The 72,089-nt window shown below is 32.2% G+C and overlaps 5 protein-coding genes and 1 long non-coding RNA gene across 6 annotated transcripts; 3 read left to right on the forward strand and 3 right to left on the reverse strand.

Moving 5' to 3' along the window:
- Window positions 1–12,129: 12,129 nt before the first annotated feature.
- Window positions 12,130–13,840, reverse strand: LOC145003496 (uncharacterized protein At2g27730, mitochondrial-like). Its single transcript, XM_078962626.1, has 4 exons — window positions 13,708–13,840; window positions 12,935–13,082; window positions 12,717–12,755; window positions 12,130–12,484 (listed from the first exon to the last, which is right to left on the reverse strand). Exons 2-4 carry the CDS (start codon window positions 13,034–13,036, stop codon window positions 12,290–12,292), a joined length of 336 nt encoding a protein of 111 aa, XP_078818752.1. The 5' UTR covers window positions 13,037–13,082; window positions 13,708–13,840; the 3' UTR covers window positions 12,130–12,289.
- Window positions 13,841–19,697: 5,857 nt separating this feature from the next.
- LOC145000620 (uncharacterized) lies at window positions 19,698–21,080 on the reverse strand. Its single transcript, XR_013661315.1, has 2 exons — window positions 20,517–21,080; window positions 19,698–20,384 (listed from the first exon to the last, which is right to left on the reverse strand). It is a non-coding gene; the product is annotated as an uncharacterized LOC145000620 (long non-coding RNA).
- LOC145000618 (sec23/sec24 transport family protein) lies at window positions 19,916–23,745 on the forward strand. Its single transcript, XM_078959878.1, has 13 exons — window positions 19,916–20,362; window positions 20,740–20,805; window positions 20,935–20,988; window positions 21,076–21,248; window positions 21,345–21,528; window positions 21,611–21,756; window positions 21,901–22,055; window positions 22,139–22,220; window positions 22,308–22,423; window positions 22,483–22,678; window positions 22,741–23,018; window positions 23,106–23,320; window positions 23,410–23,745. The coding sequence occupies exons 1-13, from the start codon at window positions 20,035–20,037 to the stop codon at window positions 23,619–23,621; spliced, it is 2,205 nt and encodes a 734-aa protein (XP_078816004.1). The 5' UTR covers window positions 19,916–20,034; the 3' UTR covers window positions 23,622–23,745.
- A 2,551-nt stretch (window positions 23,746–26,296) lies between these two features.
- On the forward strand, window positions 26,297–27,969 carry LOC145002034 (Calcium-binding EF-hand family protein). Its single transcript, XM_078961345.1, has 5 exons — window positions 26,297–26,896; window positions 27,135–27,181; window positions 27,275–27,450; window positions 27,542–27,560; window positions 27,692–27,969. Exons 1-5 carry the CDS (start codon window positions 26,500–26,502, stop codon window positions 27,797–27,799), a joined length of 747 nt encoding a protein of 248 aa, XP_078817471.1. The 5' UTR covers window positions 26,297–26,499; the 3' UTR covers window positions 27,800–27,969.
- Window positions 27,970–32,892: 4,923 nt separating this feature from the next.
- On the forward strand, window positions 32,893–34,445 carry LOC145002484 (uncharacterized). Its single transcript, XM_078961745.1, has 4 exons — window positions 32,893–32,947; window positions 33,041–33,571; window positions 33,806–34,155; window positions 34,293–34,445. Exons 1-4 carry the CDS (start codon window positions 32,893–32,895, stop codon window positions 34,443–34,445), a joined length of 1,089 nt encoding a protein of 362 aa, XP_078817871.1.
- A 4,733-nt stretch (window positions 34,446–39,178) lies between these two features.
- LOC145002212 (glucan endo-1,3-beta-glucosidase 14-like) lies at window positions 39,179–41,936 on the reverse strand. Its single transcript, XM_078961504.1, has 4 exons — window positions 41,798–41,936; window positions 40,218–41,248; window positions 40,024–40,148; window positions 39,179–39,461 (listed from the first exon to the last, which is right to left on the reverse strand). Exons 1-3 carry the CDS (start codon window positions 41,838–41,840, stop codon window positions 40,092–40,094), a joined length of 1,131 nt encoding a protein of 376 aa, XP_078817630.1. The 5' UTR covers window positions 41,841–41,936; the 3' UTR covers window positions 39,179–39,461; window positions 40,024–40,091.
- Window positions 41,937–72,089: the final 30,153 nt, after the last annotated feature.

Genomic DNA, 72,089 nt, shown 5'->3' on the forward strand with positions numbered 1-72,089 from the left:
ACTCTACTCGATGAGTTAGGGCACCAACTCATCGAGTTGCTTAATTAACTCAATTTTATATATATATATATATATATATATATATATATATATATATATATATATATATATTATACTTGGGAGTCAGGATGTTACAATAATAGTTGAGTTATGACCACTACTAGCAAAACATTTGGAGACTATATGATATATAAAAGCTAGAATTGCATGAATACCAAAATATAATTCTATGTCGAGCTACACGCTTTGAGCACACGCTTTGGATTGATACTTTGACTATAGGTGGAAAATGTGTAACAAAACGTTGTGTGCGAGAAATAGAAGTGGGTCACAAAAAGATAGGAAATGCTCACACCCATATTTATCAAGGGTAACATGAAAGGAATTTAGGGTCAAATGCTAAGCCCCAATCTTTTAATTTTAAAGTTATGCAAGCTTCTATAAGATATGCAAGAACGAAATGGAAAGGAAGTGTACAAGATAATATATGAATTAATTGGAACTTTTTATGGATGCCAACAGAGAACCATATTAAGAATAAATCTACTGGAAGCATCTCTCTAACATTTTCAAAATGGGCATAGAAGTTTTTGTCATTTTTTGTGAAATATTTAAGGAAATAAAATATAAAAATAAATAATTAAAATTTATAAATAAAATATATTATAATAGAAATAAACTAGAATTTTAATAGAGTCAAATTGATAAAGTTAAGATTAAGGGACCAAAGCTGCTAGTTTGCAAAAATAAAAACTTGACTCATGTTAACTAAATAAGATGTGAAAGTCATAAATTATATGGGGAAGAGTTATTTAGGAAAATATTAAGTTAGTAGTTAATTTTCAAGCCAAAATGGTTGTCTAAGTGTTAGTTTTTTAAGTTGAGGGGCATTATTAGCCAAATGCTCATAGTTTTGATATTAGATCTCGAACCCTCTTCTCTGCCCCTCATTCAAACATGTTCAGCCTATAAGAGCACCTCCATAGATTATCTCATTCCTTTCTCATGATGATTAGAAGGTTACAAGTTGATTTGTTAAAGCCATGGCCAAACCCCTTCATATCCTAACTTAAAGATAGCCTTCATTTCCCTTTTCTTCTCAAATTCAATTCTATGGTTTAAGTTGGTATCAATTTATAGTTTCATGATTATTTTTGTGATTTTATGTCAAGTTCTAGTTACCATTTCAGTTCCACTTCATGATTCAACCAACAACTTTCATTATAATTTCTAAATTTGATATTCAAAGAGGTTTTGGGAAGAACTCCAACCCTAGCTCTATAGATTTCGAATCTAATGGTTTAAGTTGTGAATCCATGATGTTTTATGATCATTTAATGTATCTAAATCATTATCCATGGTTGGGTTTGCAAATCATGCTTATGTTTGTGTCTAACTGAGTTATAGCGAAGTTTTGGGGTTTTTTGTAACCATAGCTTCTCAAATTTGAGATTCATGATCCTTGTAGGGTTATGAACTTGTTTACAAGTCTAATTGATGCATTATTTTCCAAATATAAGGTCATAATAGTGAATCATTTAGATCTATTTTTGTTTAAGCATTATCTAGGGCTTCAATGTTAATATACGAGATTTTGGAAATAAGTTCAATGTTGATTTAATAAGTAATGGAAACTAACATGGATTGAAGCATTAGATCATGTATATGTTGTTTTATTGATCACTTATTTAATTGAAAGTGAATTTGAAGTTTGAGTTAGGATTGATCATGTGGATGTTTGTTTATTGATGATTGATTTAATTGAAAATGGATTTGAAGTTTGAGTTGTAACAACTCTAGAATCATCATGAACTCAATGGATTTGAGCAATCCTCATTGAAATAAGTAATATATAAGCTTATTAATGTATTTGGAGGTTCATTTAGAACTTACTAGTTTATTAGACTTAATTGAGATATAAAAATGATAATGCACTTACGTATTTCATAAATTAATATTGGTGAATTTTGGTAGAGTTTGCAGGTCATATGAAGAAAATACAATGTCTAAAAGGATAAAACCCACTCTTTTCAACATTCTGGGTTTGTTCAGCATTAAGCTCGAGTGGGCTTAAATGTAGACTTTTGTCATTAAAACTGTATTGCTCATAACTTTTACATGTATCCTTGAAATCACATACGATTTTCTCCTACATTCATGTTTTATCATAAGGAATGTTTTGAAATAATGAAATTCCACAATTGAAATTAAGAACTTAATAAATGAATTAATGGGACACTTAATAGGATTTTGACATAACTATTGATAGTCCTAGGTGACAAATGAGTTCTCAAACAATTCTTGAAGAGGAATGGAGGTATTAGAAGATTTATCATTCATTTGAAAGTTAAGAAGTATAGCTTGCGATTTGAAGTCTTTTCATGTCAACTTTGACCACAAATAACTTTATTTGTGATATATAATTTTTGATGAAACTTATAACAACGAAAATACACTTAAAAAACAATCTATTCATATATCATGCATAAAAAATTATATAACAAAAAGTAAATTATTTAAGATCAAAGTTGAACAAAAGAGACTTAAAAAGTCAAACGTGGACAATAATTTTGGCATGAAGGGAGTATAATTTATTAACGGGGACGTCCTTAAATGATTTAAGGATATGATTTTGTGAATGACTTTTAAATATGAAGTTTATTTTAAGCATATTGATATGCTTTGACATATATTTTAATCAACCAACATGCTTTGAGTTATAGATGGACAAATTTGTTATATTTGATATATATTTGGAATATTCGATATGTTGAAGTTATATTGGGTTCATATACCCTTTCAATTTATATTGTGGGTTCATATACCCTTTAATCGGATATGTTCATGAATTATTTAGATCTTTATATCTTGAGTATAATTATGTATTATATGGGTTATGGGTTGAGAATTTAGAGATCTATGTTCCAAAGTTAATTAGGGTTTGTAAAAGTGAAAGATTTATAAACTTTGAATTTTGGAAGAAAACTTTATGTGATAACAATCCTATTATCGAACATGCTTAGCTAGATACCGAAGTAATCTTATACACTAACCACTAACAAGGTGGTCTATTGGTATAACTTTATATGAAATAGTCCAAAATGAATCGAACATGGTTCGAATCCCATGATCTTCATATCGATATATGGAGTTTTATTACTAATAGATTCCGAGCAATCCAATAGAAAGGTAGATGATTATGGTTGTCCATTTTATGATGTATTACATTTTCAATACAATGTTTGCACTTGTAAATTTTGAAGCTTCCATATCTAGCTTCAGATGATGTTGATTTGGTAAGTATATTTTCAAATTCATGAAGTTTACTATACCAATTTGGATTTCAACTTTTTTCACATATTTGAACATGTATTTATAATCATTAACATTAGAATACTCATTGGTTGAGACTGCTACTTTGGACTCGAGGACGTTGACTTTAGTTGTCCATGACAACTTGGTTTACAAGTTTTCGGTGATAGTTCACCAAAGTGAACGTAAATACTCAACTTGCCACATGTATCCCCTAGCAAGAAAACAATAGAGATTATGAGAACTTATTTTTTGCATCTAGTTAGAGAATTTGAGTAGTGGAAATGTTGAAAATGAAAGAAGCTAATATCAAGACCTTTGTGTTGGAGTATCATAGGCGTATGAGACAGATTATATCGACACATGTGACTTGTATTCATGTATAGACGTTTTGCATCTTTATTTTGTATAAAACATAAAGTTTGGTACATATTGCAACATATGATGCATTAATTAACAGATAACTACATGATAACTAATTTTTTTTACATAATTCCGAACGTTGTAATGGATCAAATGTTTTTTTTTTCTCCATCAATAAATCCTTGCATAATTTTAATATCTTTTTTTAGAGTAAATTACACGAATGGTCCTTATGGTTTGAGGTAATTTGTGTGCTTGGTCCCTAATTTATTTTTTTAACTCGGAAAGTCCCTACTTTTTGTGAGATAAATAAGGTAAGGTGAGGGGGTTAGGATTGGGGTATGTTTATTTAAATATTTTAAAAAATCAAGGACAAAATAGTTTTTTTAGATAAGACAATAATCAAGCAAACAAACAGTAGTGACCTTTCAAATTAAAAAAATAATAATAATAAGTTATGAACCAAACGTTCAAATTACCTTAAACCATAGGAACTATTCGTGTAATTTACTCTTTTTTTTTAATATAGTTCAATTTTGGAGAATTTCAAAACTATCCATCCAATATCAACTTTTCCACAAGTTTTATTTATTTCTAAACAACCTTTTTTTATCTCTACTACCAGAATATCTCTATGTGCCATAATTTCTAAATGAGAAATTAAATATTCTTCTATTTTTCTTCTTACATATCCTCCTATCCATTTGAAATGATGACAAATGTATTAAATTAATGATAATATTATTCAAATATAACAAATATATTAAATTAATGATAATATTATTCAAATATAACATATGTTACCATTTTATATGGGTAGTAAGAAAATATAGAAAGATATTTAATTTCTCTTTCCAATACCTTTTTGAGTCTCTTTCTTGGACTTCTTTACAATTCGACATAGCTTCAAATGTATTAGGGCACATCATTGGTGGAAGTGGTCCAGAACAATAATGGTATGGGTGATCTGGACCAACATCAGAAAATCGGTTAAGTAGGAAACAATGTCATTCTTCATCTACATAATAAAAATTACCTTCGTTGGTACCCAAGGAGCTTGCAAATAATTTCTATTTCTTGGACTTCTTGAATGGCCTAACAAACATTTTTCTTCATAAGAGAACGATAACAAAGTGATAGGGAGTTTGTTTAGCGTATGAATGAAGATATATGGCTATATTTCACGATTACAAATTCATTTTGTAGGTCTTTCACAAGAATACATATACATAGTTGATAAGATAGCGAAAACCACAAGTGTTACGTGAGCGTACTATTTGAAAAAAGTAAATCATTGCTAGCTCACACTTATTTGTCACGAGCTTAATGATTATTAGCTCATATTTTCAAACAAAAAAAAAAGTTTCTTAGTAGTGATAGGTGACACCATATATGTTCATTTTTATGAGTAACTCGAAATAAAATATTTTGAAAATCAGTGGACAATTAGTCACCATAATACCCGTAATGTTGTTTTTGTCTTCCATGTTTTCTGTACTTAGTTCTCATTAAATAATACTTTATATAACTAATTTGTCTAGCAATTGACGTTTAAAATTTATACAATACCTTAAATACAGTCATCTATGTAAGTATAAGTTCAAAGTTTTAGGTCTTCCACCTCATATTTTAACTGTACTACATCAATACAATATCAACACATTTCTCAAAAATGGTTCCCACTTGCAAATCAACTACTTTATATTTTAAAAAATATAATAATTGTTTTGTAATTAATAAGTAGTCAATAATATATTCAAAACTATTAGCATAATCATAAAATTAGTTTTGTTTATGTTTTGATTAAAAGTTTGAGCATTATTTTTGCTTCTTTTTTTTTTCAAAAAATATATCCACCTTTAACTTTTTTCCTATAAACATAACTAAAGTTTACTCAATTATGAATCACTAACGAATATAATTTATTAAATTCAATTGAATACTATATGGAGATAGTGAGATTAATTTGGTGATATAGTAGAAAGTGGGCCCCACAAACTAAGGTTGAAAGGTTTTCAAGTATTGAAAGGCCAAACTTTGATTGCACTGGCTTTGAAAGAGGCAATTTGGAAGTTCTTAAATCATATACTTTTTGATATAAGATGACATGGTAAAAACTAAAAAACACAAATAGTCCAAAAAACATGTGATGAACAGAGCATATTTGAGATAGCCTTTAGTATAAGTGATACAGCACAAGGTACAACCGCGACTTGCACTACGAATAGCATCTTGCTATGATTGTTTGATCCGTTATGACAAAGAATACGAATGTGATCCATGACATGTGATATTAAAATGAAGATTGATTGCCACATGCTTATGACAAGTCATTAGGTCCCAACTGGTACTACTTTCCAAATAAATGGGAGCTTATATGGATCAACAACTTTTTTTTAATTTAAAGGACATGTAATTATAATTATATTTACGAGGGAAAATGACTATTGAGGGTAACTATCTGTCGCTTTGTGTTTTTATTTAGTCTCTTTCTTTTTTTGTACTCAATATACCATCGAATTTGTTGTTTGTGTTCACCATAACACTTTTGATCGGCTTTTGACCTGTGATAGTCGGTTAAAAAGTTATGGTGAACAAAAACAACAAGTTCGATTGTATATTGAGTACAAAAAAAAATGAAATAGGTCAAATGAGAACAAACTCAACAGTTGGTTATCCTTCTGAGTCATTTTCCCCGAAAAGTTAAATGAAATTAAAGTTGCAAAATTATCAAAGACTGCAACCTTCTTTAGCCATAACGTATATGAAGAGCGTTTCAAAGGGGTAACTTTGTTAAAACATTGTCTATGTTATGCTTACTGTAGTTAGCTATCAACACCTCTCTGCAAAAGGATATGACTGTGTATGAGAGGTATATTTATCAGCATAAACATTTATCTTAAGGAATATTATGATGATGTGTCTGCAAAAGCTACATGATATTGTGCATATTAATGTTGTATCTTATCCCATGAATTCGATCTTAAAGCTAAGTAAACTCAAACATCACAGCACATGTGATTCCACTTGTTTGTATACTTGTTTAGGATACATGATACGATAAATCATTTGATTGGAAATGTAAATATAGTCATGAAATGCACCTGCTTAGTCAAGATTCCCCTAATAAATATTCAAGTGCATTACAGAGTTGTACATGTATGAATAATGTTCTTTCGTGAGTTATGTTTTGAAGAGAAGCAAGAATGAATCTCATAAAGTAATTAATATCAGCAAGAGATGACGTGGGATTTGCTGTAAATGAGTAAAGGGAAAATGAATCAGGAGGGTAACCAACTGTTGCATTTGTTCTCATCTGGTCCCTTTTTTTGGTACTCAATATACAAATGAACTTGTTGTTTGTGTTCACAATAACCCTTTGACCGGCTATCACAAATCAAAAGTCGGTCAAAAGGGTTATGGTAAACAGAAACAAAAGTTCGATGGTATATTAAGTACATAAAAAATGAAAGGGACCAAATAAAAATAAACGCAACAATTAGTTACCCTCAAGAGTTATTTTCCCTATTTATGAAAACGATTTCTTGTCCATTTCGAAGTAAGGTTAAACTCAACATATTATACAAATTACCATTCGAATCACAAAATAATAATACAATAACATAACATTGATCTTAAAATCGAAACAAGAGGTTTTTGTTGGTTCACATCTAATGTTTTTGAATGGAAGGGATCCGATCCAATCATCTATTGGACATTGCATACTTCCAATCAATCCATCCAATTGAATATGGTCAACCGAATCAATTCAATTGAAAATTAGAATGAAATCCGTTTTATCTATTAGATATTTTTTGTTGGAACTTTATATATATAAAGGAAATTGCAAGTTGGTAATTTCTTTTGTATCCTACATTGGTGGGAGGAAGAAACCTTTGTGGGTTTACATCAAAAGTTTTAGTGGATCAAAGAAATAGGTCAAGCCTACATGCACGCCTAGCCTAGCACCAGCTGATGTCGTGAATCCATGCAATTATTTGGCACTTCGTTGAGGTCAAGTCGGAATATTTTGAGGTCAAGTCGTAATATTTTGGAAGGTCTAGAAAACAGTTTGCTTGGAGAGCAAGGCGTGCAGTGATTCCACAATCTAGATCAGTCGTCAACAGGTCGGTTTTACATTATTGTATTGCTTTTAATTTCGCCTAACAACAGGACACTCTTCTCCTACCTTTTTTATAATCAGATCTAATCGAGAAGGATTAATCTGTTTCTGGACGAAACTTGGTAATCTTATTAATAATAATTGGATATATTATTCGCAACTAATCGAGATATAATTTTCAATATTATTTGTTAGTATGCTTGCTTGTCTATTGGTATGATTTACAACGTTTTTAGATTTGGTTCTTTAATGCATCCATGTGAACGTTTCAGCCTTAGGATAACATGTCGTTCAAAAAACAATTCTAATATAAATGATTAGAACCAACAAATTTCCAAATAATGTAATGATATTTTATTTTATTTTTATTTTGTAATTTTTTTTCTTATTAACATTTAAATTATATAAATGTATATATTAGTAATTTTACTACTTTATAATAATTTAGATATCAGATGCTAATTGGATGATAATTAGACAAATCAAATAATTAGATCAGATACATTTGCCTTTGTTTGGATCTACATTGGCATCATCAATAACCCGTTTGGATGTTGAAATTTTAGAAAAAATATGATTCAATTACAATGAGATGTCCGATGTTTATAGTTCAGTAGATGTATCATCGTGCTTTGCGCGGGAAAGCAACCATGTGCTTAAAATATGTTAGAATTTACATTTTTATTTATGTTGTTTTTTGCTGTTTTGCATGTATAAGCTTAGTGAAACTGGAACCCACGGTACCTAGAATGTTAGAACGGGTCCCAAAACATATTACATGTTTAATAATTCAAAACTGTTTCCGGAATCGTTGGTACCGATTCTGGTTCTGGTTCTAAACGGGTCCCGAAACATATTACATGATTAATAATTCAAAACTGTTTCCGGAATCGTTGGTTCTGGTTCTGGTTCTAGGTATCAGACTGGGAATATCTTCAGAATATCCAGTGTGTTTGTTTTCCAATTTGGTTTTCAGTACGGAACCGGTTATATCGAGTTTGGAAGTGGTTAAGACCAAAAAATCTATGGTCAATCGGAACCGGAAATAACCAAAATTTGGGTTTGGAACTGAAAATAACTGAAACCGTGAGTTTTTTTTGTACAAAAGTAATGTGTAAAGGGGGCTGTTTGACACTTGTTTTTATATTACAGGGGAGGTTTATGTAAAATATGAATGTAGAGGAAGTAAATTGCAATGTGTTAATACTTAATACCCATTTTCCTTGAAACAAATGACTTCACAGGAAGTAAATTGTATTGTTTTATTAGTTATTCAATCACCCTATCTTCATCCTTGGGGTAAAGTGAAAATGATACATCTACGAAATGAAAAACCTATTTGCTCAGTGCTCCAACTAGTTATATGATTATATCATCTATTATATTACATCAATGTGAATACAAATATAACCAAGTACATGCATGCATATTCGTATTTGGAACATCAAAATGCCACCCAAAAAGAAACCACCAAAACGAAATGGTTATAAATAAAAAATACATATTGCCAACAGAATCTTAAAGTATTTATCTCAAAATATAGGACATAATTAAATCCAAAATACTATGTTTTGTAAGCTTGCTAACCTAACAAATCTTATGCTAAAAATAAGAAATAGTTCATTGTACAATAGTTTTATAAGTCTTCATTATTAGAGTTTTGTAAACTTGTTAACTTTTGAATTTTTGGTTCCGATTCTTGAAACCGGTATACACGATACCTGTTAAGACCGAACCCAATAATGAAATTGAGGGATATTTAGAACCAATAACCAGAACATTTAAGTCTATTTTGTACCAATCGGTTTTGGTTCGCTTTTCACTCAAAATGATCATCCCTACACCATATTGTGATGACATTAGGAGTTAAATATCAAAAAGATAATAACAAATTAACAATTTGTAGGTTTTGACAAAGCAACAATGTTCCGCAGCAAGTGAAAATTTTCATTACAATGGATCCATATATAGTGAATTCACTATACCTACACAAACAATCATTTGATTTAGGGTAATGTTAGCTATGATAAAGGAGCTAAACTTGTAAGTAGAATTATGTAGCATTCACTTGTGTAGAAGGAAATAGTAGTTATAAGAAGAGTAAGGAGTAGACATGAACACTGGGACTAACGAAGCTGGTGATTATAGACCTTGTTTATGCATTATTTCAACAATAGTTTTCATACGTGTAAGTTGAGACTTGAAAAATAAAAATAGAAAAATCGTATTATGAACTTATAAAGAATCACATATCTTATAAGTTGAAAAGATTAAGAATATAAGTTACATGAGTTCAAGAGGTTTTGCACGTATCTAACATTAGAATTATTATTAATTATAAAGAATAGGAAAATTCATAAGGTGATAGGAAAAATGAGACGTTTATAAGTATAGTATGAATTTTAATTGGATTGGTCTATTTGAAGTGGGTTGTTTAGGGCATTGAATGATTAACATTCACGAACACTGATGTGGAGTTTTGTACACAAGCATGGTATTTTCTGAACATATTTACCACTTCATAGTTCTTTAAAAAGTAATTATGAAAAGATAGTAAATTATTTTGAATGAATATTTATTTGGTATAAAACATTTGGTTACTCTTTTCAATTATCACCATCCTCAAAAACATTTGGTATAAAACAAAACCTCTAATAAAATATGAACGAATGCAACTCAATTCAAATTTAAAATTCTAACAAAAACACTACCTTAGCATGAATTGGAGGTCTTTGAAGACATTACATGTAGCGTTAACATGAGAAAAAAATAGATTCTCGAGTGAGAATTTCTTGCATTTTCTTTCCGACACTGTCTTTTTGAATTTTACATAGAAGATTTTCTTTTCATGAAGCACATAAATTAATATATAGTAGAGAGAATTAATTTACAAAATACAAAGTTGAGAGCATCAAAGTAACATTTTCAAAAAGAGAGGAATGGAAGATGCATTTTACAAAGTAGATTAGGAAAAATCATATTTGTATATACTATGGGATAAACACGAAAGTTTAAAAAACGAATGGGTGAAAGTGATATTTTACAACATTGAATATGGAGAAGGTAAAAGTGATATTTTATAAAGTACAAAGATGAAAAATATCATTTTATAAAATATAAAGGTTGAAAATGACAATTACACAAAGTTAAGGGATTGAAATTATACTACATGCATTAACTTACTTGTATATTGTAAATTATAAATATATACAAAGTTTATTTTTTGTTAGACCTGACAACTGTGTCGTGTCGAAACAATAAACTGGTTGAGAGAACTTGACTCTAACCCGACACGAAAATAAAACTCTAATCCGGTCCGTTTAATTAACGTGTCATGTCGTGTCAACTTGTTTATTTTCGTTTCGGGTTTGGAATTAGGGGTATACCTTAAAATGTGTCATGGGATGTGAGGTTAAAACATTAAACATGTTGAAAGAGTATGATTTTGATAAATGGAAAGGAAATGTAACAGTTGGAAGGCGAAATGGCTAAATTTATAAGAAGTTTCGAGAACAAAATGGAATGAATATAACTTGGAATAAGAAGGGAGGGATCACGAGGATGAGGGAATGGTTGAGGAGACTATATAATTTGGGCGACAACAAAAAAAACGAAAAATCAAAGCCTTTACTAAGACAGTTAAGTGTATTCCACGTTACAAAACGAATAAACCCAAAGGTTTTTTTTTTACGTATTGTTTTGGTTTTGGTTTTTCTAGTTTATTTAAAATATTCAGAAAAGTTACATATAAACAAGTCGTTCTCAAGTCATATTTGAATTGAAAATTTCAACCTTAACTTTACCCGTTTATTTTTTCATGTCGTATCGTGTCAGCCCGTTTAATTAAACAGGTTGAAGTATCTTACTCAAACCCGTTTATTTCATGTTGATTTCTTATCGTGTCAGTTTTTGTCACCTCTACTTTTTGCATACATTTATTATGTACGAAAGTCTAGATCTCGCTTATGATGTGCACACATAAGGAATGATCTCAAAACATTCTTTAAAGAAACCAGTCGGTCAACTCAACCGAGTACTAGGTCAAAAATGTTTGGACCCAGTCAACTCAAACTCAGTATAACATAATTGTTTTTTATAGCATCAAATGATAATACATTGGGTTTTCCCTATATCTAACAAGACAATAGATAACCAAACTTATACTATTGTTTTCATTATGTTGTAGTAAACTTTAAAAATGTTGATTTCTTTTTTCTTTTTAGTTGGAGTCTCAAAATGAAAAGGAAAAAAAAAAGCAACACAATTAGAGGAAATAATAAACTTGATGCCTAAAACCATAAAGTTAACAAAAACATGAACAAATTCGGCCATTCGGGTCTCAAGAGTAAGTTTTAATATGAAAACAATCATATATGGATTACAAAACAAAGCAAAAGCACCAAGATTGGTGATAAAATCATGTAAATTTTTATTGTTTTCAAGTCTTGAATGAAAAGGGGCATATAAGGAAATACCTTATTGAGTGAGTCTTCAATCATGAAGGTCTTCAGGGGTCTTTTTGTCTTTTGACAAAAGATACCATCCAAGAGCACTAAGACCAGTTACAACACCAGCTACAACTGCATAGTTCTTGTGCAGATCTGTTGATACTCCTACAACTTTTGCTGATGTGGACTCACTTGCTTTTGCATCACCTGCTACTGGTGTCTCTTCAGGTTTAGGGCCCTGAAACACAATCGTTTCACTATCAACTAAATGACTAAAATACCCTTTACAGTCCACAAACAGTATAATCTTGTGGATTCAACTCAATATCACCAATACTTTCTAATACCGCTTTTTTTCCTTTCTACACTTTCAAAGTTGCCCAAAAGAATAAATTCTGTAATTTTTCATGTGTGTGTGTGTGTGTGTGTGAGAGAGAGAGAGAGAGAGAGAGAGAGAGAGAGAGAGAGACCTTTTGTGCAAGCTTCTCCAATTTCTCTCGCTCGGTTTTCTGGAGGAGAAAAATGGAATTTAGATAAGGACCAAAAATGATATAACATATCAAAAAGATGTTAAACTTTTAGGTAGTATTTTTGTAAAACAATGAATATAAACACATATTTTTCACAAAATGCCAATGTCAGTTTATGATTTCATGAATCAAATCTCAATTAACAATTACTGAATTACCTTGATGTAGACATTCTCTGCAGCCTTCTCCTCCTCACCAAGTACTTTGCCACCACTTGAGAACCTGCGAGATACATATCTAACCATCTGTCTTGTTGCCATGGTGAGGTGTCTTTTAACTGTTATCACTTCAATTATGTGAAAGAATCTGCATATCCATCATAAGTTTTGATGATAAATGACAAATCTTTCCATGATAAATGATAAGACAAGTTCATGTCAAGGCAATAAAATGGTCGATAAGCTGTAACAGAGGCCATGATAACTCCACACTGAGTATGAGTATGTGTGGACTAAGAAGAACCACTAGAACCCTACTCATTCATATGAAAATCAAATTTATGTTTCTCTAAGTGGACATATACAACTGTTAATGCACTTACTACCTTCATACAAGACATCAACTGGCTTGTAATCATCGTTCGATTAAAATTAATTCTGAAATGAGCTCGTGTGAGAAGCTTAGTGTAAATTCGAGCAAGGAGAAATAACATACAAAGAGAATCAAGGGCGTGAATAATCACATGTGTGTATATTGACATGAACACATACGTAAGTCAATCGCAGCTCAATATGAATATAAATGTCATCTAACAAATTTGTAATCGGAATGTGGAAATTACATGTAAAAAACCTAAATGTCATCAAACAAATTTGTCAATCTACGCAACAAATCTGCTAACTTTCTAGGTAGCCACAAAAAACAAAAGATCATAAACAAGAATCTGCACAAATTTGTTGCTCGGAGAAGAAGAGGATCAGAAGACGCTTACCAGAGATAGATCCAAGCTGAGAAAGAGAGGTTTTGGGTTTATTTCAATTTGGCGACTCCTGCTTGAAAGAGAACGGACAAAAACTCATCGGATTGGGCTTTTGGCCCGAATATTTGTTTCATTGAGGATATTATGATTCGAAACCCTTTAGTCTTTTAAGATCGGATCTAAAATAGTTTGTCTATTTTCTGGACTCTTAGAGTAGTTTTTATTGTTATTTGTGTGTATTTTTCGTATAACTTCATACTTGTTCGGTGTCAGTATTTTTTGGTTTATAGGTTATGATTTTGATTTTTTCCATTATCAAATTTAGACAAGAGAGGTGTTAGTGTCCAATCGACTCTATGCCCCTTGTGCAATAACAAAGAAGAAACAAGTGATCATCTATTAATTAGATGCAGTGTGGAGACAGAGGCTAGAGTATGGGTTCTCAAATGGTGTGGTATGTCTGTCACTCCATTTGACAATGTGGTCGAATTTAGTAACTTTGCAGCTACGTGGGGGAATTGCCCTAGGAAGAGGAAGAGGATCGTCGCGGTGTTTTATGGGCTATTGTGGTCCATCTAGATGGTTATGAACAACAAGTTGTTTAAAGGATTACCAACGAATCCAGCTAGGATCATCGATGAAGTGGTGTCCATGACGTTTGCTTGGTTCAAGTATAGAACTTCCATGGTGAATTGCAGGTGGTTTGATTGGAGTATCTCACCCTTTTGCTAATCTTTATTTCTATTTTATGTTGTGTTGCACTTTTATTATACACTGTATATTGCCCTCGTTTTAACTACTTGTTATTCGTGTGGCCTTTTATTTATTTATATATATATATATATATATATATATATATATATATATATATATATATATATATATATATATTCGCCCTTTAAAAAAACAAATATATAATTATCATTAAATGATATATTAGGATTTATTAAAAACAATACGCTTGAATTTAACAAAAGAAAGAAGGCAACACGTTAAGGAAAGTGTAATTATGCACTCCAAATTTCAAACTTAAATTTTCATTTTTTATAATAAACAAAAATTCGAAAATTATTCCTAAAAATATAATAAAAATAATTTTTTGTTTAAAACATGTACAAGAATAATAAAAATAACTATTTGTTTAAAACATCTTAGATCGTGATCAAAATAAAATAAAATCAAATGAGGTCTCTACAAAACATATTCATGGATGTGCAAGGGCATAGCTAAGTGTGTAGAAGGTAGGTCTTAGGACCTACCTTTTTTTAATTACAACAAATATATATAGAAAATATGAAGGACTTATCATATTTTTACTAAAAAATCTATCTATTTTTGCTAAAAGATCTATCTATTTTTAGTTTTATTTACATAAAAAAACATATAGTTTTTTGTTCTAGATTTGCCACTGTAGATGTGATACAAAAAAACTCAAAGTTATTATCTTTCTTATCAAAACAACCTGAAACATTTAAGTTAAACAAGTAAGCATAAAGTTTAATGAGTTTATCAAAATAACACATACTCATGTGAATGATATTTAGGGGTTGTAATCGTGTTGTGTTCAGGTTTACAGTCGCAGATTGACAAGTTGGCAGATCAGAATACACCAATCCGAACACGACCCATATAATTATGTATGTCATGTGTTGATGGGTTGGGAACCTGGACACGACTCACCAACTTGTATACTTATAACACAGTTAGTGGGTCGCAGGTCGGATTGGTCATGGATCGTAGGTCATATTCGAGTTTGTAGGTTCATATGTCGGATTCCATAAATAAAGTTGATAATTAAACATGAATAAATTCCAAAAATTAAAAATGTGCAAACGTATTTGAATTTCAGTAAACTTAAACATTCAAATGAAAATGTAAAACATTCATACAAACATATCCAAACTAAAAATATTAATGCAAACATAGATAAATTCAAGTTCTAATAGCTATAATTCTTTCTTTTTCGCCCAAAAACAAAATCTTTTGTTAATTTCCCAACGTCGTTTTCTTATTTTCAATTTTTTAAGTAGAAACAGTTAGCAATGTTAAATTTGACTTTTTAAAAGATACATACTAAAAATCTACAATTGACATTAAAAATAACTCAAAACGTAAACTTGAAGTTTATTAGAATACGTAGTGTATGTTTGTCTTTGTCAACATAAATACCTATGATGTTTTGAGTTTATAAGCACTAAAGCGACAATATCTTGACCAAGGTTTTAGATAACGTAAGGCATGAGTTGGCGGTAATGTCAAGCCTGAAGCTTTTTCGAGCCTTGGCGAGTCACGGCGTGACTTAAGGCGGCAACTTTCTATATAATTAATATTTTTATATGTATTTTTAACTATTATTCATTTTTATACACATATATGAGTTAAGGTGACGTTTTTGTAAAACTTGGCGGTAAGTGTAATCCTTGGAGTCGTGGCGCGCCATGGCGGAGTCGTGGAGCGCCGTGGCGGAGCCATGGCGAGCTTTTTAGAACTTTGATCTTGATTGTCAATCCATTTTTGTGAGGTTTAGAAGGAATTTCTAATTTCATATTGTCTTGAAGTGTCGAAAATCAGAAGACATTGCATATTTTTCTTCTTACGTATTTCTTTATATATATATATATATATATATATATATATATATATATATATATATATATATATATATATATATATATATATATATATATATTGGTATGTTTAGAAGTAAAACATTTTTTTTCCGAATACAAAAGGATTGAAGCAACAATCTCTTGACTGCTAATCCAACTTTTTGAAGTGCAGAAGTTTCTTAGATTCTCTTGAAGTGTTGAAAAATTACAAGGTAACTTTTCTGACTTGTGATTATTCTTTTATCATAAGCAAATATGAGTTTTTTCTTTTTTGATAATGTAATATAACTTTCTAACTTCTTTTACAATTTTTTAGATGACAAAGTTGTTAAATATATTTTGGTTATATATTTAAGATTTTTTTTTTTTAGTAAATTACATGAATGGTCCATATGGTTTGGATAATTTGTGCGTTTTATCCCTAATTTATTTTTTTGACTTTGACTGTTCCTAATATATGTTTTTGTTGTGTCTCTGTAACATCCCAAGATTTTTCATTTATAGTCCCTGAGGATGGATGGGTGAAGCCATGAGAAGCCTAAGGGCTAAATTGCAATTTTGGGATCATGAGGAGTACGTTGGACGTACTCATGTCAGAAGGAAACCCTAATATTTAGGGTTTGAGTGCTATATAAACATCCTTATGAGCTCATAACCCTCCTTTACCTCATCCTCCATAGATTTGAGCTGTTTTCCCCAAACCCTAACCTCTTTCTTGAGTGTGTGAGCTAAAAGAGTGTGCTTTGAATAGTTGGAGAAGAAGGTTTTGCATCAAGAAGTTGGAGAAGGAGGACAAGCTTGTAGATATGAAGTTCTTTGTGCTCTAGAAGCTCCAGAAGGTAAAAAGTTCCAAACTTTGTGCTTGTATAATGTAAATATTGCCATGCTATCTTTATGGAACTATTTCTTGTCCCAAAAGTCCCAAACTAGTGAATGTTATGATTTGAACGAGATAAGTTGTCCTTTTCAGACCCTAGAAGGGGTCCTAAGTGATAAAAAAAATGATGTCCCAATAGTTGAATATGCCCCATGCATGGAGTATGAAGGTCTTAATGGGTTAAGACCATATCTTAAGACCTTTCTGGACGTCCAAAGTCTTAAAGTTCAAGAATTTATGAGTCTTAGGCACATTTGGTCGATGGATCTGAAGTTGGGGCTTAAGTGCTTAAGCTATTAAGCACTTATGAGAGTTTTGATACAGACTCGCATACCCCCCGCATACCAGAGGAGTACACCCACCGTACACCCCCAGTTGGGATTTCACGATTTGGGCTTCGGGATTGGGCCATATATGGGCCAGACGGAATTGGGCCTTGCTGGACTCTCTGGATAAGAGTATTTTGGGCAAGTTTTGTTAGTGAATCTTTAAATGAGGCCTAATTAGGGAGTTGGCTCCAATTTGGAAAATTGGGCCAATGATGGGCCTTGTATATGTGGACTTCTGGATCATGGACTTGGTATTGGGCCTTGGCCCAAATTAGAGAAAAGGCAAAATGGACTACTATTATATGTGGACTCTTCGTCAAGATTGATATTCCCATTTACTGACTTATTATTCGTTATTTTGGATAGTTCGGGATTTTTGGTGAGACAGTGATTCAGGAATGTTATTTTTCAGTTCAGATCAACATTACGAGTTGAGTTATCCTCACTATACCCAAGGATCTAAGGCACCAATGTCGGCCCTTGATTTATTATTCGGATTTGTTGTTGTTGTATGGTTTCATACAAGTTACATCTACCCTAGAAATGATACTACTGTTGGCTTATTTATGCATCAAATACACTTAAATTAGGTAGCGGAAAAAATCGAAACTATGATATACCTAAGTGTACATGTACCCTGTAGATCTATGGTGTCATACTAGTTACATATACCCTAGAAAACGAAAATACAAATGAATAATCACATACCTCTTTTGCAGCCAAAGACCTTCTTGCTTAAACTCTCGTACGTACCACCTTGTTCGGATGTAAAGGACCTAAAACAAAATCCCTCTTTTGGTTCAAACCCAATGAATACAAAATAGTAGAATAAAAATTTAACCAGTACAAACTATAATGAGAGTTCGTCCACAAAGAGGGAGAAAGAAGTGACGAAAATTCATGCCAAGAATGAGCAAGGAAGAATAAATCTCTAAGGCCCTATTTATAGTATTTGATGTCTTTTAGGGTTTTATCCTTAAGCCATGTTGGATGGGTAACCTAATAACGAAATTCCCCTTATCCTAAGGGAATGTTCGTCCAACACCCTTCTTTTCAGGGTTCTTGAATATTTACGATTAATCAACTGTTGATTAATTGATATTCAAGATTTCTATTAATTAAATTGTTAATTAATTCCTAATTTTGTTTTTCCAATTAGTTTTTTTATTAATTATTAAAATATCATGATTAATAAATCAATTCCTCCTTTATATATTCTACTTAATTTGAGTATTGAGGGCAACCCAAGAGGACCCTGCTATTATTAGAAACATCACCAATAGTTAATGACATTGAACACACTTTTCAACATTATCTCCATACGTTTTTTTTAAACCATCTCTTCTCTAAACTGAAGGATGTACAACGTAATCAGTGGACCATCAAACCACACCCGACGAAACCATCAAACGTCGAACAATACCAGAGCACAACATTAGAAACTAGACATGCCGAAAACCTATGTACACCATCGATTAGTACCTAAAGCCGTCGATCATTACTCTTAATCCACTGGAAACCTACGAAAGTCGTTGGAAACCTTTGGATGTCGTTGATCTGCACTTAAAATTCGTCAATCTACACCATCGACCATCCGGTCCATCGATCTTCACTATCAATTGTTGATATGCATCATCGCCATCGATCTGTACCATCGTCTTCAATCTGCAACATGATCACTTTTTATATCGACCGATCTGCGGAAAAATACCCCACGAACGTTACCAGACTTCTGCCTTCGTATTCACCATCGTTGTCGCATTCGTCGTCACATCCACATCCACGAACATAATCACTCTTTTTCTTCTTATATGGATTTGTGTTTGATAGATGGTTAGGATTTTTGGATTTCATTTTTTGTTTGAATGCATTTCTTGTTTGAATGGGTTGAGGTGAAGTGTTTTTTCGGTGGCAAAATTAATCATGATTTACTTCAGTAGCTGAGTTGGTGGTGATTTACTCTAGTGACAAAGCTGGTGGTGATTTACTTTGGTGACTTATATTGTGGTGGCTGTACTCTCCGGCAACAATGAAACGTAACGGGTGTAAAACTATTAAAGAATTAAGGGGATCGATGTTTTTAAATTAGATTAATTATAAATAAATAACAATGAGTTAAAAAAGAAAAATAATATAGCCAATAAATAAATAAATAATGATAAGTTTTTATTTATGGAAAAGACTAGAGACGAAAAAAAAAATGATCGAAATTAATAAAATAAATTAAAAATCACAACACATAAATTACAAATCGCATCCATCATTCATGTAATTTACTCTATTTTTTAAATATGTCAAAATCGGAAAACCGTTTCTGCCTACCCGACCCATGCTACACAGAGTAGTCAATGGAAATCTTACGTGGCACAAAATGATTTGCTGATGGTACGTGGAATGTCAAACACATGAAACTGCTAACAAGCGCCGGAGATACAGACACCCCTCCGCAATCATACGCACCCGCCATCTTCTCCGCCCCGATCGGAAAAATACAAAAAAACTCCCAAAAAGATTTTTACTAATAATGGCGGTGCGTGCGACGGTGATACGGTTTCCGTCGGACCCGGACGCGCAGGATTCGTCGGGTGTGCCGTGGGGAGTGACGGTGACGCCGTTCGCCTCCAAGGACGAGAACGGTAACTCGCCTGTGTATGGATCGGGCGGAGATTTGATCCCTAGATGCGAAAATTGTTGGGCGTACTACAACACCTACTGTGACCAAGATCAGTGGGCGTGGACTTGCTCCCTCTGTGGAACCCTAAATGGCCTCTCATCTGAAACAATTTCTCGTTACTCTCGCCCCGAATCTGCCCCCGAGAACATGTCTTCCTTCATCGACCTCGAAATGCCTCGTAATCTCCATGTTCTCTCTCTCTACAAACATTAAATACATTATTACATGTCCAATTACCTTATGCATTGTTCAATTTAGTTATGAGTTGGGGACTAGGGATTGAGAAATCCTGTTAAAAGTTTGTTGATTGAGCTTCAGTCAAGATTCCAGACCTCAAAAAGCTTGCTCGAAAATCCAATCTTATAGAAATGGAGAATTGGCATTATTGTAGGCTTTATTCAGTTTTTCTTCCTTGTCAATGCAAATGTAGCGTAATACAAAATTGGCTATTCCTTACACTGGAAATCATTTGATTTATAGGTTTTGAAGTTCCAATTCTTCTAATTGTAGATTTTGATATTCATAAGCTTATACTCATCTCTTTCTATGCTGCAGTGGAAGCTTCAGAGGAGGAGGATATGCAAGCACGGCCTGTTTATGTTGCTGCTATTGATTTGGCTTGTAAGATTCTTCTTTTTATTACTTCTTCTACAGATTATGATTGCTGAAACAATACGCATCATCTTTCTTTTCGACATGACACTTCTACTGTTCTACATGAACTTAATCAACATTCACTTACTTTTTCAGCATCAGATGAGTTCTTAGAACTTACAAAAAGTGCATTGTTAGCAGCTTTAGAAGGTTGGTATTACCATTACAATCATCCAGACTCTTAATCCATATCTTCTCCAATGAATTTTTGATTGTAAAATCTACTTCAAATTACAGCTCTTGCCCCTGGTTCACTTTTTGGGCTTGCTACATTCAGCCACAAATTGGGTCTATACGATGTACAAGGCCCTATCCCTGTGGTCAAAAATGTCTTTTTACCTGCGGACTCTGATGGAACCCTACCAATTGAGCTTGAAGATGCCATGCCATTGTTTTCATTCTTGGCTCCAGTAAGTTCAATGACATATAACCCTCACCCTCATAATCTCATATCCAATCATGCCAAGAAATGAAAAACCTTGAATACCCTTTCATCTTTTCTACAGGTGGAAACTTGTAAAGATCGTATCGCATCTGCACTCGAAACTTTAAGGCCAACATCATCATGGGATAGTACAGGTGGCGGACAAGGATTGGATAGAATCTTGCTTGGAGGAAGAGGCTTTGGTTTAGCAATGGAAACACTCATCTCATACCTTGGATCTGAACATGGCAACACTTTTGCTTTAGGTTTTTACTTTATATTGCTTTAATCCTTCTCATTTTTCATTTAATGATTTGTAGTTTCTTAATTCCAAAATTATATTTTCAGCTAGAATATTTGCTTTTTTATCTGGACCTCCTGATTATGGACCTGGTCAACTTGACACAAGAAGATATGGTGAACAATATGCTAGTAAAGGAGAGGATGCTGAGCTGGCATTACTCCCTGAACAAACACCATTTTACAAAGATTTGGTACTAATCTAACTTAATCTTATTTTACTATTATTTATTACTTTATTACAAACTTACATCACCTATATTGGTAAATAAGAGTAAAGTATGTTGCTTTTTTCCTTCAATTTACGATTTTACCCTTACGAAATTTATATTTTACAGGCTGCTGTTGCTGTTCAAGCAGGTGTATGCATAGACATACTTGCTGTCACAAATGAGTATACAGATTTAGCATCTTTAAAATTTCTTAGTATTGATAGTGGAGGCTCATTGTTTTTATACCCAAATACTGATGACTCAACACTTCCTCAAGACATGTAAGCAACAAAAAATAAGCTTTAAATAATCTTTTAAAATTTAAGGTTATTAAATTTTTTAATAATCTTTTTTCTTTTTGAAGGTATCGAATGTTAACTCGCCCATATGCATTCAATTGTATCATGCGATTAAGAACATCAACTGAATTCAAACATGGGAATTCTGTGAGTTATTATCATTATCATTATCATTATCATTTTTGTTTGGATTAATTTCAAGAAAACTATTGAATCGTTGTTATTTTCTTCCAGTATGGACATTTCTTCCCTGATCCACAATATGAAAATGTTCAACATGTTATTTGCTGCGATTCTTATGCCACATATGCATACGACTTCGACTTTGCAAATAACTACGGGTTTTCAAGGTAAAAAAAAAAAATTCATATTCCAATTTCGCAATTTCCCTAATCTTATTACCTTTCAGACACACTGCAGAGCTTCCTATGCTACAATTAGCTTTTCAATACACAGTAATCGTCCCCCCTACAGAATCAAATTCCAAATATACCCTCAAACGACGCCTCAGAATCCGAACCATGCAATTTGGTGTCGCTCATAACTTCAATGAATTATACGATAGCGTCGACCCTGAAGTCGTTCTTTCAATTCTTGTTCACAAGGTAATTTAAATCAAATAGTAAAGGTCATTTTGATTGGTGCTGACGTGGCGTTATGTTGCCAGGTCATACTGGCGTCAGCAAGTGAAGGAGTTAGAGAAGGGCGAATGCTGTTACATGATTGGCTTGTGATCCTTACAGCTCAATATAACGAAGTGATTAAAAGTGGTGTTACTGAGTATGGAAGCTCAAGTGGGTCCCTCATCGATGTTACCTTTTCTCAATGTCCACAATTACAAGCTTTGCCTCGATTGGTTTTTGCTTTGTTGAGAAACCCTCTTTTGAGGTTTCATGAAGAAGGGATTCATCCCGATTATCGCATTTATCTTCAATGCTTGTTTAGGTACGTGAAGTCAAAGTCAAATAGTCAAAATCAAATAGTCAAAATCGTCAAATACTCAAACCTAATATTTATGTAAATTTTATGTAGTGGGCTGGAAGCGAGTAGTTTACACCGAGCGATATATCCATTGCTGACGTCATACGCGACTCCCGATAAGTTAGCTTACCCACGCCACTCATTGAGCCGAGCCGCTTTGCTAACAAGTGAAAGCCCGATTTTCTTTCTTGATGCTTTCACTACTCTTATTGTTTTTTACTCCTCTACAGCTGACCCCACCTTACCTTATCCTCCACCCCACGACTGTAAGTCTGTTTTTTTTTTTTTTTTTTTTCTTTTAAAATAAATAAACATAAAAAAATTAATTTAAAAAAAAAAAAAAAAATGCTTTTAGGTTTGTTGAGGAGGGAGATAAATAAAGTGAAGCAAGAGAGAAGTGTGACGCCTAGGTTGGTGTTTATAAGAGGGGGACAAGAGGATGCGAGTGTGTTTGAGAATTATTTGATTGAAGAACAGGATGTTGATGGAAGTGGGTTTTCTAGTGTGATGGGGTTTGTTTCGTTTCTTGAAGAGATTAGTCAGAGTGTTCTTGAATATATCAAATAGATACAAAAAGAAATATGTAGATATTTGAAAATTCATTTTTGGAGGGACGTTTGTTTTGTGTAATAAGGGTATGGATTTTTTAGTCATTTTACAGAATCAGAATTATACACATGGATTGGGTTTATTTTAATATTGCAAATTTGGAAAAAGTTAAGGAAAAAGAAGGGTTTTAGAGTATTGTTTGAATTTGATTGAAGATCAGTAATTGCGTATGCTAAGTTTATGATGATTTTCTATTTTTGTACTACTTTGACAATGTCACGACTCAGGTGGATAAGGTCAGAAATGTCTTTTGACTTGGATGATGTCGATATAGGTCCCATGGTGTATCCTTATCCCTACATGACACAACCAGCTCAATAGCTGGTTGAAAGTACATGAAGTAAGTAAAATGATATGTATAAGTTCAATGATTCTCTTCTTCCTTCACAAAATCTATCCATGATATTTTTCTATATTGGTCTTTTAAAAAGAATATATATTTTTTATTTACTGATTTAATTTCCAATTGTTTTTTTGTATATAAATATTCATTTCATACCTTTAAGTTATGTGGGATATTATTATATAAATGATCTTTGAAATAATAATTGATTGTCAAATCTTGATCCTTATTTTGTTTGAAAGACATAACAATTTGTTTTATATATTATAAAAGGTTCGCAATACAAATACATATTTTGTCAACATTAATTATTCCTTACAATTTATAATTATTATTGCCGTCCAAAAATATAGATTTGTTAACAACCGTAAAATAGTATTTTTAATTACTACAATAGCAAATGCATTGTTATTAATTTAAGTAGCATTATCTATAAACATAGATATAACATATTTATTAACAGTTTAATATAACAAATTATACCACTATTTCACATAAAGATAAAAAAAAAAACTGATGAAAAGTTTAATATAAAATAAAGTTGTTAGCTTATTATATTGAATAATTAATTTTAGAGTTAATTATAAGGATTTTCCTTGTCCCCAGGTTTGTGCAATCTACATGTCTAGTCATTATTTTGTTTTTTCATTAACAGGGTACGTCAATCCAATACAAACATGGTAACGTATCATATTTACAACAATTTTTTTATTTTTATTTTTAATTAATGTAAAACTTCACATTTATACAATCCAAATTAAGAAAACCATTTGTTCCAAAGTATATTGTTTAAAAATCAGAATAATATATAAACAAGGAATCTTCATTGCAGCTGATAAATGTTTACGTCTTCACCTTTCAATGATTATCATTGGTACCTGAAAGACATTTAATCCACAACTATAAACCAAAACTTAATAAATTTCTCAAAAATATCACACACTACAATATACATATAATGAATGCACACCCGACTTGTGCACATGCCCCTTTTGCCATTGCTCAAAGCCGGGCCTGAATCCCGGGTCTAGGCTGCAGCGGCTGCCATGTCGTGGCCATCCTCTTGCCACGTTGTGGAGCCCGCCAGATATGCACATTCCATATTAACCTTGCCATGTCGCGGGCATCCATGCGCCACGTCGAAGCATAGGTTTTCTTTTAAAAAACCTCATCTTTGATTTCATTAAATCTTAGTTAATCTATTAAGGAAAAATGAGATGTTACAAATACAACACAAAATAAACGAGTTTGGATAAGACATTTCAATACGTTTATTTAAACGAGGTGGCACAACACACTATGAAAATTAAACGGGTAATGTTAGGGTTGAGAATTTCAACTCGAGTATGACTCGAAAATCAGCTGTTTATTTATATGCTAGTTTTTTGAGTTCTTAAAATAAACTAGTAAGACCCATAAGTAAAATAAACCATTTGGGTTGAGTCACTGTGTAATGTGGAAATGACTTAGCCGTTTATGTCAAAGGACTTTGTTTTCAGTTTTTTGTGTTCTCCCAAACTACAATCCCCTTAACCATTCCATCCTCCTCATGATCTTGATCTCAGACTTCCAAATTTTTACTTTTTTCATTTTGCTCTCTAAATTTACTATGAATTTAATTATTCCACCTCCCAACTAGTATTTTTTTTCCTTTCCACCTACCAAACTCCTAATGTTTCATTTTTCAACCTCACCTGACATGACACATTTTAAGGTATATCCTTAACTCGAAACTCGACATAAACTCGATATGAAAATAAAACGGATTGGGTTAAGGTCAAACTCTTTCACCCGTTCACTATTTCGACACGACATGAATCCAACATGACAAAACACATTTTCCAGATCTACGCAATCCTCACCATCAACATGTTCCAAACCATTGCTACGGGATCCATTCCAACATAGTCTCGTCGAAACACACACACACACATAGACTAAGTAATTGAAAACATCATACTCTTCTTCTCTATTCACATATTCCCCCTAAATCAAATATGATCTTGGGTCCAGTCGATGTATAGATCTAGATTGAGTATGTTTCTGCAGACAAATTGACGAAACCACATGTGTGTTTGTCTTATCTGCGGTTCCATTAGCTATTTTTGGATTTTTGGATAAACCATAATTTTTGGCTAAGAAATTGTTTTTATAAATTTCTCTAAACTTTATTATATAATCAAAAAAAATTATTTTGCATGAGAAGATTAAAAAAAAAGAATGTTTTGACTTTTGAACTTTGAATATTGGTCAAGTTGACCTTTGCAAATTAAATATAGGTTCTCCGATGATGCTCGAATTTATCTGGACCTGTAAATGGATTGCGTTAAGCAAGGCGATGTGTCGCAGAAGGATCCATAGCGAGTGCTGTTACGAGTAACTTTTCCTCACCATCCTCCCAATTTCTTCAAAAACCGCCATCAATTTCTTCAATCGATCTTATATACATACAATTTACAAACCCCAGAATCCCCAATCTAAAAATTCAGAAACATGTCCTACTCCCATTACACCACAGGCAACACCACCTCCCCTTCTGCACCGCCGGTGCCGGAAAACCAATCACAACCCGGCGTCGGTTACCCCTACCAACGTCCACCCCAATCTCAACAATCTAATTACAATTACAATTACGGGCAGCCGCAGAACCCGACTAGTGCTGGTGGGTATGGTTCGCAATATGGATACGCGCCACCGACGCCATCGTTTCCACCAGGTACTCACCCGGAAATTATCCGGAACTTTCAGATGGTAGATTCAGATCGGAGCGGGTTTATAGATGCCAAAGAATTGCAGCGGGCTTTATCTTCTGGGTACCAGCAGTTTAGCCTTCGGACTATCCGCCTGCTCATTTTCCAATTTGGGAATCCCGCTGATCCTCACCGAATTGGTTTGTATCTGTTTTTCCCTTTGATTTGATTAAATCTATCGATCGTATTTCAAATTCAAGCGTTTAGATAAACTGTTGGGAGCTGATTAGGTCAAAAATTTCCCTAATTTGTAACCAATGATTCAATGCACACGAACTCAATCTGTTTATATATTCTAATGTTCATGTTTTGGATTCGATCATTGTTTGCCTTTCTGTTCGTTCTCTCATTATGCATGTTCCGTTTCTTGTTTCTCAGGTCCCAAAGAGTTTTCCGAGTTATGGAATTGTCTTGGACAATGGCGGGTGAGTCATCAATTCCTCAATTCCATTCCCTCATTGTATATTTGCCAATTCCATTCCTTCTCCCTAATTTCTTGTTTCTTTCGTACACATTAGGCTATCTTTGAAAGATTTGATAGGGACAGAAGTGGAAAGATTGATGCATCTGAATTAAGAGATGCCCTTTACAGTCTCGGATATGCAATTCCACCAACTGTTCTTCAACTCTTGATCGAAAAATATGATGACCAAAGTGGGAGGAGACCCGATCTTTCCTTTGACAGTTTTGTCGAGTAAGGCTATTTCCGTAAATTCACCTTTTTTCCATTTTCAACATTCAAAGCTCCAACTTTTACTTATTATCTACTCATTTATCAATTTCAGGTGTGGAATGATTGTGAAGGTGAGCATCTTGTTCTTTCTTTTCCTTATTAAAATAATCAGGAATTAGGTTTCCTTTGTGGAATTAGATCAATCATCAATATCACAAAGGGCAAAATGGTCATATTTAATAAATGTTTTTCTTTTTTGCAGGGTTTGACAGAGAAGTTTAAGGAGAAGGATACACGATACACGGGTTCAGCCACTCTTTCATATGAGACGTTTATGACTATGGTGATTCCATTTCTTGCAGCTGAATAAGCAAATATGTAAAAGTAAAAAAGTTTGTGACTTTTAGGTTCATTTTGGTTTTCTTTTTTTGTGGATTTGTTTGAGTAAATCTAAGATTGTAGACCTTGAAGCAATTCATGGGTTGTTAAAAGTGTAATGTCTTTATTGCTCAAGGTTTAACAAGATTTTTTCTTGTGTTATATGTGAAAAATTGTTTATACAAAAAAAAAAAAAACCAATCTTTTGATCATGTATTTTAAAGGTCACTAAGATGTATTAATTAACTATACATCTACAAAACTCCACTAGAAAAACTATTATGAATCCCAAAATTTCATCATTTTTCTAAGTCACATTGCATCTCCTTCCTTCTCTCTAATCGTCATCACTAACCTCCACCAAATTCACCGACTCAACAACAATCTATAGATCATTATCGATGAATTGACTGAGATACCCTTATGCTATGATCTGCGAGATAGAAGCCAATTAATTGATCCCTCGTTTGCATGCTTATTCGACACCCTACTAAGATTTTTATTGTCATATCCAAATATGTTATTATTTTTCAATTTGTCCTTCCACCACATATCATGTTTGAATGCTAACATAAGACAATCAATGAAGAGCAACATGTTTTCCATTTGTTATTGATGATGATGATAGCTATGGGTTAATTATTTTTGGAGCTTTTAGTGAAATTAACATGTGTTTGACATTTGATGATTATATAGATTAGTTAATACCACCTTGGTTATTTATTGCATTAATAACGCTATGACATTTGATGGTGATTAGACTCTTTTGGTGCCTTCTTGGTTAGAAAGATAAGTTAGGCATAACTAAGGTAGGGGAAAAGGGTCGTGATTAGAGGCAAATAGTCATGGTTAGAGGCAATATATATTCCATATAACTTTTATTAATTTTTAGAATAGATACAACTTTTATTAATCCTTTAGAGACCTTCAACAACAATAACCCAAACATGATTGCTGATGAGTACAACACACAACATGTGTCGCATTGGGGACGAGAATCAAAAAGGGTAAGAAAGAAAGTCAACCCCCATGTCGACAAATTATGTCGTACTTTATATGAAAAAACAATAACCAAAATGATTCAAAATTTGCAAAGGATTCGTACAAGTACACAAATGACAAGAGGATTGGGTTATCTTCACAAAGAAAACAAGAGTGGCAATAAAATAGAAACGGTTCTTGATTTTGTCTTCTCATGGTATGAAAAAACAGATCGCGACTCCTATATCGTTGATGTTATGTATTCTATGGGTTGTGTTGTTTTTGTTTGTATTTAATATCGGTTGTGTTGGTATGTTGTTAAATTTTACTCTAAATGTTATGGATTAGTTGGTATTTGTTGTTTGAATGAAATTGTAATGTCTTTTCAGTTGGTTTGATAATGGTAGTCGTAGTTTGCATGAAATGGTTGTTGTTTATGTAATTGTAGTTTGCATGAAATGATTTGTGTTTTTATAATTGTAGTTTGCATAAAATGGTAATATACTTTTGTTGTAATTGTAGTTTTCATGAAATGGATGTTGATAATTTGCATGAAATGGTAATGTATTTTCATTGTAATTGTAGTTTACTTGATAGTGTACTTACAACGTAATTGTAGTTCGCATTAAACATCCTGATTTTTTTTTTTGAAAAATTAATACGTATAAATTTGTACAAATATTCATAAAAATTAAACAATTGCAAATACTTACAAGAAAAAAAAAAACTAAAAAAATACTTAAAAATTTGCAGAACCGGTAGGGTAATTTTAGGGAACCATAGAGACCATATACAAAATATTTGGGCACACATTTATTAGTTTGATGAGTTAGTGTGATGTGATGTGGCAAGCCATGTCAGCCAAGGAGGCCATGTGTGATACTCTAACTTCATTTGGAAGATGTTGGCCAAAACAAATTAGACATGCAAGTTTTTGAAACCACAAAGACCAAAGGTATAGAAGTTTTAATAGTTGTTGGAATCCTAAGTCGTTGATACCAAAATTTTTGGAGAACAAGCCACCTATTATTTGGCAAGTCGGTCCTTGCTAGTTTCCTAATTTAAATTGTTCAAGTTGGTTCGATTCATCTATATAAACAATCTAGCCCTGTTAGGGTAAAATATATTGAAAACACAAAGGCTTTAAGTTATTTTACTATTAATCAAAGAGCTTGTTTGATTATCTGTGTTTTCACAAGTCATATATTTAATGTTTAATTGGTATCAGAGCCAAGAACAGAGGGCTTTGAGATCAAATTACTAACCTGTTGACAAGGCGGTCAACATATTTGAAGGAGAATGTGTCACAACTCTAAATGTTAGACCTAGCATGGTATAAGCCCTAACCAAGTGCTAGTGTAAACCACACCGCAATCCTTGTTGCATGGTGACCTCTATATCCTTAGGGCTTGTTTATAGAGCTAACAAAGAGGTATAGAAAGAAACCTAAACTAAATTAAGAAGGTATAATACAACTTTGGGCAAAATATTAAGGTTTAAAACATAAATAACACATCATAGATGTGTTCACGACCAATGAGTTCTTGAAAGGAAGAGTTCACGACCTAATACAATTAAGGGAAATGTGTTTACGGATTAGAATTTATTGCAAAGTAGTGTTTTCGGATTTGGAATAAAGGCCATTAGGTGTTTACAGCCAAAACAATAAGTATAAAAGGGTTCACGGTTTGGGATTTTTAAAGCAAAGTGGTGTTTACAGTTTGTTGAATCCAAAAACACTCTTTATTGGGTCGGAAACACACAATTAGCCCACCTTAGGACCATAAACACAAAAAGGGCTTGGTACATTATGAACCGTAAACACCCCTATATATGTATTCAGCCGTGAACAAATTCATTTCTCACATTTTCCAGCCGTGAACTCTCCCATTTTCCTCTCAACTATCATTCGAAAACACCCATTTTTCTCTCAATCTTCAAGAGTTTACTCCCAGAATCTTCAAATCTTCAACCAATTCCTCAAGAACATTCAAGCCCACCTTCAAATCTTCATGTGATCTTCAAATCTTCAAGATCTAACCGTAAACTCATAAGATTCAACCGTAAACCAATTTTACCAACCAAAAATCAATTTGCAACATTTCCAAATAACTCAAATTAATTTGTAAGTATCCCTTGCATAATTAATTTATTATCTAACTCATTATTTAAATTAATATATTATTAATTTAAATACAATATCGAATATAATTATTTTAGGATAACGTTATTCGCTTCTACAACAACCCGATGATCTTCTCTACCGCTTTGTTATCCCAAACTCAAACGCACATACGAGGTGAGTTCATACCCTTACATTTTTACTGTTTTTCAATGTTTTTAAAAGCGGGGGGGGGGGGGGGGGGGGGGGGGGGGGGGAGGGGCGAATACAATTAAAACACAAGAAATATTGTGTTTCAAAATATAATTTTCCTTATTATATTTTCTTACCGTTAAAATGATTTCGAACATGAAATTGCTAAATACGTCAAACATCATTGCGATTAAACTACAAAATATCATAAGTCATAATATTTTTACATTAACGGAAACTATTTTACAAGTTCAGTTTTTAACACGGAAACAAACTTATAAGCTATAATAGGTATAGTTTATGAAACGAACGAACTATTTTACAAAGCTACATGTTATTTACAAAAAAAAAGTTTTTCTTTATTCTACACATAACTGTCGATATAGCTTTGTGAGATAACATCTTCAAGTACTTATTTAAGTGCCATCAAAAGTCCTGACCTTAATAACATGAGTCTCATGGAGGAAGAGCGTGACTAGAGCTGCTTGCAACAACTAGGCCGGCATGCCTGTGGTGACAAATGTCATGATCGATTTCGACGCCTGAAGAACGTCGTGTCAGGCCATCCGTCGTATTATGTATGGTTATGAGAACTCACAATTTGGTCTCATTAGTACGATTAGTGTATGAATGTATAAACAAACTTCACCTAGTTTTATTTAATTATAAAACTACAACAAAGGACTTTACAAACCAGTAAGATCTAAAGGTCTATTATTGTTAATTCTAGGATTGTCTTGGTTTATACGTCAGGGTTATATATAGATAATATCCGATAGGCAGTGGGATGAGTGTTTTCCGCCTTGCTTCCTGTTCCTTGTTTGGTTGTGTGCTTAGGGCAAAATCACCCAGTCAACTGTCCGTTTGATCTTGGTTATATATATAATTCATATGCACTGAGTAATCATAGGAGGAACAAATATGGGTCATAACAACACGTACCAGAATAGCATATAATTTTCTAGAACCGAATTTACAACTTTGGGGAAACATATATCAAAGCAATTTTTATTAAGTAATAAAACAACAAGTATACAAACTTAACGCACATCAACATACAAACGCTTTGGTCTTAGGTTTTAAGACTACTTTGCAAATAAATTAACTATGATATTTATACTTGAACCTTTCAGTCTTAGAACGTTTAACATTTGAACTCGTTTTATATGGAAAATATAGGATTTTCCAAGATCAACGTAATTCTTTTTCAAGTAAACAGATTACAATTTAACTTCTGAAAACAAAAAGGCGATTACTTATCGAAAACCATGATTTATAGTAGAATAGGTGCAACTAGGAATGTATTTACAAAAGATCCAACTTTTATTTACAGGTTACCTTACTTATCATTTATCACATCAAAAAATATAGGATTTTCTGGAAGAAAAACATTAACATTTTCAAAGAACAAAGAACATATTTTCCAAAACAAAATGCTTATGAACTCACCAAATTTAATGTTGACACTTTTTCAAGCCACTTGTATTCTTAGGATAACTAGTAAACAGATACCCTCTCGGGTGTTGCGAAGATGGAGCATAGTCGCTTTATGTCATATCTTCTGGTTATAGTTTTGATGTTAATCATGCAATGTTTTGAATACAATGTAAACTAGATATTATTAATATAATGGTTGTGGTTGCTTTCATTACTATTATTCAATTTTTGTGATATTGTACATGATGTCATCCGCCCCCGAACATTTCCGTCATTCCGGATTAAGGGTGTGACAGAATGAGGATGAGGAGCTGCTCCGGTGAGAATCAAGGAAGTAGGACGACTTCCATGCAATGTACGATGCTTACACCCATAAATTACACTGTGTGGGATATGAGGATGAAGGTGGTTCTCTGAATCTACAAAGCATGGGTTGTGATTGGTCCAGGAACATAGGAGAATGAAGAAAAGGATTACTTGGCAATGAGATTGCTGCATCAGGCAATCCCGGAGACTTTGATCATGCAAATCAGACATACGGAGTCCTTAAAGGCATATGGGACGCAATCAAAGCTAGATACGTGGGTGTTGATAGCGTGAAAGAGGCTAGATTACAAACCCTAATGGAAGAATTCGACCGATTGAAGATGTCTGACTCGAAATCGATTGACAGTTTTGCAGGAAAATTGTCTGGATTAGCCTCAAAACCAGTAACCCTGGGAGTAGTAATTGATGAGAATAAGCTTGTGAAGAAGTTTCTCAAATCATTATCCAAAGTGAAGTTTATTCACATAGTGGCTTCATTGGAACATATTTTAAACCTAAAAACTGTAGGCTTAGAGGATGTGGTTGGAAGGCTCAAGGCGTATGAGGAGCGAATCAAGGAGGAAGATGTCGGTAAGAATGATCAATCGAAGGTGTTGTGTGTGAAGAAGTCGTCTGGTTCTCAGGGTGGAATGAAAGGAAAAGGGGTGATGAAAGGGTTTAAGGGGGAAAGCGGGTCCAAACAAATGAATCAAACCTTACATGGTGGTAAGTCCAATTCGCCAAAGCCCAAAGCTGACCAGTCCAATTCTAATTCTAACCTAAATAAGAATAAAACCAAGAAGGATCAATCCAAAGTTATTTGTTATCGATGCGATAAACCGGGCCACTTCGCATCTCAATGACCAAACTAAATCCAAAAATTGAAAGAAAGTACTTTTACCGAAAGCGACAACAATGATGAGACCGTATTTTTACACGAGACCATGTTTTTAAATGAAGAAAAAGTGATACCATCTCGATACGACTCACAAGATAGCAATATGTGGTATTTAGATAACGAGGCGAGTAATCATATGATGGCAAAACGATCATTTTTCTCCGAACATGATGAAGGCATAATCGGGAGGGTTAAATTCGGAGACAATTTGTGTGTAAAAAATAAAGGAAAAGGTGATATACTTTTCCAAGGGAAGAGGGTTCAACAAAGGCTGATAACAGAGATTTACTACATACCAGATCTCAAGAACAACATCATTAGTCTTGGTCAGGAAACAGAATCCGGGTGTGACATCCAGATGAAAGAAAACTTCCTCATCATGCACGATGCCGATAACTGTTTACTCATGAAGGTGCAAAGAACTCCAAACCGCCTTCATAAAATAAAATTACAAGCAGGAGTACCTATTTTCCTTTATTCGAAACTAAGTGAAGATACATGACGATGGTATACGAGACTTGGACATATAAATTTCGAGTCAATGAAAAGATGTCTAAAAATGGTCTAGTCAAAGGATTACCCCAATTTGATCATGATAATCAACTATGTGAAATCTTGCTTGGTGGGAAAGCAAACAAGAAAGTCATTCTCGACTATGACGACATACAAAGCAAAATGACCATTGGAACTACTTCACGGTGATTTATGCGGTCTGATCACACCGGAAACCAAAGGTCAAAATCGGTATGTCTTCACAATAGTTGATGACTTTTCACTATTTATGTGGATTTATCTTATAAAAGAAAAGAGTGAGGCGTTTACACACTTCAAAAAATTCAAAGCTTTGGCGGATAATGAAATTGGAAAGCCTTTGAAAGTGTTTAGAAGTGATCGAGGAGGTGAGTTTACTTCTCTTAAGTTTAATTCTTTTTATGATCAAAACGGAGTTAAACGCCACCTTACCGCCCCATATTCACCGTAACAAAACATAATTGTTGAATGAAGAAACTGAAAACTTATGGACATGACATGAAGCATAATGAAGGCAATGCATGTTCCAAACTACTTATGGGGAGAAGCGGAAATCACTCTAAAATCTAATTAATCGCATTTACACACGAGTCCTTGGTGATACAACTCCATACGAAAAGTTATATAAAAGAAAACCGAATTTAGAAAATGTTCATATATTTGGGTGTCTAGCACATGCAAAAGTTGAACTGGTAAATCTCAAGAAGTTTAATGCAAGATCAAGACCACTAGTACATCTTGGTTCCGAACCGGGTATGAAAGCCTGTCAGCCATTTAACCCAAAACACAAAAAATAATCATGAGTCGAGACGTTATTATTTGATGAAACCAAATGGTGGGATTAGGTTAAAGAAGCAATAACTGACAATAAAGAATCGGACGCATTCATAGTACCATGGGACTACCCGGAAGACGAGGCGAACAACAATCAATGAAATGATGTAAACAATGATCCAATTGAACTGATTAAATCGGGTCACGAGTTTGATGACAGAACAGAAGTATAAGTAATGAACAACCAAGTCTAGTCAACAATAACGTTCAACAACGAGTTGCAAACCAAATGCCCTTGAGACCAAGAGTAACTCCAAAATGATTTCAAGATTATGAGCTTGATCTTGATAATCTCAAAGAACTTCTCCTAACAACTAATGACGAGCCGATATCGGTTGAAGGGGCGAAGAAAGAACTGGAGTGGGTCAAAGCCATGTATGCGGAAATCAATTCGATAAACAAGAATAATTCTTGGACTCTCGTGAACAAGCCTATATGGGTGAAGCCAATCGGACTCAAATGGGTGTTCAAATTGAAGAAAAATGAAAATGGAACCATAAATTAATACAAGGTAAGGTTGGTTGCTAAAGGTTACCTGCAACAACCCAATATTGATTTTCAAGAAGTATTAGCTCCAGTAGCTCGAATCGAAACTATATGTTTTCTCATAGCCATAGTCGCTACTAATGGGTGGGAGCTACATCACTTATATATTAAAATGACATTCTTGCATGAAGAATTAAAAAAAAAAAAAAAAACAGTTTACGTGTCACAACAGGAAGGCTATATAAAGACAGGAAACGAGCATAGAGTGTATCGCCTTACAAAAGCACTATATGGTCTAAGATAAGCACCTCGAGCATGGAACACGAAGCTTGATGGGATTTTGAAGAGTATGAAATTTCAAAAGTGCATGAAAGAACCATCGGTATACCGGAAAAATGAAGGAGCTAACTTGTTAATTTCATCAATTTATGTTGATGTCTTATTTGTCACAGGTACAAGTTTGAGCATGATTAAAAGATTCAAGATTGAGATGTCAAAGAATTTCGAGATGTCGGATCTTGGAAGATTAACTTACTATAAACCAAGAAGCGTATGCTCAACGCATTCTAAAAGAAGGTGGTTTACATGATTGCAATCCGACTTACATTCCAATGGAACCGGAAAATAAATTGTCGAAGGCCGAAGATAAACTCAATATGACATACACAATTGGAGTTGTTAGCCAATACATGCAAAGTCCAAGAGAATCACATGGTGCTGTAATTAAACATGTTCTAAGGTACTTACGTGGTACAATAGGATACATAATCAAGTACGAGAGAAGGGGACAAAACCAACTCATTGGTTATAATAATAGTAGTCACAAGGTTGACCCGGATGACACAAAAAGTACAACTGGTCAGGTTTTCTACTATGGGTCATCCCCGATAACATGGTGTTCGCAAAAGCAAGATACCGTTGCTTTATCATCTTGCGAGACGGAGTTCATGGCGGCCACCGCAACCGCATGTCAAGCAATATGGCTTCAAGATTTGTTAGGAGAATCATGAACAAAGCATAAGAGAATGTGATTCTAAGTGTTAATAATAAGTCGGCTATCAAACTAACGAAGAATAACGTTTTTCATGGAAGGCATAAACACATTCACATGATGTTTCAATTCATTCATAATTGCGTTGAAGACGAACAGGTTTACATGGAATACATTCCCGGTGAAGAACAAAAGACGGATATTTTTACCAAACCACTAGCTCGAACCAAGTTCAAGGAAATATGGAGCTTGATCGGGATCAAAGACATCTCTAGGAGGACTTAGATATTTAGGAGTGATTATTGGAATCCTAAGTCGTAGATACCAAAAATCTTAGAGAGTAAGCAACTTAGTATTTAACAAGTCGGTCCTTACTACTTGCTAGTTTCCTAATCTAAATTGTACAAGTCGATTGAATTTATCTACATACACAATCTAGCCGTGTTAGAGTAAGATAGATTGAAAACACAAAGGTTTTGAGCTATGTTCCTATTTCTTGTGTTTTCGGAATTCATATATTTTGTTTTCGCAATTCATATATTTAATCTTTAATAGTTGTCTTGAATGCATCTCATTTGGGAAAAACCATAGGGACCAGTAATGTAATTTTGATATTTTGTCTATTATTTGGAAAGGTGTGAGGGTAGGGGCCTGTGTGTGTGGGGGGGGGGGGGGGGGGGGGGGGGGGGGGGGGGAGTATGTCAGCTTCATTAACTGTATTTGACACATACACATGCTTACCATTCACGTTCTTTCAAACTTCAAACCTCACAATCACATGACATGATCTGATCTCCACGGGACCCGCATGCATGCTGGAATCCCATTAATTACTTGTTTTAAACATTTAATTCCTTTTAATATTTAACTATTACCTCAATTAAATTATAAAAGATTTCTTTTCTAAATCAAAGAAGAAAAAGTTACAACTGATACAATGTAATCTTAACAATAAATCTTCCTAAATACATTGGTCGTTTATTGCTAAATTAGTTGGGAGTAAATAATTGGTAGATAGAAGTTGAAAATTTAATTTTTATTTATATAGAAATATTTCGTAAAATAATTGTTAGTTTTTAAAGATATATAATTATATAAAAACAAAAAATAAACGCTACCATTGCTGCATTTTTTTTTGAGTATTTGTCTTAAAAATTAAAAACAAAAAGCTCACCGAAACTTTTCAGAAGCTCCAATGGCAAACACGTTATTTAGTTTTTCGATCATCAAGCAACGACTATTCAAGATAATTTTTTATATATAAATTCTGTTAAAAGTTCTATAGCTTTTAACGTAAAAGTATAAGCAAACAATATATGCTAATGTAAAAAGTATCAATGATAGATTATTAATTTATTATATAAAAACAAAATGTTAAATCACATAATAAAATAAGGGAAAATAGCAAACAAAAATGGATGTTAAGCAACCACGGACTATATAGTATATTCGGCATAAAATACCTTTTTTATACATCCTAGAAAAAGTACCAACGCTTTGACAGATATAAATATGGGTTCTTTCAAATATATGAATACTTCCAAACAATAATAAAATTAAATAATTTTATGGATCCTAAAAATACCATTGTCTTCTTATAGTCCATAACTAGAAAAAAAAAAAAAAAAAAAAAAAAAAAAAAAAACCCTTAAAAAACGAAATATAATTGATATAACTTTTGGGTGTTTACATAACACTTTTTAGTTATATACTATTGTTATGTATAGCTAAAAAACTATGCATAAATCACTTAAGACTATATGTCACTTTATTGTAATTTTTTTTTTTTTTTTGCTATGTAGTAAAAAATCGTAATTAAATATCTTATTTTATTTAATTAACTTTTAGAAGAAAAAATGATTGTAAATAAATGAAAGCTGTTGAAGAAGCTTGAAGCAACAAAAGATTTGTTAAAAATGGTGATTTATTAATAATTGATCATGCATTGGGTAAATATTCAATACAACTACATAATGCACTTGAAAAACCATTATGAAAATTGATTGTAATGAAGGTGAGAAGTGAAAGCAACAACATTGTATTTGTGGAGTCCATTTATTGAAAATAATATCGCTTCTGTCACAATTTATCAAACAAGTCGTACAAAACATTATTACACTTCATAATTTTACATTTAATTTGATTTATATGTCTTCGTATATTAAATAAAAAAGAAACTACAAGAAATAATTATATTTTGGCATTTTTATGGTTTAATAATTATGAATCAAAATGCTCAACTAAAACCAACCGAATTAATTTTTTTTTTATGTCGGCCAATGTGAACTGATTTAACATATTGATCAAAATAGAAAATTTTGTTGAAGTCGAATGGTTTTATTATATAGAATATTTTTTATTTATAGTGAACAATTTGACAACATTTTCTACTCCACTAAATTCGATTAATATTAACAAATTATTCCATTATAAGCAATTTAACCTGTTATTATAACAGTCACAATGGTCAACATAGAAAAAATTACAAACTTCGATGGTTATAATAAACCATATGATTCTCACTGTTTAAATAGCAAAAACAGCCAAAATATCATTGTTTTTCTATAACTTTTCATTCATATTTCGCATGAAATAATTACAATAGAATGTGCAAAATATGGTCCTAATGAGTAATGAGCACACATATTTGGAAAAAGAAAAAGAGAGAAGGAATTCCTATTTCCTTAAAAATGTAAATTTTATTGTTAATAAATATTTTTGATAAATTTCCTATGTATTTTACAGAAATTGCTAAATACATTTTGGTAAATTACTATTTTGTAACATCGACCACTAAAGCATTGGCATTGTGGATCTTGGTCGTCTTCGGTGTTAGATGATGACATAAGTGATAAATTATCCAATCATAGCTTCTCCTGAAAAATACAACGCCAATATCGTTAGATGATTATTATGCTTTTATTATTAATTTATTTTTTTACTATTAACTAAAAAAGAACGTAAAAAGCTATTTCAAAATTGGACTTTTGTATAGTTGAAGACAATAAGAATTTAGTTTCTAAAATGCATGATTGCAATCGGAGATATTTCACTTGTTTTTAAGAATTTATTGTGTTTGTTCATAATTCATATGATTGAAAACTATTTAAGATTGCCTAAAACTTTGAATACAATATTTGTAGGGTTTAAGAATAAAATAGAAGTGATGTATCAACACTTGGGGTCGGTGTTACTAAAATAAATAAAAATATTCGTTTGACTCAAAGTCAAACCAAATTTTGCAAGATATTGGTTCAACTCAAACCACTATCTTGTAGATAACGTATAAGATACTGGTTTAAATCGAAGAAAAGACCACTTGACCTATTTTAAAGTTTTAACTATATGGTAAATTATGAACTAAATAATTATTAAAAAGAAACTAATGAAATGACAAATATGCCCTCGCCATCGAAAAATATTGGCTTTAAACATTACCTTTATATGACAACTTTTTTGATGGAATTTTCACCTTTCTATGTAAAGTTAGTGAAACCATCCATCTTTCAACCAAATACTACCAATCCAACGAACAAAACAACCAACCAAAAGACACAAAACCCCTGCAAAAAACACAAAATCCAATCAAAACCAATCCGAAAACCACAAGGGCAAAACCGTAATTTCCTTACATTTTCCCCGGAAGACGAATAATCCATACGCGGAAGATACCCTTGAACACCAAGATTATAAACCGGAGTACCATCCGGATAATACAACCCATAGTTCCTCTCAGAAGTTGGACCGGGTTTCATATTCTCATTGAAAAGGGCAAAAACGTAAATATCAATCTTTTGTGAAGGGTGGGCAGGTGTCCCTTGTCCCTCTTGCATTCTTTGCAACAAATTTCTATTATAAATTCCCGCATTTCCAACTGTTGCCCCTGGTTCATCATCATCCCCTCTTGAAGGCCACCCAGTTTCAGAAATCCTTACTTGAACATCACTATGACCCAATGATTTCATCCCCGCATAAACCGCATCGATTTGCGCATACAACATGTTATCATATTTCAAATTCGTATTCGGATCTACAGTTCCAGAATTCGGCTCAAAAAGCAAGTATTCAATCTGAACGTTTTTCGGGTCGTTTTTGTAAGCGAAGTAAGGGTACGCGTTGATCAAAAATGGCGAGTTGCTCTGTGCATGGAAGGTTAAGATAGGTTGAATGTATTGGACATATTCATCGCGAAATGCGCCATTTGAAGGGGGGAATGATGTTTTCAAGATTTGGAGAGAATGAGCTGTGGTGACGTAGACTTGAGAGCTTAGACCTAAGTTGAGTAAAGCTTGGTACATGGCTTTCATGGCGGGGAGAAGATAGGATGGTAATTGAGGATCTGGGCCTCCTAAGACTTCGTTTCCGACTGTGATACATGTGATTTTGGTTTGTGAAATGTAGGGTTGTACCTTTTGTTGAATCCAGATTTGGGCTTGTTGTGGATCTTGCATTTTTTGAAGATATTCGTTGCCTAAACCTATGATGAATTCGATGTTTGTGTTCGCGAATGCTGTTAGAACATTTGGGTCAGCATCGTATAGTTTTACTCTGCTGATGTTTAAAGATCCGAGGAGGATGGAGACTCGTGAAGGAGATGGGAGATTGTTCGCAATTTGTCCGTAATTGATTCCGACTCCGAGACTGAAAGTTCCGATGAATGATTCTGCGAGAAAAAAATTGATGAAAGATCGATTATTTTTCATGAATTCAAACAGTTTGGAGTTTGATGATATAATTACGAAGCTAGATTCAAAACCCCTTTTAGAAAGTTGATAATTTCCCAGAAAAATGACATGTAATTCATCGAATCAAGGAAAAACGAAGGATTTTACATGAACTTGTGCTTCAATGCTACGAATATTCATTGAAAGTGACAGAAGTGATTGTAATGGAATCAGATTCAAAACCCTTTTTGGAAAGATTGCAGATTGAATGATTTCTAAAAAAACTATAAACCTTTTTGCATTCGAATTTAAGGTTTTTTTTGTTCAAATGTTATGAATATGCATCGAGGTGGCAGAAAATCAAAGAAAAGACGAATCTTGATGTTTGAATCTGATTCTGAAAAACATAAGTTGAAGATTTAAGAACACCCAACTGAAAAAACTACAAATTTTACACGAGATAATGCAATAAGTTTTTGATTTATGTGAAAAAAAAAAAGTTGAGAAGTTTTAAAGAAATGTTGTGGAGAAAAAGGAAGAGGAATTACTTGAGAAAATGAGGAGAAGAAGTGTACAGAGTATAGCGGTCATTGGAAATGAGATTTGCAGCTTCCGCCGCTCTCAGCCGTGCTCCTCCGTCTGATGAAGTGTCTCCGGCGAAAATTGGAGGTGTAATAGGCGATTCGAATTCAATGGGGGCGGTTTTATATACACGATATGAACAGTCACGCTTTGAAATTACAGCTAAATTTCTTAATGAGCTCGTGATGTGACTGCTGTGAAATTTTAATTACGTTTACTATTTTAATTAAATAAAAGAAAATTAAATATCCTCTACTTTTTGTTAATGAATAATGAAGAACTTAATTAATAAAAATATCAAATTTCTTTTGTTTTAGGAAATTTGACTACTTGTGTTATATTAGAATAAATTTATGTTATATTAAAGATCTTTTTTTTTTCTGAAAATATATTTTGAACGAAGCAATTCAATTATGGACGTAATAAGAATAATATTAAGATTAATATTAATAACATAGTAATAATAAATAATTATTTTAGAATTTCAAGAAAATATATGAAATCAGATAAACAACAATTAAAAAAAACACATCATTTTTATTCAATTATAAGAAAAAAATAGCAAATGCAAATCAAATGCGATAAAAATAATTTAAAATTTAACATTTGATTGAAAAAAGGATGATATTAGGAAACTAAAATTAACGACGTGAAATTATCCAAAAAAAATTGTGCAAATAACAAAATATATACATTATATATTTTGATTCAGAAAAAAAAAAAAAAAAAAAAAAAAAAAAAAAAAAAAAAAAAAAAAAAAAAACTTGTTATTTTCATTAATTTCTCTATACAGTCCTTTTTGTTAATTACCCTTAAATAATAGGAGGTGTTATTTTTATTTATGATTTTGATTTGTTAATTTAAAATATATGATGTTCACCCCTATTATTATTATTTTCTCTTCGAGTAAAATGACGACATAAATATCAAATCCTTTTGTTATAATGTGAATGAATAAAAATGATAAACACAAATATCACCTCCCTAAAATATATAGAATTATCCCTTTTTTTTTTTTTGTCTTAAATATGGACATGTGGATTAGAATCTTTAAGCCTATTGTTATAAAAGAAAAAATATTAAAAATATCAAGGAATTATTTTATTTGTTTATTTTTAGTTATTGAGCTTATTTTTTATTTATAAATTATAATTTTTTTTAATTGTCTATTTTTAATCATTCAATTTATTTGTGTCTATTTTTAGATAGCAAACTTTCCAAAATGTATTGTTAAATTGACACCCCTTATACATCCTATTAATACTTTTATTAAAAGTTAACCTATATTAACTATTTATAACTTATTTTTTTTGGAAAATAATACAAATTCAACCGATAAAAATATCTTAAAAACCAAATAAGATATCTATTATTTTAGTTTTAATAGGGTATCGTATATAATAGGTTCAATGATTAAAAATAAATGATTTTAGAAAAGTTTATTGCTAAAAATGAGACAAAAGTAAATTGAATGATTCAAAAATAGACGATTTTAGAAAATTTTATTATTTAAAATTGAACAAAAATAAATTCATTAACTAAAAATAAAATAAAATAATGTGTTGGTCGTGTGTATATATATATATATATATATATATATATATATATATATATATATATATATATATATATATATATATATACAGGGAAAAGTGAATATACCCTTAAGGATATATAAGCTTACGTATCTAAACTTACCATACTACGTCGTTTTGTATCATATATATACATTGTAATTGTCTAATATTCTTATAATTCAACTTCTAACTTGATTTCATTTAAAAAAATTAATAAATTTCACATTTATTTTCCTCTTACATAATTTTCATTTTCAACTATAATATATATAGTCTAACTGATGTCCGTCAAAAAGATGTGATGTAATAGAAAGATAATAATGAAATTTCGAAAATCTTAAAAGTAAATCAAGTTAAGGATTGAAGTTGAAGAACATTATAATAAATATATCAAACAAAACGACGTATTATGGTGAGTTTGGGTACCTAAGCTTATATACCCATAAGGGTATATTCATTTTTCCCACATATATATATATATATATATATATATATATATATATATATATATATATATATATATATATATATATATTAGTCGTTTGCCCGCGCAAAGCGGCGGCGACGAATAGTTTCTTTCAAGTAATTAGTTCCATTCGGAGACATGTTATATTTCTAAGAACACTTGTACCATTATCGATCGGTTTCACAAAAATAAAAAGTGCAATGCCAAAACCAAAAAATATTGTGGTGGTGGATTCCATAGAGGAAAAGGAGATGAATATTTGAATTAGTCTCCAGTCAACTATATTTTATGCAAAAAATTAGGGAACTCCAATTTGAATGAGCTTTTAAATTTCAAACGATTTGTCAAAAAGAAGTGTTTCAGATTTCGAATGCACCAGATACCAGAGAATAGATATTTTAGGAGTACAAGTTGCCTAAAAATAAGAAACTATTAATTTAAATGTGTTTTTAATACTTGTATCCCTAGCATTATCATTTGTAAGATATGGATTATAATATTATTATATTAATAGCTGGTTGTACTTTAAGCTTAAAGACTTGAACGTCTTAAAAAATATTATTATTATATTGATTCTATTTATAGAAATAATAAGATTTCTTTTATAAGGTAGTATATATATATATATATATATATATATATATATATATATATATATATATATATATATATATATGGTTAGGTTCATGTGAGACGGCATAATTTTGTGAGACCGTGAGACGTATTTTTTTATTTATTTATTTTTTTAATTTTTTTTAGTTAATTTAAGTTCTGAAAAATAAAATTTAAAAAAAGATTTTTTTGATTTTTCCATTTATTTTGCATTTTAAAATTATTTTTAGAATATGTACAGTGTAATATTCTATTTAGAATATTTCACGTATTTTTCAAAAAAAATAGAATTTTTTTTAATTTTTTTTAGTTAATTCAAGTTCCGAAAATAATATTTAAAAAAAGAATTTTTAGATTTTTCCATTTATTTTGCATTTTAGAATTATTTTTTAGAATATATCAGTGTAATATTTTATTTAGAATATTTCACGTATTTAAAAAAAAAAACGGGATTTATTTTTATTTTTTTAGTTAATTCAAGCTCCGAAAATAATATTTAAATAAAGAATTTTTGGATTTTTCCATTTATTTTGCATTTTAAAATTATTTTTAGATTTGGTCTCACGGTCTCACAAAATTAGAATGGTCTCAAATGAACCTGAACATATATATATATATATATATATATATATATATATATATATATATATATATATATATATATATATATATATATATATATATATATAGTAGCCGTTTACCCGCGGAAAGCGGCGGGCGACAAATAGTTTGTTTCGATAATTTTTTTTTTGCATGGAGAATGATTATTTTCAATTCATTCATTAGTTTGTTTTAGAAAAATGTCATATTAAAAATAAAGAAAATTCATGAAATGACCAAATTATAGGGTGTGGAGTATTTATTTGGATGAAAAAAGATCTGATCAAAACCTTGGAAGAGAAGATTTATAGGAGTTTGTTTAAATTTTAATATTATTTTATTAATGATTAGTTGTACAATTAGCTTAATGATTTGGACGTCTTAAAAAAATATTATTATTTTATTCAATCTATTTTTAAAAATAGTGGGATTTGTTTTATAAGATAGTATATATATATATATATATATATATATATATATATATATATATATATATATATATATATATATATATATATATATATATATATATATATATATATATATAAAGAATATTCCTTTCCGTTAACTTTTATTTTGCGAAAATTATATAGAAAATTACAAATTTAACTTTTAGTCCTGATTGGTATGTATGCAATTTGATTGTTTTTGTCGTGCAACTTCTCGTTGTTGATACTTTTGATATTTTCTTTTAGTTATTTTGTTTTTTAGTTTACATATTTTCAAACCACGTTTGTGGTTTCTAATATCCATCAAAACCATTAGTATACCAAACATATATGTTATTTATACACACACAAATTAAAAAACAAAATGCTGATTTTTTTTTTGAATTATTGTAATATCTAAAATTTGCAAAAGTTTTGTAAAAAAAAACTTTAAACTTTATGTGGAATGCATGTTGCTTATATAATTCTGATGTAATTAATTTTAAACAACATATTTAATAAAAAATAACAATCATAAAATGATCTAATTGGTTTAAAGATTATTATAGTGATTTATAGTCGAATAAAATGTGATTTTATATTTACATGATATATTCGGTTAGTGAACTATTAGCTAGTTGATCTATAGTTAATTCGTAGCTGATTTTGTAATTGGTCTGTAGCTAGTAGGCTGACTACCTGCTAGCTTAACCGACGGAATGGAAACATGATATGGTTTTGTTTAGCTAGGGTTACGTGGTATTTTGCATATAAATAAATGCTTATAAATATGGTCGAGTCGTCGGCGTGGAACAAAATTCCATTTTTAAGTTTGTAAATAAGAATACTCTCCTATGTCTGTGAGCGTATGTCACATTGACAAAACCAATTAAATATTATGTCTTTATGATATCATGAAAAATGATATTAGAGTTGTGGTTTGTTTTGTCGGTTGAAGATGTGTCGTCCCGCAAATTCGAGTTGGAGAAATTCAATAGTTCGGATGACTTCACTTTATGGAAGGTGTAGAAGAAAATTAGCAAAAGACATGGTTGAGATGTAGAAGACGGATATATTGTCAAAAGCGTGCAACGCTATTATGTTAAGCTTGATAGATAATGTGTTGCGGGAGGTTGTCGATCAATGACGATTGTTGGGCTTTAGTAGAAATTAGGTGATAAGTATCAAAACAATTCTCTCAGAAAACAGTTTTATTAGAACCAATGGTGTATACCCCCGGATGACAAAAAAATGTCGAGGTAAAGGATCGTCTGGACATTTTTAATTGCATTATACTTAATCTACAAGGTGTTGATGTTAAAATGAAAATGGGGATCACAATCTTATTTCGTAGTTCTCACTACCAAATTCATATGAGAATTTCATTGATACCATATTTTACGGTATAAAGATGATTATTATTAATGACGTGAAGGATTCTTTGTTATCTTAGGAACTGAAGCGTAGGGTTTCTAGAAATGAAGAAGGTTTTGGTTTAGGTTTATTTGTTTGCAGGGGTAGAATGCAGGAAAAGATGGTGAAAATAGAGGGCAATCACATTCCAAATCTAAAGCTTTGGCTAGATTACATGTTATAATTACAAGGACAATGGGCACTACAAAAGAGATTCTCTGCGATGAAATAAAAAGAATTTAAAGGTTAAATCAAGTAGTAATAATAATGTTGTTGTGGTTCAAGAAAGTTCAAACGAATGAGACCAGGTGAAATTTTGGCCATATGCTCGACTAGTTCTACAGATGCTTGGATCTTAGACTCAGGTGCATCTCAACATCCGACCTATAATTGTTAATATTTTAAAGAATGAAATGGCACAATAAAGATGGGTGCCGATAGGGTGCGGTGTATTATAGGCAATAACATGATGCAAATAAAAATATATGATGACATGGTTAGAAAACTTGTCTATTGGTATATTCTTGATGTTCGAAAGAACCTGATTTCTCTTGGTACTTTAGCTAAACAGAGGATGAAGTATTTGATGAGTTTTACACAAAATAACATCCTATGTGTTCATACAAACCCTAGAGCTTGGATCTAGGTTTCTCTATTGTACATGCAATTCATCTAAGACTTACAAACCTTAGATCTAACATACATGATTCGAAATTGACATAAGAAAAATAGATCTAGATGATTACCTCTTGAACAATGGCTTGAATCTTCTTGTCTTGGAGCTTAGAGTCACAAATGTTACTCCTCTAATGGCTTACAAACACCACACAAGCAAGATGATGATAATGGAGAGAGGTGAAAGGCACAATTTCGGCTATGATCTTTCTAGGGTATCAAGTGGCCGAAAATTAGAAGCCTTAAGGTCTTATTTATACTAGTGTTGCTACGGTTTCAGTCAAAAACCTAATGGACAACGTATGCCTTAAGCAATCCAAGTAAGCTTCTGAAAATAGGGCCCTTATGGTCGAAATTAGGATGGACACATCCCTAATTTCGTCCATGCCTAGTCCATGAGGCTCATCAGCCCAATATTCAACTATCACACATTTGACAGTTTAAGTCCCCGATATTTAATGAATGTCTTTTAGCCACAAAATTAATTCTTGTCTAATATTAATTAAACTATATGACTTCTCCTTTAATATATTATTCATATAATATATTAATAAACCATATTAACCTCTCTATTCATAAATCACCCTGTCAAGTTGCTTTTGGTGAAGGCAACCCAAAAGAACCATGCACAACCAGGTCAAGTACTTACCAGATATAGTTATGGCTTAGACACTAATCCAACAGGATCATCAGATGGAAGAGACAAGGCGTTTAATTCAACAAAATAAGGACAAACCTATTATGACAGTATGCCAGGAACCTACTCTTGAGGCAACCATCTAGGTTGCTAAGTCTGTTGAAGAAATGATCAAAGGAAAAACTACCAACAAGGTTGAAGTTGGCAAGAAGAAGAAATTTGAGAGAACTTCAAGGTACAACAAGAACAATATGTTCTCAAAGTCTGGAGGAGGAGGAGGTAAAGAAAAATGGTGTGAGAAGTGCAAAAAGAAACACTCTGGAAAATATGTGATATGTGCATATTTAGTGTGTATTAAGTGTAGTTTTTTTATTCATATATTAGCTAAATTGTTGCATATTATGGACAAAAGGTACTTAAAAGTGTTAAATTATGTTTTTCAGTCCAAAGATGAAGCTCGGAAGCGAAAGGAAGCAAGAGAAGCGGTTAGGAGCTCAAGAGTGGAATGAAGAAGGAAAACACCTAGAAACAGGCTTCTACTCGTCGAGTCGGGCATGGACTCGACGAGTCCGGTCGCGGAATCAGAAGGATAATGATTCGGAAGTCAAGATAGTTATCGCAATACGAAGAATGTGAGAGGGACTCGACGCGTCACCATATGACTCGACGAGTCGGAACGCATATTTAAAGATAACTCCACAAATCGAGAGGGGAATTTTCCGGGAAGTTTCAGAAGTGCTTAGCTGCGAATAAGAAGCCAGAAGAACCCTAGAAGTCGACCAAGGAAGCTAGAATCCAATTCCGGGAGTAATTAAGGCATAATTGCATCATTCTACTTATTTCTTTTGTTTTGTCAACATGATTAAGCAACTTGAACTTATTTGTTTGTTGTTATTTACCTTAGTTATGAACTAAATTCTTTAGACTTCTGTTTGGGAATACAAAGTTGACAATATGGTTTGATTAATTGGTAGGATTAATTCCAAGTTGGTGAATTATTGTTATTTTAGCTTGCTAAAGAACCTTGTGTATGAATGATAATTAATTTTCTGTTAATAGGAAGATAATTGATTAGCATGAACATCTATTGATTATCAACCTCATATGATATGTGACCACTATACCATATGTCTAGAATTAATGAATATGAAACTAGGATTAATAAGGAAATTGAGTAAATTCATGTGCAAGCTTGTAAGATGACCATCAAACAAGAGGTTAATTAAGAATAATGAATTAATTAGCTATTGCAAGTCTAACTTAACCCGAATAATTAATCTAGTAAATATAATTAAATTAAGCAATTGACCACTGTTTGAATTAGTTTATTTGCTAAGGATTAGGGTAGTGAACATAAACCTAATCACTTGAATCGGTAACCAATGAAAGAATTAATCCATTGCACTATTACCTTAAAATCAACCATAAAGTTAACCGAGTTGAACTAAACAGAAGTTCTTTTTCCATTATTGAATCTAGTTAAATTGTCATTTTCTAGTCTTAAATTAGTTTTAGTTAGTAAGTTTCTAGTCTTGTAAAACTAGTTCCCCTTTTTGCTTAATCAACTTAGATAGAATTAGTTTTTAATTTAATTTGCCGTTCCCTGTGTTCGATACCCTGCTTATTTAGCTATACCACAATTGATAGGTTCACTGCTTTTTGTGTGTTATTTGATAATTAAAGTAGGATTAAAACTAAGTGAGTTTTACACACATCAATATGGCAAGAAGGTGACTTGTTTCAAGTGTAGGAAAAGTGGACATTACGCCAATGAGTTTACATCTAACAAGAGGGTGCGTTATGGATGTAAGGAAGAATGGCATATTTCTAGGGACTTCCCGAAGAAAAATGAAGCAGCAAGAGCGAATGCGCCTCCAAAGCCAAAGGAATAGGCACGAAATCCATCGCTGCCAGAGTTTACATAACAGACACTAAGTCCATAGCTGCCAATGCAAAAGATCAGGAGTGAGGATCTATATATCCAAAGATCAGGATATGAAGTAGCTATATAGATAGTATCATGTGGTGTAGCCTATTATAAGAGGCCTAGTGTATGGTGAACTTGAACATCTATGTAATTGTTTCAAGAAGTAATATAAACCTTAGTTATGTTATTTGATGTGTTAAATGACTATGTGAAATACTTGTATAGTGACTTGGAGAACTACGAGACAATACTTGAGTCGAGAATGAGTAGGTGTGAATGGTAGTAGAGGCCTATACTACCGGAAGCACAAGACTCGCACTTGGATCAAGGTAAGTCACAAGGTTACTAAGGCACTAGTAATTGTTCCTGTTTTGTTCATGTTTGTCGTTACCATTGTTTTTGGTAATGACTAAGAAGATGATTGTTATTCCGAGCCTAGTGGTCATATCAAATAGAGCCCAACTAAGACGAGTATGTTATGTGGTTTAGAGAACCAATATCGATGTAGCATCTGACTTAAGCCAGAAGATCACAATGAAAGATAATTGAATCCATAAGTAGAAGTATCACGATTGTTGTTAAAGTAAAAAGCTTGTAGCTAGAATGTTGCATGCTAGAATGTGATTATATCACATTAGAACATGAAGGAAGGTATATCCCATTATGGAATTTGATTCTAAGAGACACGAGTCTAAGAGTTGCATCATACGACATGAGGTCATTAGAACATGACCCATCGGTCTGGCATGATAATCGAAGTAAAGAACTTCTCTTAAGTTAAGTATGTTTAAGAAGAATTAGGAGTCTCCAATAAGTATCAATTTTGTAACTCGAATGTTACGATTGAAAGTCCAACATAGGATCAAGAGCGGGTGCCAGATTGAGCACTGCGTGCAATCAATAAGTCCCAGAGTTAAATACTCATTCGAAGGAACATAGAAGTTACAGTTATTACCTAGGATGAAGAGATAACGTATGGATTCATTATCCAAGCCTTATGCCATTGATGATTCTAGGACGTAATCATCCTAAGTGGGAGATAATTGTAACGCACGTTGATTCGGGCTAGTCAATTTAGAGACAAGCGTCAAAAATGACTTTTCTCATAGAAGATTATTTAAAATAAATAATCATAACTATGTTATAGTATATGTCACAAGGGTTCCATACATATAAATAACGCTAAAATTTGAGTTATAACGAAGAAGTTATAATCTGTCGAAGTTTTACGGCAAAACCGGCATGACACCGGGAATCGTAAAAAGTGAGTTTATGATAAAATACTTTTTAGCCTTATCAATCTAAAATAAAGTCGTAGTATACGTTAAACCGAGAGCGTGCATAAAAAGAACGTCCAAATTTGACTTCATATGAGGAAGTTATGATTTTTCCAAGATTTTACATAGCAGCGCACAACCGAAATTCGAATTTTAGATCGATTGATTTTTAGCCGACACAATCTAAACGAGAATTGAATATCTCATTACTAAGAACTCAATGATATAAAGACAGACGAAAACAGACGTTGGATGACAAAGTTATGAGTTTTTAACGAAATTTACCTATTTAAGTCTGTTAAAATATAACTTTAAACATAAAGTCCAAATTAGCCGACGAAGTCTAAAAGAAAGTTGTAAATTACATCGCCACCTATGCGTGGATATAAAAAACGTAAAAAATGGAGCACGTATGCGAATGTTACTAAATTTAGAAGTCGGGACTATGTTGTTGCGAGGAGGGTGACGTAGCAAAATCCTGCCTTTGCTTGTTCTCCACAGTCTCTCATGCAAAGCCAACAGTTGCCCCCTCATACGCATAATGTACTAAGTATGCACAACATACCCCGAGGAGTACACCCAACGTAGTTCGAATCCATCCACTATAAATAAGATGCGAGGCCCTCCCATATTCTTCACACCTTAGCCTTTATTTCTCTCTCAAACATCTTTATAAACCCCTCCCAATCCCTAGTACTTCACAAGTGCTAAGAGACGAGTCCTGGAGCGCCAGAAGGCTCCAAGAAGAAGAGCTTTCGGCTCAGAAGTTCTGCCCCCGTAGAGCCCGGTTCCTAGCCAAACCTCCTACTAAGTGAGTTATGCTTACCTTACTTTAAGTATAGCTTATGTTTAAGTTCAATATCGTTATTATGAACTTATTATATATATATATATATATATATATATATATATATATATATATATATATATATATATATATATATATATATATATATATATATATATATATATTACAAAATATAATAAACAAAGTGTTATTATAATATCTTTTAACTACTCGCAGTACGGAGAATCTGGTTTGAAGGGCTACACATGGTTGTTGGATTTCAGAAGTGCTTAAATGCCAAAATGGTCCTGCCCTCCGGTGTTTTATGTTTGGCCCCTGTCTGTACATAGTAGTTGAAAAGTATTGTTTAAAATTTATAAAACAATATCCCTCGTAAATAGTCGCAATAAATATTAGACTAAGATCTAAACTAGGTTTCGCCAAAGGAAAATAGAACTGTTAGAAGTGAAGCGCTGCCTAAGTTTGGAATCATCACTTTAACAAATGAGTGCATAGTTACTTTCATCTTACACATAGATATGAAATATTTAATATAAATTACGTGTTATGTGTGCATATTATTTGTGTTCTTGATATCTATGTTGGATGAACATAACATATATGTTTTACTCGATTTAAACTGTATACATATTTTATACCTACAATGATGATGGTTAAAGATGGGTAGATGAAATATGAAATGAACGATGAGAGATAAAAGATGATATAGATTATGAGAGGTGAAAGATGTTGAGAAGCGATGACCCAATCATCTAGCAAAGTATAGATGATAACCACAGACTATTCTAGATAGTCTAGTAGAACACTAGTAGACTCGTAACATGTAGGTGTTATAAACGATGTGTTCACCAGATGTGCTCTAAAAACCCATTGACATTTATTGTGGGTGGACTCCCTAAAACAGTACTATTAATAAAAGAGATAAAACCTAACATCTATTGACTTAGTGCCTAACAAATAACATCGACATCTATGGACTTAGTGCCTGTTATATAAATCCTGACAGTGATGGACTTCGTGCTTATTCCTTAGGATAATCCTTAGGAATAAATATTGAGGAATAGATGATTCTTAGGGTAGATCCTTAAGAAATAAAGAAGATAATAAGGATGAGTAATTAGGTTAATTGTTTGCTGATGAAACATAACAACTTTATTATTGTGGGTTGAATACCCTATGTACTCACCAGGTTTCCCAACCTGACCCACTCAGTTTATTTGTATCACAAGTGTTGATACGAAGCTAAATTACACAGAGAGATTAAAGGAGATGTAAATTACTAGTATAAATGAATGTAAGGTCTATTTATGCTTATGCTTATGTATTGATGATGACATCTCAAAGTTTTAATATAAACAAAATATATTTCTTCAGAAATGCTTTGATAATATTATTATCATGATGTTTCTAGGAACAAATTCCGCAATACTAATTTTTAATGTGGATACTCTGATTTTTAAAATAAGCATAAATAAAATTTTTAAATGTCCGTGATTTGAGGATGTCACACTAAGGGACATCATAATCTGTACTCTAATATATGTATAGGTTAGTACGGAGTGCACACATGTATAAGATCGAATTTGAAGTCGGTTCGAAGATAAGTCGGAGGTCCGAGGGCAGTGCCCATTTGGCGGGGTCTAGGGGTAACGCCCCTAGCGGGGTCCAAGGGGTAGAGCCCCCGCTAGGGGCGCTAGCGGTGTCTTCGAATTTTACATATGAGACCATAGTTAGAAAATCAATTTTTTGAGGGTGATTATGGTAAAACTAACGAAATTAGTTAGTTTTGGAAACCCTAAATCCTCATTAAATTCCGGATTTCCCTGACTTGCTTCCAAAGCAACCCATGATGGCCAACCCTAAAAGGCAAAACTTAATCTCATTTATTATATAAACGAAACTTCTCTTTGAGAAGAGACACACGAAAATCATTAGCTCTCTTTTTCTTCAGACGAACATAGAATCCTTCTAGCAATTTGGCTTACGATTTTTATGCTTCGATTCGTAAGTGTCCTCTTAGATTATCCTAGACTGAATTTCATGCAACCCAGACATAGGGTAGAAATATTAATTCGGAAAGTGTTCACATGATCCAAAGGATATTCAGATCCAACATAAACCCTATTTCATCCAACAGTTAAGTGAGGTATTAGTGAGCTAAGATGATGGTCTGATGGTTTCTCTTCACTTGAGATGAGAAACAGAGACTAAAAAGAGTGGTTGGGACAATTTATATTTTTAAACAAAAAATTAATAAATAAATTTCAAAAAGAATAAGCAAGATAATTGAAGAATAAATACACTAAGGAAAGTATAGTCATTTTAAATCTGGAGCAAACTAAAATTGCAATAAATTCGTTTTTTAAGAATGAAGCGTGTAATTTTAAAACTAAGAAAGGATGATCCGAATTAATTTTTAAAAATAAAGAATAAACATGTCTTTTAACACATACAGCAAGAGAATTCATATAATTTACTCAAAGTTAAAAACTTTCTAAAAACTATTAAAATCCACCTCAAATTTCGTTCTTACAACTTAAAAGGTAAGACACTTAAAATGTTGTTAGTTACACACATATCCGTTCAAACGTTGTTTTCAATTTTTCTTTTCCTTTCTAGTGTTTCCGACAACTATTCTAAACTTCAACAACATACCCGCCTTTTAATTCCATACCATGTCTCAAGATGATGCAGTGCATGACATGACATTAATAAACGGGTTAACGGGCGATATTTCTCCAAAATTAAAACGATATACAAAATTATGGTTTTAAAACTTGAAAAGCAAAAAAGCCGAATATTAGTGAGCCAAAGTTGCAATTTGATTAATAACTGAGGGACGGGATTTGTCATTACTGAAAGTCTAATAATGAAAGAAAAGGTGACGCAGATCTCCGTAGTAGAGCACGTGTTGATGATATTGGGGCCAAGCAATCGCCAAAAGGTCGGTGCCTTTGCCATGACATATTCGTTTTTATCCAGGTTGGAATTATATATATATATATATATATATATATATATATATATATATATATATATATATATATATATATATATATATATATATATATATATATATATATATATATCATTATTATTATATATAAAAACCTTGTTTTTCTCCTTTCTCCAAAATCAAATTTGGAGGGTTTCCTTCGTGCCATGTATCCTATTTTTCGAACGAGCGCAACGTACAACGACAGACGTACCCTATATTCTGATCAATGCCAGGGACATCAAATTTGATCCATAACGCCTCATCTTCGACGCATCGATTGATTAGCGACGTAGGTAAAAAGTCGATTTCATTTTTGTTTCATCATATATAATTCGTATTTTTATGGTGCCGCCTAGAACCATCTCACATTGTTCTAATACCTCCACGTAACCCAACCTGAACGATGCAACGTATCACTTCGTCGATTTAATCCACCTTATCATCGTATCTCCTCCAACGCCTCAACTTCTATATAAACCCTTATTTTCTCCTTCCGTTTACAGCGCATTTGTTTGTTCTAAGCACGCCAGAATAGTCAAATGGCCATTATATTGGATTAGAACACCCGTTTTGGAGGCACTCTTGTTTCTCAGGTATGTGTTTTTAAAATTTTGAGTTCTAATTTTGGATATACTCGCTTTTGCTCTTTAACAACACACCCAAATTTTACCCTAATCCTAGAAAGGCAATTTATTTGCAGATTACCATCTAAGGTGTTTAATTATTTTCTCAACGATTATCCCTTCTTTTCTCTTTGCCTCTTTTTTAGTCTCCCGATGTCTTTCCCTAAAAATCGATTTACTATTCCCGTTTATAGTGAAATTGGATTTCTCCTAGAAATTTTGGATTATTATAGGGCTTATACATCAGTAACAAAATCAATGGGCATTCTGTATTATGGCTCCTAAAGATTTTTATATTTAGGTATGTTTCAATCTGAGTATTTCTTTCATCTTCACGTTGTGGGAGAACCACTCTTTTAATGTATGTTTGATAATTTAGTTTGTTTTTTGCATAAAGTTTTTGGGCTTTGATCTTTTTCTTATCTATTTTTCATATGAAATTAATTATGTTCAACCTGTGGATATTTTTCAAATGGAATTGATGATGTTCAACCTGGGTATGCTCTGAATCATCTACAAAACGATTCTTCCTTGGTGTCAAAGTAAAGTACATTGATTTTATTTTCCCTAAATCAAGTGTTAAAAATAATTATAATTTTTCATGACTCCAATTTATCACCAAACCATCATCTTTACGACAGTTTTATTGGTTTGTTATCCGTTGTGTTCATTCAAACTCCAAATTTCAATAGTCACTAAACACGGTTTCTATAAACTACAGAGAAATCATGCAATACCCAACCCTGTAAAACTAAAAATATTGTATATCGGGAAGTCTTACAATATGCCAACCAAATGTATGTTCCTACATCCAAACAACAAGTTACAATTTTTGTAACAACTTACAATTTTTAACAAACAATAGGCTATTAATGAAAATTTGAGTTTAACTTTGCAGGTCAAATATCATGCCAAAAATTCAAGAAGTTACAAAATAATAAGGAAGGTACACCAGCAATGTTTACAATACTTATGGTAGCACTTCAATTCAAACCTTTGTTATTATTTTACATGTATTTATATTGTGGAATGTTAATGTAAATCAGTGTACATATTCAACAACTTTTGTACATATTCAGGATAGTGAATTGTAAAGCTTGCAGGGGCATGCATGTACCAAGAAAAGTGATATACAACATCAAAAGGTAATTGTGACAAGCACAAAGGTATCAACCAAGTAAGATCAAGATTTAGAGTTGGTCAAAACATTGAATGTGCTTAAGTATGTATGTATACTTACATACTGCAGTATCAACATCTAATATATTACATTTCATCGAAACTCCAATACCTCGCTTTTTATACACGTTACAAATCAATGTGATTTTTTACAGTAAATGAGTTGAGTCGTGACCTTTTTATTTGCAACATTAAATTCTGAACTTAAAAAGGGTTTTTCAATCGGTTTTTACTAATTGATATGATTATTTATAGGGATTATAAACAGTGATATAGATGGTGTTGCTATTGGAGTTGGAGTTAAATTGTCAACAAACCCTTCTAATGGTTACAGTGCATCAACAACCTGACATTTAAGTCATTTTTTATTTCAAGGAATTTAGTTTTTATTGGTAAAAAATAATATCAATCGGGTCAGAAAAAAATGGTAAAACAAATTTAGTTTATATAAATATTTTTCGTATCATTTTATTTTTGTTCTTCTGGTTCGCACATGTGTGTAGTGGGAAAAGACGCAAACACATATCAGGTTTACTTAATTTTAAACCATTCTTTCATTTCTTTCAGTCTTCACTTATTCACTTTATCAGAATTCAGTTAATAAATAGTGACTTCATGTTGAATTTCTTAAATCTGATTGATTGTTGAATTAGATTAATAGATTATAATAGAAATCAGAATGTTGAATCATTATCACTTCATGTTTATTGTATAATTAAATCCTTATTAGAATGTTGAATGACTTGAATGAATGGTGTTTGATTGGGTTTTGGTGATTTTTGGATAAAAGCGCATTTTGGTCCTTTTTCCCAAAATTATTAATTCTATCCCTCTTAGAATTATCTAAAGAACAAAAAACAATACCCACACCTTCTAATATGGTAATACACATTGTGTTTCAAATTTCAAGTCAAATGGAGTTAATATGAGGGATCTCATCATTCCAGTTCTCCGGTCTTCATTATGTGACTTCTGCTTCGCATCCAACTGCCTCCTTTTTCTCTCTCTTTGCAATTCAATTCAATATTCAGTCAGGAAAAATTTGCAGAAACTGATCAAAACGTGCACAAATCACCCAAAATAATCTTAATAAGAAGCATTCACTTCAGTTTTCAAATATAATTTCTTGCTTATCCGTAAGAAGATATTTCATGTTCACCAAAATAAAAGATAAACGTTCTTTTTTCCAATAAGATCATATCATGACTTTATGACAATAATAATCATGTGGAGTTTCAAGGATTTTTGGAGGGAAAAAATACAAACAATGGAACAGGATTCTTCAAATGAACAATCTGGAATTAAAACACAAATGATTACACAACTATCTCACCTTTGATGGTATATGAATTCAGGAATGTACCCAACAACATAATTGAAGATTTAAAATCAAATCAATGAAAATTTTTATCTGTCCATTTATTTGGCATGGACACAAGTAACTAATCATAGACAATGACTTTATTTATGAAGCTTTATCTAGCACTGTTTTGTTTTTTTTTTGTTTTTTTTATGTAAAGTTTATTTCATTGAATAAATTTACAAAGTGAAAAAAAAATTTCATTGATGTTGAACTATACTGAAGTGCACGAATTATGTGTACAGTCCTTTTATAACAAAAAAGTCCAGATTTTTTTTTTACATAACATAAATTGAAAATATAAACTCTCGCAAAAAATTTTCATAAGTAACTTATAAATATTAATAGAAAAATAAAGATTAGAGCACACCTGCATCATATATAATTATTATAAAATGCGATAATTCTAGAATTACATAAATAAAAGGTTTGTAATACATATATGTCACTAACAGTAGATTACTTAATAAAAGCGGTAATATAATAACAATATACACTTTTATAAAATGCGAAAATGTAATAACATAATAAATTGATACTTTTTCTTTTTTAAACAGCATAAAATACAAAAATTACCGAAGTACCCTTATCTCAAAAATGAAAAAATACCCCAGATACCTTGTATGAGTAACAGTAAATTTACATGATAACCGTTATTAATATGTTAGAAAAGAATAATTACAGTCGGCACCATTACACAGGGATTTAGTAACTGAAAAGTGGCTTTTTAGAAAGTTCTTGTAACTGCTATACGGTTATTAAGGCGTTTATAATCTGTTTTAATATTTTTTTCTTGGATAAACAACTCACAAACGCAAAGGCTGCATCAAGGTAAGACTTTCCGCTTCCACATAACAGTTCGTAAGATCTTACAAGTCATCACTTTTAGACAATTCTCCATAATTTTCGAACTTCCTTTAATCTTCCATAACCATAACGAATTTTAGTCAGACATTACATAATAACAATATCGGTATGTTCATTTCGGGTTCATTCACAACTCCTATTCTTGTAACTAATTTAAATATCAATAAAATTCACCTATTGCCTTATATATAAATGATATGCAAATGGTCTCAGTAACATATTTCCCTCTTTCCCTCTTACACGAATTGTATATGGTATTCTTCTATTATTTTACTATATAATGCCTTTTGTTGATTTAATTGCATCCCCGTATAAACTCAAAACTATCAAACTTCAATGAAATTTCTAAACTATTATTATATTACAAAGTATTAATTCCATTTGGATAATATATTGATCAATTCCCGTGATGTTATGTTTTTTTGTAATTAACTCAAAAGATAATATATTATTACATATTATGTTTGATATTTTTTTTTGAGTCTAATTATTTGTTGTTGCTTCTGAAAAGTACATAAAGACAAACCACGCAAACACATTACTAAAATTGCCCACAAATATGTGTGCTACACACTAACATAACCTTAATTTCTTTGGTTCGTGCTTAGCACGGGCCACAAACTTTTCTAGTATATATATATATATATATATATATATATATATATATATATATATATATATATATATATATATATATTATATGTCAAAAGTTTTAAATTTTTATATCCTTAACTTCTTATTACAGAGCAAATTAAAATTCATTACGTCAAAAATATTAATGATCAATTATATTATAATTGAACGATCGCCAGACGATTACGTAAAAGTTCAAGAAATGTATTTAGGTTTGATGATTAATACAAATTGATTATGAATTAGGAATTTGGATTTAAGGTCATTTTTAAAAAATTAGTGAAAAACAAATTGGTAGTTGATAAATTAATTTATGAATTACTTGTTGTGACAAAAGTAATCAAAACACGAAATCTAATAAATAGACACAATTAAATCAAATTTATAGACAAGAATCATAATTAGAAAACATACTTGAATGTTGATGTTTACAACAGAAACACAAATACAAAAATATGTAGATTGAGGTATGCGAATTGCAGTGTCCTAAGATAGAAAATTCTTTAGTAGGGATCTCTCTAGATGATATAACAATCAATCCAAGAAGTGAACTTGAATCTTTCGAAAATTTATATGTTCCCTTCATTTTCAGAAAAAACGAATTTGTAAGAGAACTTGTAGTGTGATGTGATTTCTGTAACCTTCCACAAATGACTGAAAATAGGTATGTATAGGTATTGATTATGACAGTTGGAAACTACCAAAAACTGAAAATAACTGCCATAACATCTGTCATTCAGTAATTACGAATGTAATTAAAAATAAAAATTAATTTCATAATTAAAGAATAATATTTAATTAATCAAGAAGACCTCAAAGGTCCCATGGCCCAAGGCCCGTCTTTTGACCATTAAATATTCTCTTGATATTAGTCTATTTTGAGTCCAGTTAGGCTAGTCCAACACCACAAATCAAACCCATCAATCTTAGCCCAATGTTTTATCCATATTTATAAACTATTAAGGCTTAGACTTATAAAGAGGAATTTTTTCTTTCTTGCTTCCAATGTGGGACAAGTCCTACAAAGTAAATTAGTAAAAAAAGTTCCAACAATACCCCACATTTCCTATTCAAACTCTGAAAATACCCTACATTTGAATAGAAAATAAGAGAACTTTGATATTCAAATAAGGGAAGTAAGATATGACATGCATCTAAATATGTGTCGTAAAACTTGAACCTGTCATAGAGAGTACTACTTGAATCTACTTTGTAGGTAGTGAACTAAAGTCTTGAACTAACCACTTTTGATAGTAGAATAAAAAACAAGAAGTATCACACATATCATATCGAAACATAGATCATCTTACCGTTGTGTTCATTTAGGTCATGAACAATCCTTTCTTCATGCAACTTTTAGAGAGCTTAGCCATATCTCATCCATCTCACATAGGTAATGCTAATCTAAAATAATTTGTGCTATTCCACTATAAAAGCTATCAACATTATTAAGAACAAAGAATTCATCCCTATATCATCAATGGAAAATACAAAATAAATATCATAGGAGTGAGCATACCTTTGTGTTAGTGATTCTTTAAGTCTTCCCCAACTAGTTGTCCTATTGAACCTAGACCATGGGATCTCCAATTTTGCTAGGCGAGGTTTCCGCCAGGTGGTGACTTATTGTGTTGGCTTTAAGCCCATTCCCCTCGATGTGAAGAGAACTTGCTCTCTACTAAGGCCTTATATCAAGGGATCAACTATATTTTCCTTTGACTTTATTTAACTATTGGAAATTATTTCATTCTTCAACAAGTCTCTTATTGTAATGTGTATCACAATGTATACCAATGGCAGTAACATGTTCAGACCACACAAGAATACCTTATAGGAAGCTTTTAAGCCATTCAGATTCTTCAACAGCTTTATATAAAGCAACAAACTCTACTTCCATTGTAAAGCGAGTATTCACAGTTTGCTTAGATAATATCCAAGATATAGCATCTCCACCAAGAGTGAAAACATATCCACTTGTGGATTTTGCCTCATAAGTATTGGGAATCAAATTTGCATCACAATATCCATCAAGAACATGAGGATATCTCGTGTAATGCAATCCATAATCCGTTGTATGCTTTAAATACCTAAGCACTCTCACTAATGCATACCAATGATCTTTCCCATGATTGTGGGAGTAACGAATCAATCTACTTACATTGTATGCCAAGTCCGGTCTAGTACAATTCATAATATACATTAAGCTACCAAGAACTTGAGTATATTGTAACTGAGCTACACTATCACCTTTATTCTACTTAAGATGAATTGAAGGATCAAAAGGGGTGACTACTGACTTGTCATCATAATGTCTGAACTTCTTGAGTACACTTTCAATATAATAGGACTGAGTAAGAGTATTACCATCTGGTCTTATTTGAACTCTTACACTAAGGATCACATTTACTACTCCCAAGTCTGTCACACCCTCGAACCAGACGGCGGAAACGTCCGGGGGCTTGTGCGTGACTTCATCTTGAAATATCATTACAGTGAATATAATTGAAACATAACATCATCATCATCACACATGTAATATTACAACATTCATTGTTTACATCGAGTATTGTATTTGAATATTACATGCCAAAATAGTAAGAGTATGATGAAACAAAATATCACACAATATCCATTAGTTTGTTTCGTTCATCCTACTTCAACGGCATCCTGAGAATACAAGTTATTTTGAAAATGATCAACATAAAAATGTTGGTGAGTTCATAAGCATGTTTGTGAAAATGATTTGTATAACTTTGAAAATCACCAGAAAATCCGATATTTTCTGAAAACTGTTTAGTGTGTTTGTGTTAGATCTTGTATTAATGCATGTATGTTATTGTTTATTTGAATAAAAGTGTAAAGAGAATGTAGAGAGAATGTAAGAGCATGTAAAGAGAATGTTCCTAGACAACCCGATGTTTCCTATAAAAAAAGGTCTTCCGTAAACTTCATAACGTTAATTCCTCTAAGCGAGCCATCATAACCATACTAAATAATGACAATTTCACTTGTCTTGGCATCGTTGGACGCCGATTTTGACTTTGATTATAAGGTTTTCACCACCCTAGACTGAGTTAGTCTAACTGTAGCGAACATCTGAGGTGTGGGGTGTCAACCCCGTATAGATCTATACACAAATCCCCGTTCTCCCTCCAGGAGACTCTGGTTATAACTACAGGCTACGATCGTACACTTAATAGGTGCCAACCGACGAAAACTCGCTAGATCCTTAATCGAATTTACGCGAAGAAAAAGGTATAAACTCCTTACAGGCCTAATGATCCATGTAAGTGAACCACTAAGGCATCGCTAAACATGTAAATCATTTCAAGACCCAAATTGGAATGAGATTATATAACATGGGCCCGAAATATATATGAAAGGACAACTGAGGCCCATTTCACATGTAAAGTATTTACAGGCCCAAATAGCACACAAATAGTATCCAAGATCCGTCACACATGTTAATGGGTCAATGAGGCCCAATAAACATATAAATAGTATACATGACCTATCACACATAGAAATGGGCCACTAAGGCCCAATAACCTAGAAAATGATCAAATTAAATCTGTTTGTTGGTTTATCAGTGATTTTGACTCAAGTATTTAGTAAAATAGCATAAAAGAAGAACACATATAAAACTCATTCCCTGGCCCAATAAACATGTAGGTGGACCACTAAGGCCCACTATACGTGTCTATTATTTCCAGGCTTAAAGGAATATGAATGTCTATCCTAAGCCCAATATACATGTAAAAGGACGCTAAGGCCCACTAAACATGTATACTATTTCCAGGCCCAATAAGGATATGAATATCGTTATTAACCCATTTGCTATTGTTTTGTTTATTTCAGCTTGACTATTTACAAAGTTAATATAAAAAGCCCACCTTTTTGTAAAAACGACGTTCGTGGCCCAATAAGCCAAAAATTTACAATTAAGGCCCAATTTTTGTAAGAATAACACTTTAATCTCCAATTTTGTTAAAAACTTGTTTTGATGACTACTTTGTGATAAAAATAACATTTTAAACCCTTTTGTGTGAAAAATATCATTTTTTACTTGGTTTTTGTGAAAATACACATTTTTTTGTTTTTTGGATTTTCCGACCTAGTTTTTAGAAAATTTGTATAAAATTCATCGTAAGTCGAAATTTGGATCCGTAAATTCTGGAAGTTTGGAAATTTTGTCTACTTTGTTCACCATTTTTCTCATAATTTTTTATGGCATCAAACTAGTGTGAAATTACTCATCTTCACAGGTTGGTCCGAAATTATTTCAAATATGATAGGCAGTTTTGTAAAATTCACCAAAAATTGTAGAAAAATCGTATGAAAACGTGATAGTAGTCATTTTAAAGGTATAAACCTGATATTTATCCATGTAAAACAGTTTTTAAACATACTTCCATTTGGAGGGTCAAAACAGTCCGATAATGGACCAAAACTTTTCTATCAAAGGTTGTTTTGTGAGTTTAGTTTATAAATCTTTGAACACAACACTCATTTTTGCTATATAAAGTATACAAATCCTAGATCTACATGTTTACATGTAATACTTGAGATAAAACATACTTTTCTCATGTTTCATATGAAGATCCTAGTGATACACTTAAAGTTTCTTAACATATTTGTAGATTAGTGAAGAAATCACACATAATCACCAAATGTTTCAAAAAAATCACACATAATCATGCATATACACATAGATCTACACAAATCAACTTGTATTCTCCCCCAAAAACAAGTAAAAACCAAAAACAATGGGGTATGAACTCACCTTTTCTTGGATGTTTCGGTTAAGAAGAAGAATGGAAGAAGATGATGTGATTTTTGGTCATAGCAAGCTCCTTGGGAGATTTTTTTTGGCTTGAATGGGTTCTAAGATGCAAGATCACGAAATTCCATGAGTTAAGAGGAGATTTTTGAAGTAATAAGGAAACTAGACCATGGATCTAAGCAAAAACTTACCAAGGATGATGATTTTGGTGAAGAATCCTCTTGAAGCTACACTCAAAAACTCGAAATTTTGGAGGAAGAAGGAAGTGATCTAGAGAGGTTTTTGGAGGTGTTTGAAATGAGAATGGAGGTGGGTGGTGGGGGTTTTGGATGATATTAATAATAGAATAGAGAGAGAGAGAGATGGTGAGGTGATGTTTGCATGGAAGACCACCATGCAAACATGAGGTGTCCAATGTACAAATTTCCTCATTTTCCCTTTTTTTTTTTTTTTTTGTCTAATAAGCTTAATGGATAATGGGTAATGGGCCAACAATTTGGGCTTAAGAGAGATGAGGATGAATTGATTTGGCCCATTATTAGTCTTGTTCGAATTTACGAAGTTTAATAATATTTTTCGGCCCATTGGGCCCTTATTAAGGGTCTCGGCCCAATAAGGTCCATGCGAAAGGTGTGGGTCATTCTAGGCCCATTAAAGCCCAAAATACTATATCTTAATGAATGTGAGTTCAAATAAGGCCCAACTTAAGACTCTTAGCTTAAAAGAATTAATTTAAGGGTTTATTGGCCCATTAGGTCCAATAAAGAATTCATAGTCCATAACAAACTTGAATCGGAATTTTTAGAGTTTCAAACTCTTTGTTGAACATGAGAGATGTATTTGAATGAGTATAAAGTATGATATTTTCTTAGAGTACCAATTGTTATACTGGTTGAATGATTTTATGAGAGTAGAATTTCCTAGCAAAAATGCTAGTTGTGACAAAGTCCTTCATGGAAAATGAGGACTGTAGCATTTTTTGGTTTGATTGATCACATCCAAACTAGTACCTATTATAAGCATATCATCCACATACAAGCATATGATGACACATATATTCTTGTATTGTTTGACATAAACACATTTATCATATTCATTAATTCTAAATCCATTAGAAAGCAATGTGTTGTCAAACTTCTCATGCCATTGCTTTGGAGTCTGTTTTAGTCCATAAAGTGACGATATAAACACATTTATCATATCCATTAATTCTAAATCCATTAGATAGCAATGTGTTGTCAAACTTCTCATGCCATCGCTTTGGAGTCTGTTTTAGTCCATAAAGTGATCTAACTAATTTACAGACTTTGTTTCCTTGACCTTTTACCACAAACCCTTCAGGCTGATTCATATATATCTCTTCATTTAGTTCATCATACAAGAAAGCAGTTTTCACATCCATTTTATGTATTTCCAAATTATGAATGGCTTCAATTGCTACCAATGTATGAATTGGTGTAATTCTTATAATAGGTGAATAGGTGACAAAGAAGTCTTGTCCCTCCGTTTGATGATACCCTTTAGCTACTAAACAAGTTTTGTACTTCTTAATGGTACCATAAGGTCTAAACTTCTTCTTGAATATCCATTTTGGCCCAATTGGTTTTTGCCCAGGTGGCAAATCTACCAATTTCCAAGTGTTATTCTGCACAATGGAGTCAATCTCACTTTTGATTGCCTCTTTCCAAAACGGAGCTTTAGAAGAATCCATAACATCCTTATAAGTTTTTGGTCCTTTATTCACTACATAGATCATGTAATCAGGTCCAAAATCTTTGGTTATTTTGCATGTTTGCTTCTTCTAGGTTCTAAGTTCTCTTCTTGAACCTTTGAAGAATTCTCTTCATTTGACTGTAAACTTTTGTCAAGAATGGTTTCATTCAGTCCATCATCTAGAGGTCTTTCCTAGAGTAGGTAACCTCTTTCCCTTTATCCTTGAAAGGAAAAATATTTTCAAAGAATTCAGCCTTTGCTGAATCCATGAAGGTTTAGTTATGGATATCATCAACGTGTGATTTATACACAGGAAACCTATAGGTTGCACTATTCATGGCATGGCCAAGATAGATGCAATCTATGGTTTTTGGTCCAAATTATGTTGGGTTTTAAGTATTATAACACTCCTATGGTGCACATATAACCCTAATGCTTTGGATCTAAGTTTTCTCTAGTTATACATGCAACAAAAATTATCCAAATCATGAAACCTATCTAGCATACAAATTTTTACATGAATCATAAACTAGTTTGAAGAATACCTCTTATTTGTAGCATGTAGTTGTTGGCATTTCAAGAGGTTAACACCTCAAGTATGATGCCTCAAACAAGACACAATCACCATGAACAAGTGGAGGATAATGAGAGAGTGGTTTTGGGAGCTCAAAATTGGCTAAGCATTCACCTTAGGAGTCTTAGACCGATTTTAGCAAGCTAGGGGTTCATTTTATAGTTTGGAATTCCTAGGGTTTCAACTTGTAAACCCTAATTCACTTGCGATTTTAATCCAATAACTCATTAGCTTTTTGTACCAACTCTTCATGGACTCTCACAAAGATTTAGTCAAATCCTAATCAACATGGATCTTTAGCCCAAACTAGAAGTATTACCGATTTACTTAATCAATCCCCCTAATTTTAATCAGTATCTTTTGATCATTAAATTAATTCTTGATCAATACCAATTAAATAATATGATTTCTCAATTAATATATTATTCTTATAATATATTAATAAATTATAAATAACATTTTTCTCAAATATGCATCCTATCAAATTGTTCTGGTGAAGGCAACCTGAAATGGACCATGCTACTCTTGGGTCAAGTACATACCAATTATAGTTATGAGCATAGACACCTAATCCAATAGTCTCCCACTTAGATAAGTCTAATAACTATTATTGCAAGTACGACTCCAAAATCCGATTAGCAATCGTAACTCTCAAAAGCCGTTGTTGAACTCTGATCTTATCAGCAACGCGTCCATTAGATAAGGGATCATATATTCCTCCATTCTAGATATCGTATGGACATGAGACATGAATTATAATCATTCTCTTTATCCATGTGTTGTTTCCCGATTTCCGATTTATGACGATTGGATAATTGAACAAATCAAATTAGTCTAGGCTTGGCCAAGCGCTTAGTGTGTCATCACTAAGTCATCGAGGGTCCCACAGATATCGGTTTTATCCCTCTTAGGGTAAAAGGAATGGATAAAATTCAACTCATATGCTTGCTCCATTTACTCATCAAATCACATACAATAATGCGTTTTATAACACCAAGTTACTGGTGCGTTTTCACATCATCAATGTGCAACCGACTTGTAAACTGCAACTCATTTCTTTCCGTTTCAAGAATACAAGATATTATTGTCTCACAATCACTCTTGATAAAATCCATGAAGTGATACAGATGAGCATGGGTTTAATCCAATACCCAAATCTTATTACATGAGTACTCATGAATACTGCAACAAACTTGTGCTATGTCTAGCACTTATACAATCTACATACATATTCATGATAGTCTTGCCTCAATACCAACTTCCAAAGTATGATCGACCGTGGATGGTTTAAATAATCTTATTATTCGGGAAGTCAAAACATGCGAAGTGAAAGACAAGAATAATCGAATCCAATATGGTCTCAAAACTTTTGAATATAAATAAAACACCTTTTATTTAATCACCATATCGATTACACATCATTCATTGTATAGTGTTTCGACTGATCAACTTAATACTTGAATTAAAACAATAGTCATCCTATTCTCCAAGCATGCACACTATGTTTACATATGGTCCTTACTTTGTTAAATAGATCAATTGTAAACATTTCCAATGACACTCATGTTATAATTCCAAATCCTTATCGTAAGTGTAAGAATACCAAGTCATTGCCATTTGTTGTAATCTGTTAGATTGTAAGCTTATATGTAGTGATCCTTTTGTAACGTCTATGTACACAAGTTACAGAGACTTTGCCAATTACAAAACTTTCCCTTGGATATTGTTATAAGACAATTCCATAGATACGAAGTCTCATATTCAAAGCACATTGCTTTAAACATTCTTCTTACATAAAAGTGTCTAACTTACTCATAGATTCTTGATATCCAACTCGCATTATGGAAACTTTCCATAATTTCCATATGACTATCTATTCATAATAAAATTCTATCTATTCAGAATTATATCAATATGGTCCATTCATTACTAGACTTCCAACTATCCATAAGCAACCGATCCTTAGCGAACCTTAGATTGTCCTTGACAGTTGTTTAACCACTTTATTCATATTCGGTTATAGTCCTTTTTCCCTCTTAATTCCCTAGGCATTTGGAAAATTAGAACACGTGAATATTATAGCATGTGAAATCGATCCTATATCCGAAGCGTATGGGACGCAATTCATAATGTCTTACATAAAGACATGATACTTGACCAGTCTTTTGCTATAATATTTCCATACATATAATTTTCAATATTGAAATATTTCAACATGGTATTCATATATATTCACGACTAAGTCTAATTAATACTTCACTCTAAACATTTAGATTCTAATTAAGGTATAAGTATCGTCTCCCTTATTATAGCGAAACAACTTTTCAGATTTTGCAACTTTGCAAATTTGTAACCTTTGGTTCCTGTAACTTGTATTGCTAACATGAAACAATTCACATATTAATCATGCTCCCACTATCATGATACTTATGTTATTACTAGCATAACAATTTTTGCTTATTTCAGCCCAACACTTATTTTCCCACTAGCCTTGACATGTATCCATAAATAATTTGGACTTCTAGAAATCAATACTTGTTGACTTTCTTACCAAAGTTCAGATTTCTGGAACGAGATGCTTCGATAAGCCTTTATCTAAGCTCCTTAAGCTCATACACCTTTTCATTAGAAGGCTCTTATGTGTGTTTAAACAATTTTAGAACTTACAACAATAAGTCCCAGATGTTTAAACATTTTTCCATTTCTCACAATTCGAACTATGAAGATGGATGCCGTAATCATAATCGAATTTGAGAATGCAATTAACACAACTACTATCTCCTTAAAACCTACTTAGTGAAAGCGTTTCCTCACAATCATTTTCATGAATTTAAGAGAAACATTATGTTACTTAGATTTTACGGTGTATGTGTTCCTATCCATTAGAAAGTGTCAATTCCAACCATTATCATAAGACAAGATCTACAACAAATTCAAACTTATATGGATTGAACTTACTCAATCATAATTTCTTGCCACTTGGCAGCACAAGGGCCTACCATGTATTCCAAGTTGTTGAGCAAATCACCCTTACTAATCAATGAACTTTCACTGATCAAGGTGCTTTACCTTATTCAAATAATTGAGAAATCATAGAACTCACATGCATAGTCAACTCTAACTGGAATGATCACATAAACAAGAATGTGTCAACATGATACGTTATAAACCTCAAGTTGTGTGCTAGTGATAAACGATAGGTTTATTCTTTATTGGTTCTTGAAGCTTTTCAAGGTCTTTAAGACTCCCACTGACCTCTTGACATATAACATTCTCTTGTCAAGAAACATTTCTTGACAAACAAATATTCAAGAGTTAGTGCAAATTCTTATCAAGAATGACACTTCATATAATTGGTCTCAATTTGTCTTTGTCTTATCCAAGGCATCACAACTACCAATTACAAATGTGCATGAGTAAGAAAACTTTTCTACTCCACATTTTAAGATGTGTTATGAACCTACTTAGGATATGTCTCTCAATGTACAATCTTGGAGTATGACTATAAGAATTGATTTTGGAATGAAGTATGATTTATCTTCTTGATCTAACCATTTCAACAATTAACGATTCCTCTTCTTAGCCATACAAATGTACTACGATGTCCTTAGAGGATCAATTGTGCATGGTTCTATAATCATTAAGATGATCATAAAACACAATACTCAAGTACTCTCCTTTCTTTTCATATTGGAGAAACTTTTAGTAAATCATGACGAATAACCTTTATCATTCTTTGTGGTGGATCTGACTAGTTCACAACAATGTGCATTAGATCCCCTAGTCCTTCACTTGGCTCACATCTTTATGTGAACAAGGAATTAGGGTTCGTTTGATAGTTGCTAACTAGGTTAGAGCTGACTGGGTTAGAAGCTGACTCAGTAAGAAGTTCTAACTGAGATAACATCTGACTGAAACTTAATGTTTGATTTTCTATCTGATTGACTGTGAAAAATGACTATATTACCCTCAAACAACATTTTTTTTATAATAATTCCTTTATAATTTACCACTTAATTTATAACATTAAATTTTTAATAAAAACATTCAAATTGATCAAAATAATGTAATTTAGAAAATGATATTATTTACAACCATTCTTAAAAAAAGATGCATATAAACATATAACATATAACACAGGGACAAAATGATATAATTGACTTCTATTCTCCAACATTCAACCTTAACCCTCCATTACAACCATAGTTTCTTTACTCTTATCTCCACCATACACAAATTATACCATCACAAAACCACCATCTACACTTATAGCCATAGTATTGACCAAAGTCTTATCATTTTTTAAAGGATCTCCACTGAAAACAACTTTTGCATGACGTGGCTATGTACATCGATAACTCAACTCCAAGCTCTTGCTCCCTGTTGTGATTCTCAATGAAAGTGAAAAATACATCCAACAACAATTGAGTCTTCATATCAAATCACGCATACTATATATTACAAATGAAAAAAAAAATGAAAACCTTCGGTTTATGAAGATCAATTTCATCAGCAACAAAATACATCTCCATTTTCATTGATTAATTTCATAGTCTCGGTCATCAATTTTTTTCATCTCAATCCTACATCCAGCCGATTGCAAAAATGAACAAGAATCAAACGACATGAAGAAAATGAGATTGAAGTTGAATGCATACCTGGAATCGAGAGTTGAAGAAGAAAGCCCTCACCAGAAAAAATTAAAGGAAAAATAATTAGCATCAGAGGGAGATTAGGAGTTCATGGCTTTGTGATTGAAATCAAGGGTTGAAGAAAAAAGCCCTCGCATGAGGAAGACGGTGACATAGCGCAGGAAGGCATTAACGGAGGTAGATGAAGGAGATGTCGAAGGAAGTAGGCTGCAGGCTAGGAAGGGTCGATGGAGGATGAGAGTGTGTGTGATGCCGTTCACGATGGGGCCGTTCAAGAGCAAAGCAGAGATATTTTCAGTTAGACTCTTTTTTACCTAGGACTGAGTCAGACAAATTTCTATGACCAAATCAGAGCATTGGACTGGGTCAAATGTGTTTAGCCTTTTATCAAACGGACTAACTAGACCGAGTCAGCCAAAAGTGCTAACCGAACCCAGTTAACAACATATAAAACAG

The sequence above is a fragment of the Lactuca saligna genome, chromosome 6, assembly GCF_052625555.1.
Source record: "Lactuca saligna cultivar CGN05327 chromosome 6, ASM5262555v1, whole genome shotgun sequence".
In the NCBI taxonomy this organism is placed as follows: Eukaryota; Viridiplantae; Streptophyta; class Magnoliopsida; order Asterales; family Asteraceae; genus Lactuca; species Lactuca saligna.

Coding starts and splice junctions, on each gene's coding strand:
- LOC145002034 (XM_078961345.1), top strand. CDS start 26,500: ATGTCCTACTCCCATTACACCACAGGCAACACCACCTCCCCTTCTGCA. Junction 26,897..27,134: donor CGCTGATCCTCACCGAATTG/GTTTGTATCTGT, acceptor CTTGTTTCTCAG/GTCCCAAAGAGTTTTCCGAG. Junction 27,182..27,274: donor ATTGTCTTGGACAATGGCGG/GTGAGTCATCAA, acceptor CGTACACATTAG/GCTATCTTTGAAAGATTTGA.
- LOC145003496 (XM_078962626.1), bottom strand. CDS start 13,036: ATGGCAACAAGACAGATGGTTAGATATGTATCTCGCAGGTTCTCAAGT. Junction 12,756..12,934: donor CAGAGAATGTCTACATCAAG/GTAATTCAGTAA, acceptor TTTCTCCTCCAG/AAAACCGAGCGAGAGAAATT. Junction 12,485..12,716: donor TGGAGAAGCTTGCACAAAAG/GTCTCTCTCTCT, acceptor ATTGTGTTTCAG/GGCCCTAAACCTGAAGAGAC.
- LOC145002484 (XM_078961745.1), top strand. CDS start 32,893: ATGTACGATGCTTACACCCATAAATTACACTGTGTGGGATATGAGGAT. Junction 32,948..33,040: donor GGGATATGAGGATGAAGGTG/GTTCTCTGAATC, acceptor TTGCTGCATCAG/GCAATCCCGGAGACTTTGAT. Junction 33,572..33,805: donor GAATCAAACCTTACATGGTG/GTAAGTCCAATT, acceptor TTTTAAATGAAG/AAAAAGTGATACCATCTCGA.
- LOC145000618 (XM_078959878.1), top strand. CDS start 20,035: ATGGCGGTGCGTGCGACGGTGATACGGTTTCCGTCGGACCCGGACGCG. Junction 20,806..20,934: donor TGCTGCTATTGATTTGGCTT/GTAAGATTCTTC, acceptor TTACTTTTTCAG/CATCAGATGAGTTCTTAGAA. Junction 21,249..21,344: donor TGTTTTCATTCTTGGCTCCA/GTAAGTTCAATG, acceptor TCTTTTCTACAG/GTGGAAACTTGTAAAGATCG.
- LOC145002212 (XM_078961504.1), bottom strand. CDS start 41,840: ATGACCGCTATACTCTGTACACTTCTTCTCCTCATTTTCTCAA. Junction 41,249..41,797: donor TCTTCTCCTCATTTTCTCAA/GTAATTCCTCTT, acceptor TTTTTCTCGCAG/AATCATTCATCGGAACTTTC. Junction 40,149..40,217: donor ATTCGTCTTCCGGGGAAAAT/GTAAGGAAATTA, acceptor TGTTTTTTGCAG/GGGTTTTGTGTCTTTTGGTT.